The sequence below is a fragment of the Drosophila suzukii genome, chromosome X (assembly GCF_043229965.1).
Source record: "Drosophila suzukii chromosome X, CBGP_Dsuzu_IsoJpt1.0, whole genome shotgun sequence".
Classification (NCBI taxonomy): domain Eukaryota; kingdom Metazoa; phylum Arthropoda; class Insecta; order Diptera; family Drosophilidae; genus Drosophila; species Drosophila suzukii.
The window spans coordinates 2813530-2885618 of record NC_092084.1 but is presented as its reverse complement, the minus strand read 5'-3'; the positions used below and the strand labels follow the sequence as shown (position 1 = coordinate 2885618).

Below are 72089 nucleotides of genomic sequence, written 5' to 3'. Positions count from 1 at the left end.
TATATTAAAGAGTTTAGACTTTGGAGTTGTGGCGTTATTTTTTAAGAAATTTGTTTTAATTTAATACCTTGAAAAGTATTAATGTAATACTAATCTTATCGACGCCAAATCGAAATTAACGTAATGTAATGCTTTTCTGTGACTATTTTTTTAGGTGTAGTTTTAAAAAACATTTTCAAGGAAATATTTTTTAATTGGTGCTTAAAAGTATGCCTTAAGTAATTTGACATACATATTACGGATCTTCTTTACCCAAAATATACCGTTGCATACTTTTTAACGTACTATTTTAAAGATTTCAAACCGGTAGATAATTTTAAACAAAAAGGATAACAACGATAGTTTTAGGACCAAAACAATAGCTATATTTCAAATTTTTTCATTGGTTTGTTCGCTTTATAACGATTTTTTGAAAAGTAACAAACTCCCATTACATATAAGATACTTTTAGGGAATATTTATGGTTTACCTTGTAATTTCTCCGTGTGTAACTTCAAGGTTTTATGTAATTTCAGTTTGTTGCTGTTTTTATTTCTTTCCCCTCCGGTTTTCTTGTGTTACTTTTGCTTCTTGCGTGTTGACCAAGACACAAAAAGAAAACAAAATACGAAAAACATTAACCCATGGAGTGGTAATAACAGTAACAGTAACCAAAGTCCGGCGAATAAAGTTGAATTTTCTTACAATTCGTGATTCGGTTCGAGTTCGAAATGCCCGTTATTATTAGCCAGTATAAAGAGGGGGAAAAACACGTAATGGATTTAACTATTGTTGCAATAATTGCCAATTGGGCAACGTTATTCTTTGCTCATTATACGTAATTATCTATTGACTTTTACCATTTGCAGCAGATGTGCGTGTGTTTCGTTTGTTTATCTGCTTATTTGCCTTTTGTCCCCAAGTTCAGGGCAATGTCAACGGGGCCAAAGGTAAAAACTCGGACGACGGTGTCCAATAATTTCACTGCGAAAATTGGAAAATTGCCGCGTATTTGAGCTGCGAAATTGCAACCTATTGGTTATTGAATGCAAATTACATGAGTTTCCCGGAAGGTTTCCAGTAATTTTTGGGTGGTCTCAAATTGCTTTATTCTCCCTCAAAATTATTGCCTCAATTATAGACAATTATTATAATTTTTTGCCTAATCTGTGTATGTTCAAAATTTAATTATACAATTCGAATTTTTCAGAAGGCTTAGGTTATCCATATAATATTTACCTTGAAGATATAAAAGTAGGGCTTATCAGTTTCTTTTCTTTTCCAGTTTTATCAATGGAAAATATTTAAAAGAATAATCCCTAGTTTCTTGGGTATAAAGAAAACACTATGCTCAAGAAATCTAAAAATGTTGAATGGAAGACCTTTTCTTATATATTTTAGATATATCTCTAATGTAGCTTTTCTACGTTCCTGCGAATTCTCGCAGATTCGGAAGAATTCTCTGGCCAGAGTGAGGAAAGAGACCCAATTAAAGAGAAAAGGGAGCCAGGAAACAGGCAACTTTCACTTTCGCCGCTTACGTACAACGGAAAATGGAGGAAGTGACAGTAGGGAGAACAGGAAGAGAGTGATGATGGAAGGGCACAAAAAGGAGGGAAAGATTTATGCAATTTTTTGTAGGAAATAGGCAAAAAGATACTTACCAAAAAACAGGATGATTATTTTTTTTATCGCTCGTTGATTTCCTCTTTGTCCTCCTTTTTGTACGTTTATGTTATCGTTTTAATTTTGCAAACTAGAGAAAAAAACACAAACAAAATTTTATAGCGCTGATAAGGCGATTTATTGTTTGTTTATTTTGGGACATTCCGCAATCCTTTTCCTATTTTTTCTTCTAGCTTCTCCCACCCCCTTCCCCGTATTTCTTCTTCTTATCAATGAAACGTGAGTCAGTGGCAGGCAAAAAAGATTCACAGTTGCGGTCAAACTAATAGCACTTCAAAAGGCGTGGATGATTTTTTGTATAATTGAAATATGAACTTTTGGTTTGACTTAATATTATTGTATGGGTTAAAAAAAAACTTTCAAATGTGATTTCTACCATTATATGCTATTATGTCGACCTCTACGGTTTTTTAAATGTTTTTTTAAATCTTTTTGGGTTTTTTTGTTTTTTTTGACGCTGACCTTATGTCCTAGTGGTATGTGGAAGTATTCTAGAACACACAATAAAAAATCATTCTTTTCCAAGCATTCTGGAGCGCATTTACATAGAATGCACCTGTAAACGTTGCCCAGGAATGCGCCTTGAGGAGTTTCAGAAGAATCATTCGGAACAGATTTCCAATACTCAAATGATATTACTTTTTTTTTGCTAAATTTAGTTATTAAATACAACAAAAGTATCGTTTTCTTCTCTGGATTATATTGGAACACAGCAAAAAGACAACAAAAAGAACGATTCTCCTTTGGAATGCCTTCCCGAACTTCCGACTGGGGCGCTCACACACACACACAGCTACACCTACACAGCTTCTTTTCTTTTTCATTTCTTTTCTGTTCCTTTCGTAATTGCTCTGCATTTCTGCTTCTTCTTTATGCTTGCAACGTGAACGTCCAAGAAAGAGAGAGCGAAAAAAACAACGCGACAATTTTAAAGTGTAAACTGTGCAAAACAAAAAACCCAATGTTGCACGTTGCATTTTGAATTTCTTTTTGTTGTTGTCGCCGCTTCTGCTTCTTCTTCACTCGACTGTTGCTCTCTGTTGTTGTTGTCGTTGTTGCTTTTGGCGTCATCGGCGGCGGCAAACAAATAAACCCAATTATTTTAACTGGCAAAAAACAAAATGTTTGCGATATTCATATTGTTTCGCTGTTCCTCGCTTCCTGTATTCTATTTTTTTGGTTTTCGGTTCGCCTGTTCCTTTATCTCTTGATTTTCACTTTTTTATTACACTTTTGCCTTTCCTTTTCACAAGAAAAAAATTCACGCCACACGGTTGTTGTCACTTACGTTGCGGTAATTATTCATAATTTAATTTATAACTAAGAGACCGCGCGCGCACCCACCGCTTTGCATTTTCGGGCAAATTACAATTAATTAATTGTGCTTTACTCTGTTTTCTTGTTTCTGCGCTCCGCTTTCCACTCGATTTCCTCGATTTCGAACAACATACACAACCACAACCGTTCAATTTTTTTTTCGACTGCGCTGCTCTCAGCACAACGTAGGCAAACGTAGGCGAACGTAAGCAAACGTAGGCAAACGTAAGTGTCAGTAAGAAAGCGAGATGTAAGATTACCCGAGAGCGGTGTGACCGCGCTGTGCTTAGCACAACGTAAGCAAACGTAAGCAAAAAATACTGAAAAAACGATTGCGTGGGATTTCGTATTCGCTGGAAATGCAATGCTCTCACCCTTCCATCTCACTTTTAGCTGGATTATTAGTTTAAAAACATTACACACAACAAAATGCTTAAATTAATATAATTATGGGCTTTGCGAACTACTGAATGAGAAACGTTAGCGATGAAAATACTATACGGCTGAAAAATAAATACCATTCATCTAAGTAATATACTGTCTTCTTTTGGTATTTTTGTATCTTGCTGAAAATACTAGAGAATACTATATTTAAGAAATAAAAGTTATGTAAAATAAATTCAAACATATTTTAAAAATTTAAAAATTATATCCATACAGGGTATGGTGAAACCCGTTTTTCCCAGCCGATTAAGAAATACCGCGCTAATATACATATCACCCACTGAAAACAAGCCGTTTAGCATCAGCACCTTTGTCTTTTCAAATAGGGTCTAAATGGTCTCTTAATTTGTATTTTATTTAATATGTTGCTCATTTCTTACATATTGTCTTATTCTATTAAAATAACCCATTTCCAAAATATTTCATAAAAATTCTGTTCACCGAAGCTTCCCCCAAAAAACACCATAAAGTAGGTTGGCATAAAAATAAGCAAAAAGCCTAAATTCTAACAGAATTTTAACGAAATCCCCTTGTACTTGATAACTAAATGCTCATAATAAAGAAAATGCTCAAACATGCTCAAAATGCTCGAGTATTAGCAAAGAATAAAATTCGACTGTTGGAATTTTGAACTTTCGCGCCACTCAATCTACAGCTATGTGGCTGCTCATCTCCAATAGTGCTGGCCATGGCCATTTGCACAGCACTAACGTCAAGAAAGAAACGTCAAACACGAAAGGTAAAACGAAAAAAACGAAGAATGTAAAGCGAAGCGTAGGGGCAGCAACAAGCAGAGAAAACGAACACCATATTTATTGTCCGCAAAGTATTTGTTTAGTTATTTAGCTGGTACTCGTTCATATTTGTGCTAAAACGCGTGAGAATTCGCGGGGGAGGAGAGTAAATACCAAGTAACGGTGTTGGTGGACAGCTGGCCGCGAGTGTAAACAGAAAGTGTTGCCTCTCGCTCGCACGCTCCGTCGCAAGAAATATTCTTATCAGGCGGATTCCCCAACCTTGGGTTTATAGAGCACACATATAGGTTAATAGCCCCCGCTCATCGGTCATCCACACACACGATCCATACGTAACACGCCGAGATGGCAGCGACGCCAGCGCCAGCAGCGCCGCCGGCAGCGACTGCGAAAAGTCCTGCGAGCCCGCTGTCCGCCGAGGAGACAACCCTTCTCCGGGGACTCGACAAACTGCGCAACGAGAACAAACTCACCGATGTCACCCTGATCGTCGAGGAGCACCGCTTCAAGGTAAGAGCCCTCGCCTGGCAACACATGTATTTAGGCCAACTTAAGATCTCCTCCATCCCCATACCAAGTTTCATAAGCGTATCTACAAAAGCAAGCCAGTTACAATGGGCCAAAAGTGTCTGGAACCACAAGTATGGACTTCGAAGACCCTATACCAAGTTTCATAAGCATATCTTTGAAAACACCAGAGTTACGGTGGGATACTAGTTATATTAACCTATCTAGGGGAAAAAAAATTTGGAACCACTAAACATGGTCTACAAACATCCCATACCAATATTCATAAGCATATCTTCATAACCAACCAAGTTATGTTAATCAATTCATACAATGTTTCATTAAGTTATTCATCAAAAACCATTTAGTTGGGCTAGGTTAGTTACTTTTAAAGACTGCCTTTGCATAGGACAAATAGAAATCGTCTTAAGCCGGATGGATCGAGTCCTAGACTCGGAAGTTTGGCAATATGACAGGTTCGTGTTAATTATATACGCAAGTTAAAGCGTAAGGTGACTAGTTATAGGGTTAAAATGGAAGGCGAATCGATAATAGTAGATAGCGAAAAGCTCATCTTTACTTTCTCTTGCCAAATAATACGAAAACGAAAACAAATCGAAGACAAAAACTAATGTGTTTCTGGCGATGACGCGTTTTATATGCCGTTGCTATATATAGTTAGGGATTCCCGGAATTGGTTATGTATCGAGTGGGCCAAAATATTGAAATGAAACGTTTCTTTATTGAATTAGTCATGGTTATAAGTTTCAAAAAACCCAGGAAACTTTATCTGGATCTGTAGAGTTTTCCAAAACCCGACTGCATTTCCTATTAATTTATCCAAACTTTGTGATCATCTTCATTATATTTACCAATAACCAATATTTTATTAAAATATTGTTTCGTAAGACCTCAAATTATATACATAGGTTACATTACTTATCCACACTTTATAAAACGATCTAGTAAAAATACCCGCTTTTGCAGGCTCACCGCGTCGTTCTGGCGGCCAGCAGCGATTACTTTTGCGCCATGTTCGCCGACTGTGCCATGATCGAGTCACGCAAGGACGAGATAAACCTGTACGGGATCACTGCCAGGGCAATGGGCGCGATCCTCGACTTCATATACACCTCGACGTTGGAACTGAACTACGATAACATCGAGGAGATCCTGGCGGCAGCCACCCACGTCCAGGTGCGCGAGGTGATCGAGCGCTGCACCATCTTCCTGGGCACCAAAATCGAGATGGAGAACTGCCTGGCCATCGCGGGCATGGCCGACATCTACGGCATCATGGACTTGTCCGAGCGGGCCCACCGCTACATCTGCGCTCACTTCGAGGAGTTTGCGACCACCGCGGACTTCAGGGAAATGAAGGTGGAGCAGCTGAGCTTCATCCTGGGCAGCAACTATCCCATCGATGTGGCCGAACAGGACCTGGTGCGTCTGGTGTGCAGCTATGCGTTGGAGCAGCAGCAGGAGGAGAGCGAACTGCGGGATCTGTTGCGACTGATCAAGTGGCTGCACATCAACATCGCGGCTCTGGAGGAACTGAAGCACATAAACTGCTCGCTGGACGAGGGAAAGCAACTGCAACTGCCCACCACCTACTACAATCGCATTGAGCAGGAGTATTTGGCTGCGCTGCTCAACGGAGGGGTCCCCTCCCTGGAGGATCAATCACCGTCGCAGGGACCGAAAAATATGCGCGGCATGGAGCTGTGCCTGCTCAAGATCGGAGGCTTCGAGTGGAAGGGACTAACCAATGTGATAATGTGCTTCTCGCCGACCAAGATGAGTTGGTACGAGTTGACCGCCATACCGCACATCGATCAGTGTAAGATTTATAGGGCTTTTTCGGTGTATGGGATTATAATTGGCACTAACACTAAGATTAAGGGACCACAAAGTATCAGTATAAGTGTTGGGTTTACGATTATGGTCATCATTATCATGTCATTATTAACAATTTGATTGGCTAAGTACTTCAACAGCATCCTCTTACGCAGCCTCTTTATGGTACTATTCTAGGCAACTTTGGCACTGCCGTCCTCAACAACAAACTCTTCATCGTGGGCGGGGCCTACGATGTCTGCCTGAAGGAGTACATCCATCCCTTTGGCTTCTGCTACTGCCCGCTGCGGAACACCTGGATGACCATAGCGCCCATTCAGCTGGATCGCTGCCGCTTCTCGTTGAATGCGGTGGGCAACCGGCACCTGTATGCGGTGGGCGGCATCCTGGACGACGATAATTCCGAGGAGGCGCTGCGCACCATCTCCAATGTGGAGCGCTACGACACGGAGCAGAATGTGTGGACCTATATGCCCAGTCTGCAGGAGAATCGCAGTCAGCATGCCGGCGTCGTTGTGGGCGACAAGCTGTACATCTCCGGTGGCATCCAATTGGCCAACATCCTGGCGAGCATGTGGGTGTTCGACACGAAGGCGGAGCTCTGGCAGGAGCTGGCACCGATGCCCACGCCCTGCTGTGACCACGTCCTGGTGGCCGTCGATAATCGCATCTATGCCTGCGGTGGCTGGCACGAGAGTCTGACGGAGTCGCGGGTGCTGGTGCAGCACATCTATGCCTACGACATCGAGACGAATGCGTGGAGCGTGGAGACACAGATACCGGCACCGAAGTTCTACTCCGGCGTGACGGCGATGGGCAGAACCATTTTCTTCGTGGGCGGACTGGACTCCACGGAGTCGATTGACCGGGCCAGTGCCGAGACCATGGCCTACGACCTGGATACCAAGGAGTGGTGGCGCGAGAAGGACTCGTGGGACTCGCCCAACGACGTCTGGGAGTCGACGTGCGCGGCCATCTACGTGCCCATGTGCGACTTCTAACTGCCAAGAAGCTACTAAAGTCCATCCATATCTTCTCCCCATCGAATTTAGCGATTCTCATTACATTTTTATAGATATATGTATACGTAGTATGTATAGCTAGTGTAGACCTACATGCGAGATTTGTGATGACTGTACACAGTGACGAGATGTGCCAAGCACGGCAACGAGAACGTTTAGACCTAAATGCCTTAATTTCGCCTTCGAAATACGAAATAGGTAATGTTAAATTATTGAAATAATATGTAATTAGTATGTATAGACCGCAGCTGCCTTCTCTACACTGTTGAATGATAACAAATAGGTAGTGTAAGGACCCATTGTACTTAATCTGTATAGACTACAATAAGGACTGTCCTTCCTCGCTTTTTTTCCTCAACATTTTACTCGATGTATTACACTTCACTTTAATGAGCATCTTCATAGCTTATAATTTCTACAACAAAGGATACTGCCGAAAATATATTTTTTATTTGACAAAAGGACCTTCTAGGCGGCAAACTGTGTAAAAAGAATGAAGGCCATTGACAATAAACGAAAATAAACTATAAATGGTGCGAATTAAAAATGTTTTTTGGGGGAATGTATTCGTTAAATGGAAATGTATTAAACAAATTTCAGGCCCTGGTATCTTAATTTTTTTTTTTAATTTTTATGTTTTCCTTTTCCCATTCATCCAGAACACTAAACAGAAGTCGGTGAGTTTTTCGTTGCTTTCGATGGTTTTTATATTTTTTTGGTCTACTCCTTGTCAGCTTCCTCGGACAGATAAATGTATACGCTATATGCTAAGTATGTGTGTATATAAGCTTTACAGTACATTTAAAACCTAAATTAAGTGTCAGAGAATGCTTATGTGTGAAAAAAGTCGTTTGCTAAATTAAAAGAAACACAGACTAAAAACGCTTAGAGTTAATTAAAAAAAAACGCTTAGAACGAACAAACGCGTCCGAAATAGAAATAAACACAGTGTTATGGCTAACGATACAGATAAAGATTACCGGTTACGGATTACGGATTACAGATTACGGTTTACGGTTTACAGATTAAAGGTTACAGCACTAGCCTAAAAAACATAGAGGCTACACGACGGATGGGGAGACTACGCGTTGGGATGCGGCTGGATGACCACCCAACCTTCCTCCACGGACTCTGAGCCTCCTCCGGTCAGCGATCCCGGCAGCAGTCCTCCGACCTCCTCCTGCTGGCCATGCAGATGCGGATGTGGATGGGGATGGGACGCCGGATGTGGCGGATGTGGATGATGGCCGGCAGAAAGTTGGCGGGAAGCGGGCAGCCTCTCGTACTGCTGCTGCAGATTGTTGTACAGACTCTGCAGGCCCTCCTGAAAATATATAGATAATCGGATTATATTTCATAATAAACAATAATATTGTTAGAAGTACAGTTCCTCTTTGAATTCATCAAGATTAAGCTGTTTTAAATACTTTAATTTTATAAAAGAACTTATTAACCCATCAAATATGACTACAAATCGTATTATAGGACATCCTCCTCACCTTGTCCTTGATCTTACGCAGCAGCTCCTGCTTCTGCTCGCGCTCGGTGCGATCCATCTGGACGATGAGCTTGTCCTTGAAGTCCTGCGCGTAGTAGAGGTTCGTGTCGACGCTGAGGTACTCCTTGGCCATGTGCCTGTGCTCCCGATAGATGAGCTGCGACTCGGCGTCGTTGGGGATGGGGGGCTCGGGCTGGAGTTCCGGGTCGAGGATTTCGGCCAGCGATTGCTCGGTGCCGTCGTTCTCATCCTCGTCGGGATCCACGTCGACGTCCAGCGAGTTGGCGATCTCCTGATCCTGCTCCTGCAGCTCCTCCTCTGTCATTTGCCGCCCATTCACATGGCTCAGCAGGCCGTTCGAGTGGGCGTGGCTGTTGTTGTTGGTCAGATCCGTTGTCATGATCACCGGCTTGGTGTCCGTCACCGTGAGTCGCTCGCGGCCATCGCTCTTGGCTGCAATAATTCAATTCAATTAAATTAATCAACCAATTAATAAATAAATGCATTACTGAATTTTATTTAAAAGAAATAGAAATATGCATTTCGAAAGCCTAATGAGATAAATACATAGAGGAACAGTCAATTACACAAAAATATTTAAATTTATTGTGATCGATATTCAAAGGTCCGCCCAAAAGTATTATTATTATGAACCAGCAGTTCATAATAAAAAACAAATATTTTAAACTTTTTTTAACACAATTATTTCTAGAGGTAAATTAGAATTGCTTATATTTTGAAGTAAGTTTCCTTAAAAAAGTAATATGTTTCCTAGTATTCTCAAAACAATAATATAAATGAGCAAATTGGGAGAGACTTTTAACTTAGATCAACATTTAAACTTATCAAACTTAAGTTTCATTTATAGTACCCACTTTCAGATTTAGAAATGTATGTATTTTGATTTCAACAATTTTTTTAAAGTAATAAAACAGATAAATAGATTTAAGCTGGTATTTATTTCATTGGGTTTGAACAAACAGTTCCATGTTCTTTAAGAAATATGTATCGTTTTTGAACTACCCAACCAAGCGAAATTAAAGGAAATGTCTTTAAAATACTATTAGTAATGAGTTCTGCCGGATAATAGAATCCCAAATGGTATCAAGGACCACCTACTATATATGATCCAACAACTGTGCAGGTCGCTGGTCTGTTTGGTGTTGATCAGAGCGCGCGTGTCGCACATCTTGAGATGCCACTTATAAAGTCCAGGATTGGGATAGGTTCTTTTGGATGCCAGGCTTTGTACTATAACACTGGCTATATCATTTTCGGATCGGAAAATGATGTGTACACTAATAGGCGGATGAAAATCCTTCACATTGTTCGTACCCCCACTCGGACACTTTTCTTTTTTCCGCCTCTGTTTTTCTTGCGATGACGTGTTTTCCGCACATACGATTCAAATTCAGTTCTGCTTGTTGATTTTCCACCGAACACTTTTGTTTTTCTTTCTTTTTTAATGTTTTGGTAAAAACAAACCACAAACAAATGGTTAAAAATTTCACTCGAAAATGGGTGGGTTCGATGATGCTCTTTCAAGGGGTATTTCCTGGCCAACGCCGGGAGGTTCGTTTCGGCAGAGTTCCCGACAATTCCGACAATTCCGGAACATCTCGCGTAGCACTCAAGATCGCACGGCTCTCGGACGCAGACTGAGGCCAAAGCCGAGACGTCCACGTCCACGTCCACCGTAAAGCAAACAAACGCGCCAATTCTCGCGCCGGGGATTGCCTTCTAAACGCTCCGCAGACGTGGCAAGATCGTTCGCTTATATGTAGTTATATGAGGGTATCGGAGATCGGGGATCGGGGATCGCCGATCGGCGGTCGGGGGCCACGATGACGCGGCCAGAGCGAAAATCTGTGGCATCATTCCCAGCACGGTGGTGGGGTGGAAAACGCCCCAAGATGTGTGGGTTAAGTGGTTTCTTTGTCTGGGACACGCAGTGAAACCAGAGGTTAAAGGCTATCAGTGAGTCAGCCAGGGAATTAACTTAAAAAATACTAGGTGCACCATTGTAAACAACAATATTTTTGAAACATTCTCAGTAATTTCTAAATAAAGATTACCACAAAATACAACGAAATGTCGCCAGTTGATATGGTGAAATATTACAACAATGTAAATGCCTGAAAATAATTTGTTTTATTCCAATCTGATTACTAGACAGTAATCTTAGTTTATCCTTCTCAGTCATTAGCGAAAAATCCTATATCGACTATGACCTAGAACTATTATAGGCCACAATATTTCTATTCCATTGTGTAAAATGCCATTATTTAGAGGAGACATTTCGCAGAATCCATTTATGGTCGAAGATTTACTGACAGCGTTTCCAGGAAAAATCTATAAAAAATATTAAACAATTTCCCAAAGCACAGATCGTAAATCAGCTGGCGAGTCACCCTGTAGTGGGTCATAGAAAAAGATAACCCTTTCGATCGAGATCCCCCGATAAATAGACAACCACCCACCAAATTCCATGACGAACCAAAACCCAATGAAGATTCATTCAAATTCGATGCGGTGAATGCGGCGAGCATTGATCGAAATCGATGATTAATGCAGTTGGCATCTGCAATTGGGAAATCTCAGGGGAACAAGGCGTCGTGGGAAAGTGAAATAATTTTCCCACACGCAAAGAAAAAATTGTGTATTTAAGATACGTTTTTTCTTCATTTTTGTTCACAAGTACGGAAAAGCCCAGTGTTGTAAAGTTATAAAAAATGCAGTATTGCTTCAGATTAAAAGTAATAAGAATTTATAGATTGTTAATATTAATAAACATTGGAATAATTTTTTTACGCGCAAAGTAAAAAACAGTTTTACAGTTTTTTTTATTAATACCGAAAAACTTAGTGTTGTAAAGATATACAAAATTCAGTCTTGCTTTAGAATTTCTAGATCTTAAGTCTTTAGACCTTTTTTCGCTGTGCAAAAAAATCTGACGCAGCCAGTGAACTCCGAGAGCTTTGAGAGCCAAAAAGTATCTCGACTTGGCCGTTGATGCATTTACTAGTTACACATTGCTGGCGCACTACATGGTTTCCATATACTATATACCAGACTATACTATATGTTCGGGGGATGGGGATGGGGATGGGGATGGGGATAGGGATAGGGATATATGGCATATGGATATGTAAGTCGGAGATCTCCGCCCGTCTGTGTCAACCGAGAGGCAAGTGAGATTTGCCCACTCGATTCGATGGCGGCTCCCACCGATTATACAAATCGGCAACATCGCACATATATCCGCTATATGCGCCGATCTATATATAAGCTGTGCGGTGTGTGAGTGTGCGCCATATAGACGAAATCGAAATAAAAGTGAGATTATTGCCGGGTGAGTCATGTTTCGCTGGGGCTGATGCTCAAAAGTCCGTGGCGATCGCATCGTCATGTGTGCGTTCCTATACTTCTATATTCCTATATCTGCCCCGATCTCAACCCCCCGCCCCCCTTTCGGAGGGGTGTTGTTGTTTATGCTCGCCGGCCAGCAGCGACGGAGCATGCCTTCGGCTATAAATCTGTCCCAAAATTGCCAGGCTAACAAATTACAAATTATTTAATTGTGCAGCGAGATTTTGTGCAACTATTTGGGACCGATACCCTGGTTGCGTTGGAGAGTATATAGGTTTCTAATAAAGTCGTTCTACATTGATCCATTACATGCATATTTTACGTGAATATTACATTAATTCGATAGTTCGACCAATTCTTTGGAATGTTTATATCTTTAATTTACAAAGCTTAAGCATATTTAAATTTATTAAATTACATATTAAACTTACGAAAAAATTTTAAAAAAAGGCAAACATTATAAAGGTAATAAGATTCAAAACTGTTGTACCTATTCTTACGGGATTGAAATTGCATAAATAACTGGAAAGTTCAATTAGTATTATTTATTTTTTGAAATATTACTTTTTCAAATTTATCCCTAAGCAATATTTATACATTATCAGGAAGTTATTACAACATCAATACCTTCTAAATCCTATAAAATGAACTTAATATTTTCGTTAAATTACTTTAAAATGTTTATAACACTTTAGAGTTAAGATACATTTTTAAAAAAGTTTTTATTATATCAATAAATAAATATAATCATAATAACGGAACTCATTTTCAATATAAATATGTTTGAAATTATTAATAATGATTTTCTTTCATCTAATCTTTCTGTTTCATTTCCTGTTCTATTCCTTTTCTTTCAAATGTATCCCAAGCTAATATTAAAACTGAAATAAATAAAACCAACATATCCAAAAATGTTAATTACTTTTAAAAACTCAAAATAATAATTATACTGGCTTGAATCCTGAATTAAGTCCCGGATCTATCCCAACTTTATACGCCCAAAGGATTACGAGATCGCCAGAGGTTGGCCGATCCGAATGAGCGCACTAAATATTTATAATTTATGCAGCCGCACAGCCAGAGACATTGACAATTGAATAATGTTCAAAAGATTCCTCGTGCATTATACACAAACACCGCGGCGGCCAATTAACCGAACATTGAGTGCAGGACAGAGATGGCGAGTGCATTGTTTACACACGGCCAACATGCGTCACCTGCGGCCAAAAGCCGAAAGCCAAATCCAACAGCCAACAGCCAACAGCCAAATGGCCAAAATCCAACAGCTGTCGTGCCACAAGAGTCGACACAATGCGTCAAGCTGCGACGATCAAGTAAGAGTGACCTGCGGAGATCTGTGTAGGGGATGTAGTCGACTTTCGGATACCCTACTACAAAACTTGGGAGAATATAACATATTGGTATATCCGATATATGAAACAACTTAGAAGGCAGTAACTCTACACATTAGGTTGTTTAGAGCCACTACACTCCTTCCTATAATTATTGATCATTTTCTTTTAAGAAATCTGCCACTCAATAAAATTTTAAATTGTACTTAAAGGTTACTGGGCCCAAATCAGTTCATAGCACAAACCTACAACTTAGTAAGAATGTGTAGTAAAAACATGAATGTTTTAGCCTTACTATTAATGGTTCTGTGCTGATTCCTTAAAATGTAGGAAGTTTTATATTTATAGAATATTTTATTTATTTTCTCAGTCTTATATTTACAAATTACGTCTCTTTCATATTATATAAATTAAATATATTAATAAATAAGACATCACCTTTAAGGATTTAAATAGATAAGCGGGCAATTAGCGGACGGGGGCATTTTGTATCTATTAAACGCTATTATATAAAATCGAAAACACGACATTGTGTCTCTCAATTCGATGGCAATGTGCGTGTGATTCATGGCAGACGACGGAAAATGAACGGAAAACCGGCGGAAAACAAACGGACAGCAGGTGGCTTTACAGAATCAACAGATTTGGTAAGGAAACTCACCGTGCGTGCTGCTGCTGCCGCTCTCGCTGCGACTCAGATCGAAGCCATTCTGGGGGTACAAGAAATCAGAGGACAATTATTAGTCATTGTTAAAAATTAAAGCGAACTATTAGGCAGAAGGTAAGGTAATTAAGAAATTTAATCAGAGGTTTCATAAGGTTAAATTAGAAAAATGTCGAAGATAACATACTTATAATTCTATAGGTTATAGAATATGCATATACATACATTAAAGTCATTAAGTGTTTATATAAAGTAACTTAGGTTGATTTATTTTCTTTTTCTTAATTGTGTTTTGAGAAATTAAAAATTGAAAGTAAAAAATGTTCAAATCTAGTCTTTTTGAATATAAATTTAAAATGTTCAAAATTATTGAATGATCAAAATAGTGCTTTTGATTTTAGCTTTTTGGAAATGTTTTTGATTTAGATTTGAGTTTGCACCATTTTTAGGCATCTTAAAGAACGTTTAGCTCAAATTCTTTTCTCATCTGAATCGTTAATAAAATACTCTTCTCTAAGAAAAACAATTTGAAATCGACTAAATATTAACATTTTCTATGTACAGTTATTTTAAAAATAATGCCTGTTCGAAAAAGTTTATCTCAAAATATAAAATTCATTTTTAAAGACTACTAAAATGTTTTTTAAAATATAGAACCATCGCATGACGTACCGGCTCCACGTCGAGGGTGAGCTGCTCCATGGGCTTGCAGGCCATCAGGATCATCCCGTTGCGGATCGTCTCCAGGCGCTGCGTGGCCTCCGCCGACGAGGTGAGGTTGAAGCTGTCGTTCCGGCTCTCGTTGCTATCCTCCTCGGGAATCGCGTCCCAGCGATTGCTGACCATGTGGAATAGCGGATTATTGTCAAGTTGGCCCGAATTCGTCGGCGTGATGTCCGATGATGTTGATGAGGTATTTTCGGTCATTGAGCTAGTCGTTGTTTCTGTTATTGCTATCGCGTTCACATTGGCGTTGGCCGCCGTTGTCGGTGTTAACTGTGTGGACGAGGGGCTCAGTTCCTCCTCCAGCGAACTGAGGCTATCCGATTGAGCGGCCACCGTGCCGTCGCTCTCTTTGGTGACAATCTGCGGGATTTAAGGATCGGGAGTTAGTTTACATGAGGTAATTACACATTTTGTTGCACAGATTTAAATATTTACTTATTTTCTTAAACGAAAATAAATAAAAGTGCGTGGAATTGAAAAAGTTACTGCTTTTAATTCTATGTTAATAATACTATTTTTATCTGTTTTCTACCTTCTTAAGATTTACAAAATACTAAATAGTACTGATTTCAAACCTCTTTTTCATAGTATGTCAGAGCTAACTTCACCTGTTGATTAACAAACGTGTACTCCAGGGCCTTGTCCGCCCCCGTGTAGTCTTTGACGATCTCGTGCATGACGCCCACTATGTACTGCATCGAGGGGCGATCCTCGGGCACCGTTTTCCAGCAGGCGGTCATCAGGTCCTCGATGCGCTTGGGGCAGGTGGTCAGCAGCGGTGGACGTTCACCTAAAAGTAACATGATTACTCATTTAAAACGAAAGGATTAAGAGTTTAATGAGTCGACGCACCCTTGTAGATCTTCCACTGGATGGTGTAGGCATTGTCGATGCCCTTGAAGGGCTGCTTCCTGGACAGGACCTCCCACAGCACGATAGCCCAGCTGAAAATGTCGCATTTCTCTGTGTACTTGGAGCCCTCGAAGACCTCGGGTGCCATCCAAGCGGCACTGCCGCGATTGTTCGTCATCATGGTGGACTTGTCGGCCACCGTTCCGAAATCGCAGATCTTCAGATTGCGTCCCTTGTTGGTCAGCAGCAGGTTCAGCGGCTTAACATCGCGATGGATCAGGGGTTTCGGCGTCATGGCGTGCAAATAGGCCAGGCCCTGAAAAGGAAAACCACATGTAAGGGTAATTAAAGAGGTATAAATCAACGTTTAATAAAGAACTATTTTGTTTTTGTATCTCACAGATAAAAAGAACGGAATTAAGTTGGAAAAGTTCCCATTGAAAGCCTTTATTCTGGGATAGGCCCTGCGATAAAAACGCCCATTGATGACGACGACCTACCTCTGCACACTGGCGCGCCCAACTCATGGCGTGGGCAAGGGAGTATGCCGGTTTCACCTTGCCGTGGAGGAAGTTGTGCAGCGATCCACCTTCGGCGTACTCCATGATCAGGTAGGTGGCCTGCTGGTAAGAGGATATGCCGTGCAGAGCAATGATGTTCGGGTGCTTCACGCGCGACAGCTGCTTGACCTCCTTCTCGATGTCCTTCTGCTCGGCGCTGGCGAAGAACTCCTTGACGGCCACCAGCTTATCGCGCCAGACCGCCTTGCAGACCACCCCGTAGGACCCATGGCCGACTTTCTGGGGGGAAGAAAGGGTAAGGTATTAAATCTGAGTGCGTGTCTGTGAGTAGAGCTCGTGGAACTACTTTTGATTTAAATTTCTTATCATATCACAGGGAAAACTAATTTCTAAGAATTCTGGTGGTACACTCTCCTATTTTATTTTGATTCTTATTTCTTGTCAGCTATGTAAATATAAAGAGGGAAAAACACAAAAAGTCTTAGATGTGAACAAATGTTAAGCTTTTAAAAAAAATTCAGTTACAATTTCTTATCAACCCAAGCAAGAAACTCTAAATAGAACATAATACAAGTGTTTCAGTAGGACTTTTCATGCATTTATACCTATATTTGTATTTCAAAAAGCTATTAGGAAATCCAACAAATAATTTATATTAAGCATAGTCCATGATTAAGATTCCAAGAGAAATTTAAGACTAAAAATACGTTTTTTTAAGCATACGTCTGATAGCAGACCAATGAAAAATCATGTTCTTAAAACACAAAAACAGAACATTTTATGGGGAAAAACACATTTGTGCTTGTGCTTTGTTGAAATTCGTATTAAGTTGTGATAATATCACGACTAATCAAGCATGTGCCATTTTTCCGCCTAAAACAGTAGTTAATCTTAAACCCAGCATGACTTCTCTGACAAATGGGTTTTTTTTAGGATGAAAGAGTGTACGCATGTTAGTTCTTTGACTACATAGTCCCTTTTAGTTGAAAATGCTATTATGTCTATCATTTTAGGTAGTGTTTCGAATTATAGATATATACAATTAAGATATAATCTATAGTCGCACCTCTCTGAGTGTTAGCTCGCTGAAGTCCACATAGGCTGCCTGCAGTGCGTCCAGCGATGCGGTGGCCATCTCCCTGGGATCCTGATGATCCTGCCCGGTCTCTCAGATGCAGCTTCCTGTATTTCAGCTTTCTGGGTTAACAATTTCCTCGCGGGATACCACAGTTTTGGGTTTGTTGGGTTGATTTCTTAAGTTTAGGTTCTTCGGCAAGACTCCTGGATGTCTTGGTAATTAAGGCTTCAGACTTTCTCCCTATATATTGCTTAGTTTCAGGCTTGTGGCCAAGATCCAGTGCGTTTCCGATACTAGCACGCTGGGTAGCTTGGCTTTTGGTTCCCTATTTGGGATCTTGCGGTGCTTGTTGTTATACCAGGACACCTTAGTGTCTTAGTTCCTGGATCGTGGTTCCTTGGCCAAGATATCTGGGGTGGTTCCTGGCCAAGATGCCTCGGATTCCCCACTTCTGCCCGGTTTCCAGGCGCTTTCCGGATTCTCTGGTGCTGCCACTCGTGCTCCTTGGCGAAACTATCCACTGCTGCGGGATTTCCCGGCAGAGGCGGAGGAGGAGGATCGGGATCGGCTGGGGAGGAGGATGTGGGTGAGGAGGAGCGGGCGGCGGACAGCGGACAGTGGACAGTGAACAGCGGGCGAGCGGAGAACGGAGAAGAGACGGGGGCACGAGTTTATATCGACCAGCGGAGACGGCCCAGTGCGCACATCACATCCTCGCCGGGATTCCTCCGGATTCCGGGCTCAATCCTCGAGCGGATCGCTGCTGCATCGGGCGTTCACTTGGCGGGCGGTTGCGTTCTTCGTCGTGGATATACGCCGTACTTTTCAAGTACAAACTTGTTTTTTTTTTAGCCCGAATAACAGTGTGACCGCGGAATTATCGATAAGTTATAGCTCTGGCAAAAAGAATATACCGATTTTTTCCATGAAATATACCAAAAATACTGCTTAAGCGGCCATACTGAAATGTGTGGAGTGTGTCCTTGCTGACTTAGCGGATACACGATCCTGTCATAGCGGAGATATAAACATATCGATTGATTTTTGGACCATCTGTAATTCAAATTCAAAATGAAAACTTTTTTGATTATAAATCTTAAAATGTTTGAATAAAATAATGGTACACTAATTTAGGTACACTAATTCAACTAGTTATGAGGTCTTTGAGTTATATTTTTGCCAATTTTTTTATTTTATGAAATATTAAGCAAAAACAGCAAGATTTAGGTTTTAAGATGATTTTATCTGATTATAATATCATTGAACCATAAAAGAATTTCGATTTTAGATTCTGACCCATTAAAAAAAGTAAACTCTACAGTGCTTAAGGTCACATTTGAATTTTATATATGAATTTATATTTATCCTTTCAGATTTAACTACAAGTTTACAATTTAAGCTTTGTTTGGTGGAATTTGGATATTAAGGCGACTTAAAGATTTGATGGAAAACACGATGTATAAGGGCATGTCAATCTCCTCAACTGTATTGCATTTATAACTCAACTGTTTAAAATATATAATACAATAATGTATGATATGTAATATATATGCCAGTTTACAATTTAAGCTTTGTTTTGTCTAAGTTATCTTATTTAGTTTTTACATTAATTGAATTTTTAAGTAGTATCTCCTTTTTTCTGAATACTAATTCATTACATTTTATTTTTCTGTATTTTTTTGCATTAATCCTAATATGTTTATGTGTCAATTCTGTTTGTGAGGCCAAGGTGTGTAGGGATCTTAGGATCGCCATATCTGGAGTATCTCAAGCTGTTTTCGGGCAATTAAAGTAAAAGCTTGCCAAAGGACTCCCCTGAATCGAGGTGCGTGGGTGTGTGGGTGCGGCTTTAAGGTCCTTTTTTATTTAATTACACACAGACAGAGGGCAGCGCAGGGAAAAGGACATTTGAAGCGATGTGCATAAATGAAAATGAAATAAATTAAAATAAGTGTCGAAGCAAAAGGCAAAGGCAAAAAGGACCAAAGGACGTTGGCTTTTCGAGTGTGTGGGTGGTAATCTTATGCGTCGCATGTGAATGCTTTCCCTGCTTTCCCTGCTTTCCCACACACACACACACGTAAATCTCTCTAATGTGCATGCATTTGTAAAGTTCGAGTATCCTTTTTATTTTGAATTTTTTGTACTTTTCCCATATATGTAATATGGCTGTACATTTATTTATCTTTTTCTGGCCTCGCCAAGGCAACTCGAAGAACGGGGGAAAAGGTCGAGAAGTCCAGTCGAGCAAAGACAAATTCATGTTGCATTCGTAGCTTAAGGATATTATTGTATCCTTTGCATCCTTTGTGCCCGGAGCTCTTTTTGTTTCACTTTTTGCATACTTTATTTTGATTTTGCCCTTTTCAGCTGTTGTTGCTGCTGTTGTTGTTGTGCCCAGCGCTTTGTTTTAAAGTCCAAAGCGAGTCCTGGCAAAAAAAGTATTAAACAAAGGACAAAGAACGCAACTTAACATGAAATTCAACAAGAAATGCTAAGTTAAGCTCAAATGTGAGTGGTGGCAAATATATGCTTTTGGAAGTGTTGATGCTCTATTGATTTAGCTTTTATGGTATTTTATTCAATTTATTTTAATATTTAAAATTAATTTTTGGTCTATTTTGTTATGGAAAGTCAAGGCAAAAGTATAATTTATTTTATTTATGGGTAGTACGTTAATATATTTAGTTATTTCCTATATTGTATGTGTGCAAATGTATGATTACTTAATTCAAAAATATTATATTCAGTTTATTTTTATAATTTAAATTAATTTATAATACTTTAAATATATATATATATCTTGTAGTTTTCAGTTTTTTGTTGTAGTTTGGAAAGTGTGTGCAAAAGTATTCCTCTCACGCAAGGGGATATATCTTTCCATATGGCTCTCATGTATTCCCCGTATATAAGTACGTATGCATAATGCATGTGGGCTGATGTAAATGCAAAAATAAAACTGCGAATGGCCAACTGCGGCCGACCCGTATCCTTTGTGTCCTTGTGTGTGAGTTTAAGTGTAAGTATCCATCAGAAATGAGCGAGTTTTAGATTTATTTGTAGTTGCACAAAAAAGGAATGGAAAAAAGGGAAGAAAAGGGAGCAGAGTAACCAAAAAGCAGGGGACTGGACGGGATTGAAAGGGATATATATGCCCAGGAAAACTTTATTTTAATTTTAATGTGGGCGCTTGTAATGCAAAGTAGATGCCCGACAAAAGTTTCCCTTGGTTGGGGTTCATCTGGCATATGTACATGTGTATCTATGTACACGGGGTGGATCTGGAGATGGAGCAGGTGTCCTGGCCGCCGTTCGATTGCCAGGACCCGACTGGCAGGACCTCATCTTAATGGGCTTGCCGCACTTTTACAAATTGGCTCAATTGCAAGTTTATGCGTTGTCCACGATTGGATGCCCCCTCCCCAGGATTCCAAGGACTCAGGATCCCAAACTAATGCCGCCATATGTGCCCAGGACTCGTTAACCTTTTCTGATTCGATTCCTCAGTCTGCAGCTGAGTTCCGGGCTGCGAATTCCCAGCATTAATTTCATCTAAAATTAAAAATATTTTTTGAGGTTTTGGAAAACTATTAAGTATTAATTGTTATTTTATTTTATATTGTATTAAAACAAAGTAACATACAAAAATACATTTCCATTTTTATAGCTTCCTTTAAAAGTTCTAAAAATTTGAAATGCCTATTAAAAAAGAGGAAAAGAAAAAAAGAAACGAAATGAAATTAATAATATTTTATAAAAATGTTCAACAGATCTTATTTGTATACATAAATATTTGAAGAGTTCCAAAAATTACCAAAGGGTGAATTCAATTCGACAGAACTCCAAAAAATAAGAAAACAAGAACGGCTCCTTTTGTCTCCATTTCCGTTTCAACCATTGTTATGGGGTATCATGGCAAAAAATTGTATTACACCTCAATAACAACACCAGGACATGATGGAGGGGGACCCTTTTGCTCCCCCCCAGTTTTTTTTCGCCCACGCCCATGTCTGCTAAGTATGTGTGACAAGTGATGCGTGTTTTGTTGCGGCCACTGTCCGAGTTTCTCCTTAAGTGATGTCCTTTTTTATGGACTAGACGGCCACTGCCACGTCCTTCGCCCCCGCCCCGCCCCCATTTTTTTCAACAACTTTTTTTCATGCTTAATTGAATGGGTCAGTCATGGGCCGTTGTCCGGTTGCCCACACGGTTGCCATAAGCGCCGTCCACCCGGAAATGTTCAATTCAATTTTTTATCGAGGCCCATCGCCATGGCCGAATCAGCGCTACCAATTCGGCCATTGTCTAGCCTTTATTTTCGTTTATACTTTTTTTTAAAGGAAATAGAGTATTTTTAAGGTTTTTAAGCGGCTAACTTGTTTATACATATTTAGGAAAAATAAAAATTTTATAAACTCCTGTTGGACAAAGATTGTGAAATTTTTATTGCACATATGATCATAAATTTGATTTTATCTTTTAGACACTTTAAATGACATAAAATAATAATATATTTGTTGTTTATACATATTTAAGAAAAATAAAGATTTTATAAACTCCTTTTGGACAAAGATTGTGATATTTTTATTGCAGATATGATCATAAATTTGATTTTATCTTTTAGACACTTTAAGTGACATAAAATAATAACATATTTGTTTTTTATTTTAAAAAAATAATACATCCTTTTTTAAAACTCTTTTCAGTTTTAGAAACTTTTATTTTATCAACTAGAAAAATGATCTATTCGCATAGAAAATGGTTTTTAAATAAAGTACATTTTCTAAACAAAGGACATATAATAAAAAACGATTTTAAATTTCTAAAATTCAGGTGGAGTACTTTTTTGAGTGTTTTGCAATTTAAAGTATTTCAAATATTTTGGTTTTTAATAGCTTTAAGACATAAAAAAAAAAAATAAAAGTATTCATTTAATTTTTAATTTTATTTAGCATTTTTAAAACTTATAGCAATTCGAAGCTATTTTTTTGCTCAACGTGAATTTCTTTAGCTGGCTGCACTGGTCCCTTGTCTTTTTCACCCATGTGGTTATTGAATATCGAGCACGTATCGTCCTTTACCCAATGTCCCCGTTCCACTTCGGACTGGCTCCTTTGTTATTCCTTGACGCTTCTGGTCATTATTAAGGTTATCTGTCGCTTATTATTATCCCGATGGTTATTGTCATCCGCAGCAGACCTCCTGACCCCCGATTCGGACCCCGATTCCGATTCGGATTCCACACCATATCCATGTCTGTGGCCATTAAAACAAATATGGATCTGGACTTTAACTATGCTTAGCACGCACCAACAGCTTGGCACTTTTTTGCGAGTCACTTTTTTATGGACTGTATGCTAGAAAAGAGAAATAAAAAGTTTGCTGGATGTGTGCTAAAATCGAATGGTATGTGGTGAAAAGTTGCTCAGAAATCGGATAAATACCAAGAAATGCAAAAAGAGTGGTATAGAGGCTTAGGTATAATAATAATAAGGTATGGTATCTAATATAATATGACATATGTATGCCTAATTTCTTAAAAAAAGTATTTTTTCAACAAGTGTGAAAGCATATTCCGATATTAAAATAGAAGTACTTTCTCTTGACATAACAAACAATAAAAAGCATGAGTTATTGTGCAGGCAACTAAGGAACTGCCACCATATCACCCTCAAGCAATCAACCACCAAAGCACTCATATCACATATCTCATCATAAAAAAGGGCAGCAAAAATATATATAAATGGCAAAACTGCAATTTGTACAAATTTGGCATTTCTTTTTTTGCTGATCTATTTTGGCGACGGGTCCATAAAAAGCATTGTCCATAAAAAAAGAGAAGAAATCATAAAACGCGGTTTACAGCTCCCATGTGTGTAATCGGCGACGTTTAACTCGAGGGTGAAACGATTGAGACATTGCGTGACCTTTCACCCCTCGAGATATCCCTGCACATTTATGAGGTTGTCCTGGGAATTTGCGAAAAAAGAAATTTAGAGTGTACAGGAAAATGTAAAACAGTTTAAAATCTTATTTTGATTTTTTTGGTTTTATGCGAAGTAATGGAGGTGGTTAGGAAAAGTGGGGGAAAATAAGATTTGCTTACATAACAAAAATACCGCCTGTTCTGATCAGCTTTCAACCAAGGCTATCGATTTCTATCACTTTTCGGGAAATTAATTTTTTGACGAAAATTCGCATTTTTTGTAAGGGGTTGTATCATCTATTTTTTTCGAAAATTTTTCAAAAATTAAAGTTTGAAGATTTAAATGCCAATCGATTGGGAATTAAATTACGAGCTCAACGAGGTATCACATTCCTTAATCTGATTTCATTTCGCAATTTGTCGACCAAAATACCGACTTTTTATGCTCAAAATAGGAAATATTATTTTTTGACGAAAAATACATTATTTTTAAGCCGTTTTAATGTCGTAATTTAGTCAAATCGGGGCGCACAACAAAAAGACCGACTGTTATGAGCAGCTTACAACCAAGGCTATCGATCAATATCACAAATCGCAAAATTTATTTTTTGACCCATTTTCGCATTTTTCGTAAGGGGTTGTATCATCTATTTTTTCGAAAAATTTTCAAAAATTAAATTTTTTTTAGATTTAAGTGCCAATTGATTGGGAATTTTATTACGAGAAAAGTTCTTATTTCAGGGTTATAATCGTATTTTTATTAAGGATGAGAGCTTTGGTTTTTTAAATTAAAATGAACCAACATATCGTCTTATTTTTTAGGTTATAAAATAATAAATTAATTAATTTAATACAATTATCCCCTTGAAAACATAAGATATTTTTATTAAATATGTGTTTTGCTTCCTTATAAGCTCTTAAGTGACATGTATCAACCATTTCCGCGTCCTCTTCGAAAAATGCCAACTTTTGCACACTCCAAAATACTCCACTACCCATCTTTGCACCTGTCCGGTATTTATCTTTGTCTTTATGATGGCTCACAAAGGTGGGGGAAGGGGTTAAGGGGTGACCTGGGCCTCGTGAGGGATGTGTGGGGTTAAGCGAGCTGTTGTGTTTTTGTTGGGACAAAGTGTTATTGCACTTGAAACGCGCTGACAAGGGTATTTGACACAAATTCGCGTAGTTTTTCAGTTTTGACACATGTCACTCAAAACACACGCGCACACAAGTGCACAGGTGTACGTGTATGTACACTGAAAAAAATCGCGTATTTCCTGTGCGGCTTGCTTTTTTAAATATTAATTATTGTATTGATGGAAAATATATGAATAATCTTGGATTAAAATAAATAAATATTATTTGTATACCCTTGCAGAGGGTATAATGATTTCAGTCAGACCCCATAAAGTATATATATTCTTGATCAGCATCACTGGACGAGTCGATCTAGCTATGTCCGTCTGTCTGTTTCTACGCAAACTAGTCTCTCAGTCCTAAAGCTATTGTGTTGAAACCTTTCCAAAAGTCTTATTTGTAAAATGTAAAAATATTATAACTTTATTGTTTTTTAGCATATTAACTTCTAGTTTTGGAAATATTATTCTTTTGGTATTGCAGAATTTCGAAAAAAAAATTAAAAAATCGGACGACTTTGTCATATAGCTGCTTTTCATGCTAAGATTTTGTGTTCATTTTTAGGGCTACACAATATTTGTTTCAGTGTAGCTGTTGTTGTTGTTCACAGTTGTTGTTGTTGCTGGCTCGTTGACAAATTACTTGACTGGGGGTTTCCCCTCCTTGGTCCACGACTTTTGTCCCCTGGTGTTTATTATTATCCCAGCGGATGTCCTCACATGTCCTGCGACCCCCTCGCAGCCCCTCTGGGGCCACCCCTTTTCGGACTGAGGCTAATAAATAATAAACAATCCTTGTCCCATACCAACTACCTTCCTTAACCCATCCTTTGTTTTTTTTCGTTGAGGTTGACAAATGTGTCAGAATGCAAATCCGCAACAATTAAAAGAAAAATCAACACAAAAGGCTGAAAGGAATGGGGCTTGGAGGGGTTATGAATAAGGGCTTAGAAAGTAGGACTAGAATTGTATTTGAATATTTTCTACTCTTTTAAAAAGAATAATACCCATCTGCTACATGAAAACGAAAGAACTCTAAGTATAAGCAAATATTATATTTAACAAGATTTTAAGTGGGGCAACCATTGCAAATAATATAAGTTATAATAAAATAACAAAGGCTTAAATATAATAAACCATTTTTAAATGTTATCTTAAAAACTTTTATTAAAACCTCAAACAAATTGTTGATGCTTTTACTGAATATTTAATGAATCTAAATATTTTATTCAATTGAAACCGTTGGAAAGAGTTTGAAAAGTACATTATTTTGGCATAGATGTTCTGGCTAAATAAATAATACACTTTCCCGCCTGGGGTAAATGAAAAGTGTCATGCCGCCTTGTCACCTGCACCACCCACTAACCCACCGCCCACCACCCACTCACCCACTTCAGTGGCACTTGCCGCCGCTTTGCAGCCATTGTCGTTCCACTTTAGAATTATTTGCACAAAATCTTTCGGCGGCAGCAAGGATTTCTCGCTCCTGTGCTCCTTGAGCTTCCGCCGACCAACTTGCTTCATAATTGTCCTTCCTCTTTCGAGGGGGCGGTGGGTGGTGGGCGTGGGTGGCTGAGTGGGTGGTTGGTGGGCGGTGGTGCCTGGTGTCGTTGCTTAGCGGTCTTGCAACTTGAACGCCTTTCGTTGCCTCTAACTACGGAGAAAAAAAAATTTTACACTGAAAAATATATATATAATATATTTATTTTACAATTTTTCAGCTGGTTTTATTATAGAACTTATAAAATCAATGTAAAACTTTTCGGTTTTACAAAATTTGGGTTTTATATTTTATTAAAAGTTGACTTAACCTTAAATTTAAACTCGGAAATATTAATTGGTAGTCGTTTTAATAAATGAAAAACAGTTTCAATTGAATTTCTTTCTGGAAATAATATTTTTGAAAAATATTTCATGTTATCTAGAGAGCTTGAAAAGAAGCATACCGTTTTAATTAAAATTAACCAATGGTAAAGTATTTATATTTAGTGGCTGAAATACATTTTAGTTTAAATAATTAATAATAATGCACATTTTTTCCTCTGTGTAGAAAGCAAGAAAGCCAAGGAAAATGGAAGTGGAAAGTAAAAAATCGTTATTTTCCTGCACTTTTTTCCTTTCTTTATTCCCCTCGCAGTTCTCATTATTATTTACCCTCTTTGGTGACGCCGCTGGGCATTTTTGGTTTATCGTTTTAATTGCCTTGGTTTCTTTGGCAGGGGCGGCGGTTGCAGGGGGTGCGAGGGAGCTTCGAGGGGGCGTTGGCTGGGTGAAAGGGCGTCATCGATAAGCTCCACGGGTGTGTCGGAGTGTTCGGCTAATGATAAGCACACAGAACTTATTCAAACTGGCGACAATGCCACACATGCGGAAATCTACTAATTGGGGGCAAATTATTTGCGAAAAGAAATCAAAGGGCTGGGGAATTTACTTTGGCAGTATTCCAGCAGCAGAAAATAGTAAAATCTTTTGATAACATAAACATGCCTCACTAAAATCGCATTTCTGTAGATGGGGTCTTAAAATATACAATATGGATTTATTTTAAATATGAATAACACTTTTAAAATACTTTCTTAAAACCTAAATGGGTTTATACCAACCAAAAAAAGGTGATATTAAGGAAATCTGTTTTGACTGTAAAGTATCTATGATATAGCTGTTAAAAATTTTAAATCATTTTGGAAAAAGTTTATTAAGAAAGTGCTTGTAAACATTAGAACTATTTTTAAATGTTAAAAAAAAAAATACGTATCGAAAATCCAGTTATATTATGCATTTAAATGTTTATTTCGTGATGGGCAGTGAATAATATTTGTATAGTAAATGGGTTCTGTTATCATTAATGTTCATATAAATGTATTCTTTAAAAAATTTCATTAAAATATGATTTTTCCATACATTTTTATTTTATTTTCATGATGGTAGAATTCTTTAAAAATCTAGGTCTGACATAGGAACTTATAGTTCTAGCTGCCAGGAGGACTATGATTATTAAGGTGTTTTTCTTTTTATATTTTTTTTATGTTTCCATACAGAAATGTAAACCTAATTTTAGTGGAACAAAGAGTATTTATTACACAGGAAAAATTTTATTATCACATGAGAATCCTTCTTTATATCACATTTTTTTTAAGGGTGTGCTTTTATTTCATATATAAATCAGTACTCTACTCAAATCAGTAATATAAATAATCACAATTATTTTTATATATTTTGGTAGAGGTTAATTTAAAAAAAGCTTCTATAAAGCCTTAGTAATAGTTGTACTTAATATTTGAATTTAATTTTGAGCTGTGCTTTGATTGATATTTGATAATGGCTGTATGCCAAGTGACTCCAATTAGTAACGTCTTGAAGTGCCCCCCTTATTGGGTTTTCCTATGTTTTTCCCCCATTTTTCGGTTTTCCACCATTTTCCCGTGGCTCCAACGGGATTTTCCCGCCGAATCGAATGGATTCGCATCCGCTGGCTGGCGAATTTGCGAGCGGCTTGGCAATCTGGCAATCGAAATCCGCTCATTGGCTGCATCGACTCAAGCGGAACGCGTAGTTTTGGTTGGCTATCAAAGTATCTGTGTGTACTTACGCCTGTGTGTGTGTGTGTGGTTGCAGTAGTGGTTGTGGTTACGCCTCTGTGTGCGTGTGAGCCGCCCTGTCCAATACAGATGCCTGATTAGAGGAGTTTTGATATAGTAATCGACCGCAGCGTGTAATAATTCCTGCGGTTTCATAATGCCCGACCACACACACACTCGCACACGCACACAAGCACTGTTGGTGGTGCGCAACCGCTGACACCAACACAACAACACACCAACACACACACACCATGCACCACCCCTTAACCCATGAGCACCCCCTTTTTTTTGTTGCCCAAGAAACCGCAAGCCGAAGGAGGGTTGCTCAGGCCTACGAAGGTAATGTGCAAAACCAAAAACGGCTAAAAAATAATATAACCGAAAAACCCAAGGAAGTATTTAGCACCGCCCTGTAGGGAATTTATTTAGATTTCTTTTTTGGCTCACTTTCCAATGGGCGGGCGGCTGTGCCCCATGTGGTTGCCATTTTTCCACTCATTCTTCGGCTTTTCTTGGCCGCAAATGGCAGCCGCAAGTTATAGGACCTCTCTCTCTCGCACCCTGTAGCCGTCTCTTTCGCGCTGGCTTACCAATTCCTGGTTTGCCACAAAGCCGCGTCTCCAACGCTTTGCTTTTCTTTTTTTTTTCTTGAAACGAGATGCGATGAGAGACTTTTTTTGAGTCCTTTCCAAGGCGAAATTCTTTTGGGGGTTGAACCAAAAAAAAGCAAAGCACAGAAGTGCCAAGAAAAGCCTGGGAAAAACTCAAGAAGTTCGCACGTCTCTTTCTGGCCCGCTGTTCGCCTCTCGCTCTAACCTTTGCCGCCTTTTTTTCCAGAGTGCGCCAAAAAATTGAGCGCAATTTTTCTAAGATCCGTGGTGGGTTGCCCCTTCTTCAGGGGTGGCAAGTGGTGAGGTGGGTGGTGGGCCGATGGGGGGGGGAGGCTTATGCTCCACTCTGTCCAACTTGAAGACGTCGTTGCGGCCTTTCTGCTTGTGGTGTAGTTGACGTTTTCTGGTTTCGGTTTTCGGTTTTCGGTTTACTTTGCCCTTTGCCCCTCCCTCTGCCGGCGTCGCTGCCAGCGTCGACGTCGACGTCGACTGCGCTGCCGTGGGACAACCGCTGCTACTGGTTCTCGCGGTAAATGTTAAGCCAAAAAGAAGGAGAGGCGGCCTCCGAGCATCCACGGCAGCAACAACAGCGGGAGTGAGGAAAAAACTGCAAGAAAACACCACAGTGCAACCCCGCAAAGTTGAACATTAAGGCAGAGGTACTTGTTCACACAAAACAAAAATATGAGTAAAATAAAAATACCTAGCACTAATTACTTATGGCCTTATGGCCCTTGCTTGAATGTTGACTAATTGATAGGATTTTTTTTAAGTCTGTTATGACTGTAGAACCTATGTAGAACCTGTAGTACATTTGTACAACAACCTTTTATGAATTTCTATCCAAAAATCCCATAGGTTGTAATGACTTTTTGAAATAATAATACCAACTCACCCAAAACCTAATCAAAATCCGGCACGAGGGACCAAATGAGAATAAAATTCAAAATTATTAGTCCTTCGAGCCGCATTCTCTGATTTGAAATCAAAAAGTTTGTGGTTAAAAATTAAGTGGTTAATATATGAGCAGTATATATTTAATCTACTTCATGTCAAAAGTGTTGGTCCTTCGAGCCGGATTTTAAGAATACTAGTATGTGCTCTAACACTAAGGGTTATATATCTTACAATCTATCCGTAACGTCTGCTCTGAGGAGGCCTGACTGTATATACCCCCATCGGTTGAGTAAGAAGTCGACATAGACGTTCCCCTGGGGGCGGGGTGCCGAGATGTTGCAGTGTTTGATGGGGTGGTGGGTGTTTTGGAGTGCTTGGAGGGTGGGGGTGGTGCGATGGTCCTGCTTCTTTTTCGCCTGTGATTATGATGAGGCGTCGCCTGCGCTCCTTCGTCCTTGGCATCCTTCGCATCCTTTGCATCCTTCGTCCTTCGACTGCGACTTCGTGAGCGCGCTGCGTGAGACTTCGTTACAGTTGGATGCTGGATGCTGTACACTCGTTCTATTCCAAAATCGGGGGCCCTCGGCCGGCGTCGCCGTCGCGGTCGCGGTCGACGTCGCTGCCGGCGTCGGTGGTCGGCGTTGCCAACCGCTCGTAGTGGTCGCGTTCATGGTTACCGCAAAAAAATAGTTTAATATCTCCGTGTCGTTTGATTCGATCGCCAGTCTCAGCCCCCGTCTGTGTGTCTCTCTATATGTGTCTGTGTCTCTGGGTGTGTGTCGGTGTGTGTGCAAGTGTCGGTGGCTAAGCAAAATTACCACAATTAGAAAGCCCAAAATCGAAAGAGTCTGCTCGAAATTCAATCATTTTTTTGAAGTGCTTGTGGTGCAATAATAACGAAATAAAAATCAAAGAAAAATCCTTATAAAACAAAATTATATTTGGTGCTGGCGAAAAAAATAATTATAGCCAAATCTCTGAAAAAAAAGTAAGTTGAGGGTTCACACGATCGTCCCTGCAATATTATAAACTGATCAACAGTTAATGAACTTCAGAAGGATATTACTTTTCCACAAAATTGCCTAGTGATCAGTAACTAAACCATAGAAATATGTTCTTAAGTAAGAAAATAAGAAAACGTGAACTGATCTCTAGTACATTTAATAGCCTCAAAAGGATTTTAAATTTTTTTAGATTTCTTTATACTATTTATTATTTATTTGTAAAAAAACATAAACGTATAATATCGTTTTAGTCTTGTGCCTTTTGTTCAACGTAATGAAATATGATTTGAAAATATAAAATATCTTTATTGATCATCGCATAAAAAATATTCTTTAACATAGTTAGTTTTTATTATAATTTCCAAGCGATAAGCTATTTTTTTAATATTTCATTTAGATTTATTTTTTATTAGAAATACAAATATATTTTTAAAATAAGAAACATGCTTAATTTAAACAAATAAATGAAGTTCTTAAATGCTTGGACATATTCAGAGCATTAGTCATAATTTCGTAGTCAATTGATTTTGATTTCCTAAGCCGCACAATTCAGCATAAATCCATCTTTTTCCCACGGGTTCATTTACATTTGTTGGTCTAATTGTGTGGCTAGCCCCGCAACCGACTTGTTTGTTAACCGATTATATAGACCGACTTCGGTGAACCCCTTCCCCCTTTCCACGCCCCTGTCCCCTCATCTGTGGCCACATATGTCGCCACATAGTCGCTTGGCCAGCTCATTTGGCCGGCCATCTGCATTCGGCAGCGGCAAAAAATGCATATATGGATATACATATATTGTAAATGTATGCATTTCAGTGCGGAAGTTGTAAAAAACGCGTATTCGCAGCGTATACATGTATGTATAGATATATATCTTTAGGTCTGGTTGTGTTTGTGCAACACTTGCTGCTACATTGCAAAACAAGAAGAAAATTCCAGGGGTCCTAATGAACCGAAGCCTTAAATACTCTGGTTTCTTTTTTGTATGCGTATATATTTTTTTAATTTTTTAAAAAAATATAAAAAACCGAATATTACTTCAAGTACTTTATAAAAAATTCTAGAAGCTGCTTTTTAAAATATTTTGTTTATTATTAATTTTCTAAGGATTAACTTTTAATACTTTTTGTTTAAAAAAAAAGTATGCAGATAAGATATTGGGAAAAACCAAAAACATTTTTAAAGTATTAAACAAAAAATGATCTCTTTGATTTTAGAAATGTTAGTTTTTTTGGCTTTATATAATTATATAAACATAGTTCGGTTTCAGAAATGGAATGTTAGATCTTTTTTTTTGCTTTATTAATAATAATTATAATTTTGTTTTATATCACAAGTTGAAAAACGAAAGCTGGGTTACTGGCAAAACCTTTGGAGCCTGGAAAATGGCCAGTTAAAAGTATCCTGAAAATAGTTGATGAAAACAAAACGCGGCTGTGTCCGGCAACTGGTTTTTATTTAAACAAAAGCGACTGGCTGGGCATTGTTGATTTTTTGGTGGCCAAACACAAGCCGGCAACATCTGGCGCTTTCGATAAATTTTTTCCCGTTTTTTCCGCACTTTATTACGCCATTTGATGGACATGAAATGGATTTTTTGTTTTTGCTGCCCGTTAACAAACACATACGCAGTCGTACATCTTAGTTTGGAGCCTGCCCATACGGCTCGAAATTCCTCATTATTGGTTATGATTTTTTAATATTTAATTGAGCTGCAATCGCCGACGTCGGCTTAAATGCAAATTGTGCGCAAAGGTGTGCGGTTCGCAGCGATTCCATTCGATTCGATACGATTCGATTCGTTTGGCTTCTGTTTGGATCCCACATAGCGATACTATAGAGCAACAGTTTCTGTTTCTGATTCCGGTTCGAATCTGGATCCTTTGTGCCCCAGGACCCCCCGAGGTCAAAGTGCAATAATAATTGAGCTGTTGTCGCTGACGGCAATAAACAAAAAGTGCAGCATACTTATGCGGGCTGCGAGCGGAAAAACAAAGAACTCCAACAAAAGCGTGGAAATCCGTACAAAAAATCACCAGTGCCTGTGTTCCAAAAAACATTTTCCCAATTAAAAAATGGAATGCTAAAAAAACCCAAGCAAAACTGTTTTCTTATGAGTCAAACAATTTGAACACCGTTAAATAAATGAAAATATAAAGTGTGTTATAAATGGTTATAATTTTGGAAATGTTAAATCCTTTTAGTAAACGTTTTCTTTTGTCTTAAAAACTATTATTTTTTTATTTTCTAAGGATATAAGCCATAAATAATTTATTAATTTTTAATATAATACAGTAATTAAATTTAAGAAATAAATAAAAATCATGATAAAAATTCTTAAACATTTCTAGAAAACTTATTTTGAGGAACACCATATTTTCGTTTAAAAAAAACCCTTGGCAATCCGAATTTCACTCGCAGTCCACATTAATTTTCCAGATTGACCAAATGAGCTGACAATGATCGGATTGAAAGCGTCGACTCTTTGAGGCAGGCATTGAAATCAAACCGAAAACCCACGAAACCCGCCGGCAACTGAATCCACTGAATACTGGCAGCCAAAGAGAGGCCCTGAAATACCTTGTGCCCAGCCTAGCAGCTGCAATAATGCACATTTCTGCTGAGGTCAGTTCGACCACCTCAAATCAAATACAGCAGCAGCAGCAGCAGCAGCAGCAACACCAGCAGCAACAGCAACATCAGCTGCAGCAGCAACAACAGCAGACAGCAACAACGACCACAACGAAGCGGCGAAATGCAGAGTCCTCCTCTGCCAACAACAATAACAACAATACCAGCACCACCAACAACAACAGCAGCAGCAACAACAACAACAACAACAGCACCACGAACAACAACAACAATAATAATAATGTTAAAACAAAGCCCGTGGACACGAGTCCTTACTTGACCCCCGAGAATCTCATCGAGCGCACCGTCGACGTCCTGCTCGCCGAACATCCTGGCGAACTGGTCAAGACGGGGTCACCACATGTGGTGGGTATAGCTACAGTTTATATATAGGGAGTATTTCCATTAATATTCGAGAAATCATCATTTAAAATATGAAATATTTATTTAATTTTGATCCAGAAACTTAACTCTCAAACAAATAAAAAAAGTCGGGGTCACCACATGTGGTGGGTAGAACTATACAATATAGAGTATTTCCTTCAATGTTCGAAATCATAATTTAAAGTATTTAATAATTGTTTTATTTTGATCAAGAAACTTAACCATAGAAAAACATATATTTTAATCATGACGGGGTCACCACATGTGGTGGGTATAGCTTCAGGGTATATAAAGAGTATTGCCTTCTAAGTTAGAAATCCTGATTTAAGTTATTTAGTATTTATTTAATTTTGATCAAGAAACGGAGTTCTCAGATATATAAAAAAATGAATCTATATCCTATGTTGGTCATGACGGGGTCACCACATGTGGTGAGTTTACATAACCTAAGACAATGTTTGGTAACAAAGTAGTTGTTTATTATATTTTGTTTGTCTTGCAATTGTAAAATGAGCAGTTTTTAAATAACGTTTTTAGGGCCCAGATGAAAATCGTGAATTTAATTTCCTTAAGTTTAATAAATAATAATAAAATATATTGATAAATCCCAACAGGTCTGCACCACTTTGCCCACGCACTGGCGCTCGAACAAAACGCTACCGATCGCCTTCAAGGTTTTGGCTTTGGGAGAGGTCATGGATGGCACTATAGTGACCATCAGGGCCGGAAACGATGAGAACTTCTGCGGGGAACTGAGAAACTGTACGGCCGTGATGAAGAATCAGGTGGCCAAGTTCAATGATCTGCGATTCGTGGGCAGGAGCGGAAGGGGTAAGTCCAGGAAAACTGACTTTGAAATTCAAATAGTTTTAAGAAAAAGAGAATTAATTGAACGTATTTTGGTTTTTAGGAATTTTGGAATGTATACGTTTAATTTTAGTTCATTTTTCCATTTCCATATTTTGTCCTCAGCTATAAATAATATAGGAAACTGATTACAAAAAGTCTTGTTGGATCATTTATCTTTTCTTTCTTTCTTATACCTTTTCACTTTTGGTCATTACCATTTGGCATATCATTCGCGTTGATTGCTGGCTTCCTGTGCCATATTGTCACACCCAAAAGTACACCCCATGCACCCAGAAATATACCCAAAAGTACACCCGAAAATACCCCAAAAATACTCACACTCGTACAAAGAACACATCAAAAGCCGCTGACAAACTTTTGTAGCCTGTTTCCGGGCGCTGGATCCTTGGTCCTTGGTCCTTTTGGCCTGGCATCAACAAATAAGATAAGTAGTCTGTAGTTAATTTTTATATGTCTATTGGGGACGTCCAGGGGCGTCGAATGAGATGAGGCGGGGGGCTGGGGACCCAGACGGCAGACAGTCTTGACAGTTGTCAATTTTGCTTGAGATTTTTTCTCGCCGCCGTTATTGCTGTTCATTTCGTCAATTTATCACGAACGCAATTTAAAAATCAAATCGAGGGTGACAGACAACATACTGTGATAGAATTTTCCCTCGCCGTCATTTTTTCTATTTTCGTTTTTCGGTTTTTTTTGTTGGCAAATTAAATCTGCGTAACTGTTTATTCAAAGCCCCGGCAACTTTTACTTTTGCCCAAGTTATTTTTCTTGGGGATTTTTCAGGGCATGTCTAAGTGCGCGCTTTGCCGCGGCATTTGACAATTTGCTCATTAAGTTTGTCTGACCCCTCGACGAAAAATGGGGGGCGGTGGTGGGTTAAGGTCCTTCGAGCACCCTCATCAGCAACGTCTTCCAGGCATCTATCCATCCATTCAGCCGTTCATTTCGGCCATCCTCTTGTTTGACATTTTTAAACGTTTCAAGTGGCAAATAATTCCTTGGGATTTACTTTGGCAAATCTTTTTTAAACATTTGATTATCCGGAGAGAGGACCTTTTTCCCTACTAATTATCGGTAGGAAAAAGTAGGAAAAGTCGATGGAAAAAACGGATGAAGAAGAGGGAGCGTGACAATTGCCAAAGGGCAGCATCAAATGTTTTACAAATGGATTTAAATTATTTAACCCGAAACGGGAACCCTTTTTTTCCTCTTTTTCCTCCTGGGGTTTTTTTTTGCAAACCCTTCTCGTTTTAATGCGCTACAAAGGGATTACGTGGGTGGAAGTCTCGCTTCGTATTATTTGCTTAATTTCAATTAGCAAACAAATGCAAATCCCTTGTACTAGAGAAAAGTAATGCAAAGCCTGCAATTGTAATTGTTGTCCGTTGTATTTGCTACAACTAATGCCACTTGCAGTTGTCAAGGCTGCAGACGCTCCAGCGCCCTTCGGTATGCAGCGAATTTATGAGGGCCAGCATGGGTTAAGGGTGGCTGCCACTGCCGCTGCCTCTGCCAGCGGGGAGCAGGGGGTTAAGCGGGTGGGGACAGCTCTATTGATAGTCCTGTAAAAGAGCCTTTCATTATCGCAATTGCACGGGCTACGCTCGCAATTGTGGGTGCTGTGGAAGTTTGAGGGGATTTTAAAACGTAGAATCGGATGAATGTTGGCAGTTTAACAGGGAGTCAAATGTTTTATATACAAGACTAGATTTTACATTTTGAGTTATTAAATAATTATGATATTTCTGGTTTTTCCTTAAGGTTTTATATTAAAATTATAGCATCTTTAACTTATATTAATAGAAAACCCTTGGTAAAAAAAAGTTTTGTCTATTTCTAGTTTTTTGGGTCAAAAAGAGGTAGTGAGATTTCAGAAAAAATACTCCTGGTTTTTGTCGGCATTTTTTTTTTGAAAAATGTTCAAAAATTACATTTATTAGATTTAAATGCCAATCGATTGGAAATTTAATTACGAGCTCAACGAGGTATCACATTCCATATTCTAACCTCATTTATTATTTTATTGGGGAAAAATACGTTATTTTTAAGCCGTTTTTAGGTTGTAATTTAGTCAAATTTAGGCGCACAACAAAAAGACCGCCTGTTCTGAGCAGCTAACAACCAAAGCTATCGATCCCTATCACTTTTCGGGAAATTTATTTTTTGACGAAAATTCGCATTTTTTGTAAGGGGTTGTATCATCATTTTTTTTCGAATAATTAAAAAAAAAAAAAATTTTAGATTTAAGTGCCAATCGATTGGGAATTTAATTACGAGCTCAACGAGGTATCACATTCCATATTCTGACCTCATTTCGCAATTTGTACTGATTTTTTTTCCTCAAAAATAGGGAGTATTATTTTTTGGCGAAAAATTCGTTATTTCTAAGCCGTTTTTAGGTTGTAAATTAGTCAAATTTAGGCGCACAACAAAAAGACCGCCTGTGCTGAGCAGCTAACAACCAAAGCTATCGATTCCTATCACTTTTCGGGAAAATTTATTTTTTGACGAAAATTCGAATTTTTTGTAAGGGGTTGTATCATCTTTTTTTTCGAAAAATTTTCGAAAAATAAATTTTTTAGATTTAAATGCCAATCGATTGGGAATTTAATTACGAGCTCAACGAGGTATCATATTCCATATTCTGACCTCATTTCGCAATTTGTCGACCAAAATACTGATTTTTTTTGCTCAAAAATAGGGAGTATTATTTTTTGGCAAAAAATACGTTATTTTTAAGCCGTTTTTATGTCGTAGTTAAGTCAATTCGGGGCGCACAACAAAAAGATCGACTGCTATGAGCAGCTAACAACCAAGGCTATCGATCCCTATCACTTTTACGGAAATTAATTTTTTGACAAATTTTCGCATTTTTTGTAAGGGGTTGTATCATCTATTTTTTTTCGAAAATTTTTCAAAAATTAAAGTTTGAAGATTTAAATGCCAATCGATTGGGAATTTAATTACGATCTCAACGAGTTATCACATTCCATATTCTGACCTCATATCGCAAAATGACGACCAAAATACTGATTTTTTTTGTGCAAAAATAGGGAACTTTATTTTTTGACGAAAAATGCGTTATTTTTAGGGCGTTTTTATGTCGTAATTTAGTCAAATCGGGGCGCACAACAAAAAGACCGACTGTTATGAGCAGCTAACAACCAAGGCTATCGATCCATATCACAAATCGGGAAATTTATTTTTTTACCCATTTTCGCATTTTTTGTAAGGGGTTGATCCTCTTTTTTTTCGAAAAATTTTCAAAAAAAATTGATTTTTAGTTTTAAACGCCAATCGATTGCGAATTTAATAACGAGCTCAACGAGGTATCACATTCCTTAATCTGACTTCATTTCGCAATTCGTCGACCAAAATACCGATTTTTTTTGTGCAAAAATAGAGAACCTTTTTTTTGACGAAAAATTGCGTTATTTTTAGGCCGTTTTTATGTCGTAATTTAGTCAAATCGGGGCGCACAATAAAAAGACCGACTGTTATGAGCAGCTAACAACCAGGGCTATCGATCCCCACCACTTTTTGGGAAATTTATTTTTTAACCCATTTTCTCATTTTTTGTAAGGGGTTGAAACATCTATTCTTTCGAAAATTTTTCAAAAAATAAATTTTTCAGATTTAAGTGCCAATCGATTGGGAATTTAATTACGAGCTCAACGAGGTATCACATTCCATATTCTGACCTCATTTCGCAATTTGTCGACCAAAATACTGATTTTTTTTGCTCAAAAATAGGAAGTATTATTTTTTGGCGAAAAATTCGTTATTTGTAAGACGTTTTTAGGTTGTAATTTAGTCAAATTTAGGCGCACAACAAAAAGACTGGCTGTTATGAGCAGCTTTCAACCAAGGCTATTGATCCCTATCACTTTTCGGGAAATTTATTTTTTGACGAAATTTCGCAATTTTTGTATTATTTTTGACTTATTTTTGCTTTTTTTTTGTTTTGCAGTTGAACTGTGGTTTTAATATTTTTGATGTCAAAATAAAACGCTCACCGCCATTTAAATTTTATGACATTACTCTTAAAAATGTAGTTTTAAATGAATGTCTTCGTATGGTCAAAACATTTTTAATGAAATTACATTGTCTTGTATTTCTATACCACAGTAATATATTGGTAATCTCGTGACCCCCACGCCAGTTCTTAGCTAAAATCGAATTATTTTTTCGCGTGCTGAAGTACTCGCAATTTTAATGATATGGACCACGTGGCGTATGCGTAATGCCACTGGTCGGGGGCAACGCAATTAGATAAAATGGCGGCATCAGCAGCTGCAATCGCAATTGCAGCCGTGGAAATGGGAAATGGAAATGGGAAATGTGTGGAAATGGAACTGCAGTTGCAGCCAAGCGGAAACTGCATAATCCACACCCACACAGATGCAGCCGCTCCCACACATACACACATGCACATGCACAAATGCATCGGGCTTGTTGTTGTCGACTAATGAATTACAATCACTTGGATGCCGTTTCGTCGAAAGAGATTTCTGTGCCGGCCGGGGGGGCAGGGGGCTAAGAGTTAAGGGTCAAGGGGCCCAGGGGTTAAGGGGTTAAGGGGCTCAGGGGGTCCGGCACATGTAATTATTGTTGCCATATGCATGTAAATGAGAGCTGCACACTGATGTGCAAGCACTTTGAAGTGCATTACCAAAGTGCAGCGCAACATCTAAGCTGCAGATAATATGTTAATTAACTGCAAGTGATTATAGCCTGCTTATTGCTCAGTTTAAACCCATGGAATGGGCTCTCCGCACTCGTAACCCTGGAATTTTCGGGAGAGCTGTTAGTTGATTGTCAGCCAAATGAGTCGAATGCATTAGCTGATTGCTACCATGATCTTTTAAAAAGCAAACGCCTTCTTTAAAACATAGTGAAATATGTCATATTACCATTTCTACAGTTCTACAGACCCAAATTTATCTTCTAGCTATGGAAAACTCTAGATAAAGCATTGGTCTTTAAATTTAAAACAATTATTTTTAAGACTATTACAAATTGGTTCTTACCTTTTAACAGATTGAAAGTTATTTTCATGGAATTAGTAATATATATACATTTACATTGATCAATCACAAATGAGCAACTAATAGTATTACTTGTGATTATCCCAAGCTAGATCACTTCATTGATTTTCAAAATTTAAAATAATAATATTTTAAACTTTTATTATTTGATTTTTACAAAATATAAAATAATAAATAGAATTTATTGATCTGAAATGATTAACCAATATTATGTTCTATGATTATCCCACTCTAGTTCAAAGCTTTGCTCTTAAATAATTATAATTGAAACTATTAATACCGACTTAAAGATATCTTCTAGCAAGAATTAAAAACATATCGAAAATACAAACATCGAACTGCGAGAATATTAAAAGAACGAAGGGCAGATATGTGCAGCTTGCTCAGGTTGAAGTGAATATTCCAGTGGTCCATTGTTGCTTTTCGGTTCCCCTTTTGGGTGCCTGGGTTCCTGAGTTCCCGAGTTCCGCTCCTCAGTTTCTTTAAAGCTTCCGGCATCCATTAAACTTCATTAAAAATTAAATATGCGCCCCGGCGTTGTCAGTCAGAAGCTGGAAAACTCAGAGAACTCGGAAAACTCGAGAGCAGACAAACTGCCAAACAGACTGGGCGTTTTGCGGGATTAGGGGCGTGGCACTGCCTTCTCGACGGAGGACTCAAAAACCCTTTTCTAACTGACACGCATCAATTTACAGCACTGTGCTCGAAAAATACTCAAGACTTTTAATGAGATGAAGGTGAAATTTCATTATGAAGTTTGCCGCACTAAGATGAAGACACCCATTCCGCCCCCTTTTTTTAGCGAGGGGGTGTGGTTGCGAACGGTAACCTCGTTAGGCTTAATTAATAGCAGCAATGTGATAAACACCCAGGCCAACAGCCAAAATGGTCGCACTAAGGCCGCCATTTTGAACCAAAGCCTCCTCTACAAAAAACACTCACAAAAACATCGTCAACATTACTTAACTATGTTTTACAATATACTTTACTTATGGCATATTGGTTGGAGTTATTTTCTTTTTCTTAAATATATCTTATCTTATATTTAATTTTATTTAAGGATGTATAAATTTGTGGGCCCTCTAGAACTTGCATTAAAATAACTTCCTTAAAAAATACTTACAATTCAATTTACTATGGTTTACTATCAGAAAAGTAGAAAAAAGGGTTACATAAATTGATTGATTAGATTAATAAATTTAAAATTGGCTATAAATTTAACGGACATACCACATTTTTTAAACAATGAAGACCACTTAAAATAAATATAGGTTTTTAGTTTAATTTAATAGTTTAAGATGGTCAAGTAATATGCTGCATATGACGGTTTTCTTCCGTAAAAACTGAAATGTCTTAGAACCCTCCCCCGATTTCTCTCCGTGCACAAACCAACACACTGAAAACTTTCGCCCAGGTGTCAGCAACAGTCCCAAAAGGCAACAGCACAAACAACAGCGACCCGGACAAGTTCGTTTTTTAATGAGCCAACGTCAACGTTGCCAACTCGCGTCTGCCGTTGACATTTGACAGATTTCCTAGGAGCTGCCGCTTAGATACTTTCCTTTGGGGGCGGGGCAGTGGCAGTTTCTACTTATTTAGGCATTAGTCGGTAGGTGGACCTGCACCCACCCGCCCGAAAAACCACCCACAAAGCCGCCCCAAGAAGTCCCAAAAGCCACTGCCCACCCATCCAATGACCTCGCAAGCCGGGTGTTTGGATTCTTCGACTCCTGGGCAAAGATTCTTTCCGGCGACGGGCGGCATCGTTAGTGGAATTATAGTCGAATGAATTTCAACCTTGGCTACCCCTATTAACCTGGCATCTTAAATTCCAGTTAGCGCCTTTTAAACGAGTCCCAAGGAATTCGAAACGCCCATCTGTTTGAGGCTCTTTAAAACTACCTAATAAAAGAATTTGTAGTCTCGAAGTCAAGTTTGCATTTTCTAAGTAGATTTCCAGGTTCTAAAGTCCACTATTTAAAGATTTTGTATACAGAAATGAACAAAAAAAATCTATATCTTGGATACAAGTTTGTTATCTATTGGTATGTACATTTTTGAGGAGACTACTTTCATTTACCACCAATTTTATTTAGGGAGGAACTCTAAAAGTGTTTGACATTATTATTCTTAATCAAGCAGTTAGTTTAAGCTTAACGATTTAAATTATCTGGTTAAATAGGAGTAAAGGTGATATTTAATTTTAAAATGTCAGAACCGGAGTTTCTCCAAGAAGTTAACCAATGAATTTAAAGGTACATATTACACATATTTTAAGTACAGGTCATGATTCCTAAAAATTGTTGTTTTCCAAAAAAAATCTATTTATATAAGGCTTTCTTCTAGACTAATCCATCTGACTTTCTCTTTTTTTAAAGCTTAACTTAATGCTCCTTCTTCATACAGACGTTTTTTTGTTGGTGGGCGAATAAACAAGTTGAATTTTCTTTGCCGTTTGTTTGTTTGATTGTTTGTTTGCCTGTTGGCTCATAATGTTTGTTTGAACAGTGCGGGTGTGTGTGAGTCTGTGTGGGTGTGTTTGCGTATGTGTGTTGGCCTTAAATTCCTTGTCGCTAAAGCATTTTGGCCAGTTTCGCTGGCGGATGAGACTGGAACTCCGAGTCAAAGGCGGTGGCGAGCGAGCGTTGCAAATATTTGCCGAGGGACAAGTATGCGCAATTAAAATTTGATTTAATACAAATGCACACACACACAAACACTCAGAGCTGCCCGCACACAGATACGCACGCATACAGAGACGGGGACAGACTTGTGTTTGTTTGCATTCGTATTTGCCTGTTTGCTGGTGGCACACAGTATCCAATTTCGGAAATTACTTGCGCATCATCGGTCGGAAATTCCTTGAGTATCGAATGGAATTTAATTGAAGTCACGAATTCTCACAAAATTCAAGCAATCCACACACACACACTCGCCCACTCACATACATTTTACATACATTCTACATAAATAAATCAGATGGCACATTAACACTTCTTCGACCGTGGGGGTTGTTGATGCCTTACATTTTCCTTGCGTTTGATGTTGAATTTTTAATTTTCATTAAGCAGCCGCCAGCCCTTATGACAGGTTTTTTTCCCTACCCCCTTTTCCCTGAATTTTCCATGGGGTTGCTAACTTCCGGTTGGTGTTCCCACACACACTCACGCACACACTCGCATTGCTGTGTGTTTGCCGTGTGCTTAATTGATATTTGTATAATGAAATGTGTCACAGGATTTTCCTGCCCGCATCATCATATCCTGAGAAACAGCAGAAGGAGTTGCCGAAAACCCCAACTGGCCCTCAAGATTTGTTGACACTTTCCTGGGTTCTTAATTGTAAAATTCGGTTAAGCTCAAGGGAGCTGAAAAATATTTCATTGTCCCGATAATGAGATAAAGTATTTTATAAGATAGAAAAAATAAAGCTTATAGCTTTACATGACTTAAATATTATCCAATTGAAGTTATAATAGTGTTACTTTTGTTCTTTTTCAAGATATGCCGATTAATAGGTTAAATGATTGTTAAATATTAAAATAGTAATTACAATAGGGACATTAATTTGTACAATTAAAATGCTACAAAATATTATTTAACTGTTACAATTCCTTATGTTTTCTTAAAGTAATTTAAAATGTTTCCTTTATATCTTTACTGTCTTGAAAATAATATCTATTATTTTGTTTGTCTTTAAAACCACTAAACAAACCGAAATATAAATTACCCCTTATCTTAACCTAAATTATATTGCTTTGAATTTATTTTTGTCAAGTTCTTATCAAAAGACACCCCTGCAAATTGCGGCACCAAAAATCTATATACTTTTAAGCCAGGCTCCTCGAATTTCCCTCGGCCGAATGACCGCAATCAATAAATTCGCTTTATATACATATTATTTTTACCATTTTTGCCGTTCGCTGGCTTTATTGTTTTGCTGGATGTTTAAAATGCGATAAATTAAATTAAATAGCTCAGTCCCTTTATTTGGCTACTTACAGATTATGTGACATTTATTGTTCACGCTTAAATCTTGAAAATTGCAATTTAGCGGCCGTCCTTTTTGGGGGACGATGGGTGGTGGGTGGTGGGTGGCTTAGTGGGGGTGGCTTATCAGCTAGCCCCAAGGATAGAATTATGTCCTTGTCGCCATCGTCTTTGTCGCGTTTATTTTCTTTCCGCCTCCGTCTCAGCATCTTTTTTCCTTGACTTTTTCTACTTTCTTTTTTTCGAGGATTTTTTCAGATTTTTGTGCTGATGTCGACGGTGCCGCCGCACAGTTGTCTCGAGTTTCCGTTTTAATAAACGTCGATTCCGGCTTCCTGTTTGGCAGCCCTGCGTATATCTCAAGACCCCAGTGTTTCGTCAACCAACCAACCAACCCCGCCAAAGTGGAAGGCCGTAATTGCTGGCAGCGTCTGGGGCTCCGTCTCATTTTCATCCTCGTCTCCTCGGCTGTGTCTTCATTTATTGCCAATATAATTTCTGACTTGGCTGGAAATTTAATTTCCTTTTCGGCATGTGAGAAAGTTTTTCCTTGCCTTTCCATCGCCATTTCGCCCGGCGGCCATGTAACATAAATCCAGAAATCCAGAAGTCCTGCAATCCTCTATCGCTTCTTGAAAAACAACGAAAACGGATGTCAACAGAGTCAAGAAGTTGCGCCAAAAAGGGTTACAATTTATGATTATTAAACCGAAACCAAGTGAAACTGAAACGCCTCCCACTCTCATTATTTTGGAAAACTCACCCTGCAAAAGCGGAAAAGCGCCTCGGGGGAAAATGGGTTGAGCCAAAAAGACAAAAGTCAGTTATAAAAATAATGATGATTCCAATATATGCAACAAAAAAGTCAATAAAAAATCTTCACTGAAAATAAAATAACAAATAAATTAAAAAAAAAAAAAAAAATCAGAATTAAATGGTTAAAAAGAACGTATCATCGTTTAATGTTTTATGTACATGACAAGATAGTTAAGCCACAAAATTTTATAAGTGCAATACTGAAGAATCGGTAACCTGATATGAACTCCAAACTAGCAGTTTTAGGTCACCATGCCGCAAATCATTGAAAAATGATAACTCAAAAATCCTGAAAAAAGTTGGATATTATTGAAATGACAAGTTAAGCCACTAGCTTAAAAAATAAATAAAACTAGTCAAGTAATGCCCCCTATAAATGAAGTTTTGGGTCACCTATTGCTACGTTTGTGATTCAAAAGAGAGTACAAAAATGGCTTAAAGTAATAGTGGCCACATAAACAATCAACAAAGTGTCTTCAAGCAGTCTCAACTCGGCCAAGTCAAAAGTGAAGGGAAAACCCTCACATACTTTGTCCTTTTTGCTATAAAATAAACATATGAATATTTATGACTGGCAAGGAGATATCCCAGTGCCTTTGGGGGGTCAAAGTGGAGTTTATGCAAATAGACTGCCAAGGAAAAGAGACTTTCGACTGGACCGGAGCCTTCTGCAGCGAAATGTAATGCCGAGATATATTTTTCTGAGGCTTAGGGCAAAGTTTTGAGTATGTGTAGGGGTTTCTTGGCCCCCGTCATTTGATCCCCTGGCAATCCTCGATGGAGCCCGGCCATTAAGTAAATTCGTTGGCATTAGGCAAAGTGTTGAAATTATGATCTGTTAAGTGTCTAAATACGAGCCGAGTGCCTCTGGGGTTGGGTTTGTCCTGGGGGTTGCTCTCCTTGGTTCCTTGTTTCGCATCCTGCTGTATTTAAAATGTCATTTTGTTGTCAACCTCAGACTTCTTGTCTTATGTCAAATTATAATTATGGCGCCATGCTACTAACGACATTAACACAGGGCAAAAGGCAGTGGCAGTGGCAGTGGCAGTAGCAGCCATTAAATTGCCTAAGCATACGAACCCTTGTCGGTGTCCTTGCTGCGATGTCCTGGCCACCCACCACCCACCACCCACCACACACCATCCCCCTTTCCCGCCCCCTTTTTTGGGGGGCGGTAGTCCTGCCTTCATTATCAGCATCGAAAGTTAAAATGCAGGCAAAGGCTTCGGCTTCTGCTTCCACAGCAAATGAAACATTTTTGTTGTGCAAGGTTAAACGTTTCAAAAACTTTGTTTTAAAATCACTTAGCGCCCGGAACACACACTCGCGTCCACATAAATGAGCCACAGTGGAACTTTTACTCTTAAAGATCTGCTTTTTACAAATATTTGTAAAATTTAAAATAATTAGAAAAAAAATTTTGTAAGTAAAGTAATAACACATTGGTTTTCCAGCACATATAAAAAGTTTTGTTTAAAATTAAATGTTTAGTATATTTATTCTGATAGCAATGTGGTTAAATAATTTTATGTGTACTTATAATGAAATAAAAGATTACTGGAATAATATTTTTCTTTTGGTGAAATGACTAAGTAACTATTATTAACAATAATGAAATAAACACTTTGAATTTTTTAATATTTTGCGAAATTTTTGCGGAAAATTTTTTTTTGAGATTTTTTAAAAATATTTAATTTGTACGAATAAAAAATAAATATTTATCACAATATGTTTTACTATTTCTTGTGGACTAATACAATATTTTTATAAATATTACTGCCTAGTTTTATACATCAAATGTAAACTACGATTTTATTGCCTTTTCAATTATTAGTTTTGGGTCCACTGTGACCCCACCCCACGCATATGTCACAGTTGGGTCCTGTTAAAAGGGTGCAGACTTTGTCCACATTGCCACCGAGTTTCCCCCACCCCTCCCACGACACTGCCACGCCCCCCTCGATTTTCCCAGCCCTTTTTCCGCATTTTCCAACTCCTTTTCCGTCGTCGTTGTCGTCGCCTTTTGCAAAGTGGTGATAATTTCTGCTTTGTTGCGAAAATGACAACATTTTAACCCAGCACACACACACACATACACTTGGCTTTCCCCGTCCCGCCCCCAACAGAGTTTTCCACACCTCCCCGCCCACAGAATTTTCCACTTGCAATGGACGCGACTTGTGTCGACTTTTAATGGTTTTTCATCTTATTAGCAGGCAAAAGTTCTTTGTCGCCGTTGTTGTGGATGCCACGCCCCCTGGAAATGTAGAAGGGCGGGGGGTGGAAAATGGCTAACAGCTACAGATTTATTTGCAATTTTTGCTCATTTGGCAAAACACAAAAGCGAGTAAAGTAGAGCCAAAAAAAAACAGAACAGAAAACAAAAATAGACGACGCCAAAGTCTTTTGTCTTTAGCCACTTTGCGAGCCTTCTCTGGTTACTCCTTCCTGACTTGAAAATCCCCGGCCCCACCCCCCAGAATTTTCCATTTCCCACCCGCTTTTCCAGCTTGTTGCTTTTGCTCTGCTGTTGCTGAGGGCGCATAATTAAAAAAGTTTCATTTCATTTTGTTGGGTTTCTTGGTTCGTTTCGCCTCTGTTTACGTTCATTTGTTTTCTTGCGTGGGTTTCTGGGGTTTTTCCCGCCCACTTTCCGCCCCCGCTTTTCTAGATTTTCCATTGCAGCCGTTACAGCCCAGGGAAATTCAGACGTCGTCAGTTTGTTTGCTGCCCTTTGTCTTAATGATTACCGCCTTCTTGCGTTTTTTGCATGCTTCGTTTAATTTAATATTAATCTAAGAAGTTTGTTTGTTTTTTATGTGTTCTCCTTATTTGGCTGTAGACCAGAAAGCTGCAAATGACTCGGAATTATATGGTGGGGCTGGGTTTGTAAATGGATTATGAGGCACATGACCACGGCAAATTTGCATACAAAAGTTACACATAGTGTTCTGTTAACAGATCATCAAGTCTTGTTACAGAATATTTATTCAAAGGGTGTAATCGCATCTTGATGTTAATATTGAAATAGTGCTTCTTAAAAATATCCCAAAATATATTCCTTACATAGTATACGAAGGGGATAACTGACCTGTAAATAATATTGTATTATTATTAAAATACTTATAAAATCATCTCCTTTAATACTACTTTTTACTAGGTTATTTACTAGAATATCCTAACATATCTTAGAAAGTTAATCGGTATTTTAATCTTTTTGTTTATATATGTTTTTTTTATTTTTCCTATGTTGCGCTGGAAGTATTCTCCAATTGAATTGAAGATCTCTCAGCACAACTCCCTTACAACTTAAGCATCCCCTCAGTGTTTTTTCACCTTTTGTTGATTAACTCAAGTATTTTGGCATTCAAAATGTTTGGCAAATGAATTTTATATTCGCGCGTCTGGGAGTTTCACTTTATGGATATTTCAAATATGCAGCGCACCGTTTAGGGGGTGGGTTTTTTCGTCCGTCAGGCGGTGGAGGGTTAACCGTGGAGGGGTTAAGGGTATGGTATCTGGGATTTGGAATATGAACCAGACGGCGCCACAATAGTTGGCATGTCAAAGTCGCCGCACGCTACTTAATATTGCATTGGCTGCAAAGGAAGTGCATATAGTTGCATTCCCGATTTTCAGACCGATTCGGCCCCGGCTTAACCCCCATAACCCCATAACCCCATAACCCCTGACCCGCAGCATCCTCCGCTCATCCATTCATTCATTCATTCATGCCCCCTGCAAATCTGCATGTCTGCACGTTGGTGAGTGTGTGTTTTTATGAAGCTTTCACAACTCCGTCGGGGGTTAATTTTCGCGGAAAGCGCTCCGTTCCCATCCGAAATTCCGAATCCGCACTTTAATTTCCATGTGCAGTTGCCGTTTTGGCCATGGCAACCCATAGGGTCATAGAAAATCTATAAATTCGCTGGATAATTTGCAGCTGCCGTGGGAGTGCCAGAAAGAGTGGGTGGCTGGTGTGGATCTGTGCCCTCTGATTGCCTGGGAATGGTCGCCGAAAATTAACATTTAATATTTCACCGGGGATGGGAACCTGAAAAGATTGGCGAAATTCCTTTAATAATTTCGAAAATCCCGAATACAAGCATAGAACCTTAAATTATGTCAGGAAAGGGAAGTTCCTTACAAACCGTTGTTGGGTTTATGAAACGCACTTATAAAAAACTAAGCATATCCAAAGTATAATGAATGAATGCTAAAAATGATCTTAATACCAATTTGTAATTATAAATAGTTTATAAGCACAATGAAATAAATAAGAATGAATGTTCCGTTAAGATTTAATTTAGTTAATATTAAACCCCAATAATTTACATTCCATTTAAAATCATATTTTTCAGGCAAGAGCTTCACCCTGACGATTGTCATCTCGACGAACCCCATCCAGATAGCCACCTACACGAAGGCCATCAAGGTGACCGTGGATGGGCCGAGGGAACCCAGATCCAAGGTGCGACACCAGGGATTCCATCCGTTCGCCTTTGGGCCACAACGTTTTGGACCGGATCCACTTATGGCCGGATTGCCCTTCAAGTTGCCAGGTGAGCGGAACAGGTTGAGCATTCCGGGGGAATCGGATTTGGAAGGCTTAGGCGATAACATCACCGCCACACTGGCAAAAAAACTTTGATTTGACTTTAATTTGTGGGCCTTAATTCCTTTATTTCAAAAACCATTTTTCGATTAATATATACAAAGATACAAAATAGAGCTTTAAACTCATCAACTAAATACGAGTTTTTTATGAATTTGGCTTAGACTTAGAGTGGGTTGCCTGGCCACTGGCTTGATTTCGGGAACTTTCTCTCAGTGCAGTGAGTTGAGCGGAGCTAAACTGGGAACTAAGCGGCTTTTGGGAAATGGCCTCAAGGGCTTGTCGCTCGTTAGACACCGAACCACACGTATCAATGTCGACCGGGCAGCCGGGGGTTAATGCTGATGGGCGGGAGTGCTGGTGGTGGGTTAAGGCCAGGTGAGCTTATTGCATGTCTATTTTGGCCGCGGGCCACACGCGAAATTAGCTGTAAATAAATATACCTTTTATCCAGGGGTTAAACGAACCGAAGCCGAAGTCCCGATGCCCGCGGCTTTGGGCCAACAAAGAGCTGAAAAATCCGGCCGGGGATAGGGATTGGCTAATGGGTTAATTAGAAATCTTTGCCTATAACCCGATAGGTCGGCATTATACCCCTCATTATGATAAGAACCCGCTCTGGGGTTTCCATTTCCGTTTCCACCGATGGCCGCGAGCTTCCTTTTCGGGCTCATCGCCAATTGAGTTGGGCTTAGTCCTTAATGAGCTGACTTGCGCTTTTATGGATTGTGGGGTTAAGGGTTATGTCTAAAGAATTACGAAAAGTTGGCATTTTAAAGGGCTACAAGTGGCTATGGAAGCCAGGCTAGGTTAAGAGGTTATTGGTGTCTCGACCTGTGTATAATACGCGACATACTACATTTCCAGTAAACTAAAACAACCACTTTTTATTAAATATTTATTAATTTGATTCATCATAAAATTGAAAAGCCTTATGTAGCAAGAACTTAAACTACTTTTGTTTAGAATATAACTAAAATTGGTTTACTCCTGATCAAATATTATTAATGAGTTGAAAGACTATCATTCTAGGAGATAACATATTTGTAAAAGTCCATAATTATATTCATCTTTGGTTAGGAGTATGCGCTTTTAAAGTTTAAGTAATCATATAGATTACTTTAACAAGTAGTTGACACCTGAACAAATAAATAAAACGAAAAATTTGTAATTAGTTAAAAACTACAATTCTTTGAGAAAACGAGTTCCTTAAAATCCATTATCAAATTGAGCTTTGGCTAGATGCTCCTATGACTTTTGGGCTTTCAAAAAAGTACTTTAATGTTATTATTCAGTTTAGAATAGTTATTTTAACCTTTGGTTAGGAGTGGCTATGACTTTTGGGCCACCTATCCCCCACCGATTTGCGGCAAAAAGTTAACACAAAGAGCCCGACTTGTCCGCTTCATTAACACCTCAAGCCATCAGCATAAAGATGATGACAAATGAGGCGGGCAAAGGACCCAGGACGAAACACGAAGGGTGATGGGTTCCTGTCAATGCCACCCTGTGCTCAGCCGAATGTGTGCCCTATTTATGGAAACAGAGCGAGACACAATGGAGGCGACAATTATACAACAAAACAACAGCTTGAAAAATCCATTAAAATGATTTTAATCCTTTAACGAGTCACGAGAAGCGACTTGGAAATGCGCATCGCGGGGGTTAAATGTAAACCCAGAAGCCCGAAAATCCGAATCCGAGGACGAGGCCGAGGCTGAAGCCAAAAACCCAACCCTTAAGCCTTAAATTATTTTAAAGAGCCCCGCGCGACTGTTGCAACAATAAACACGCGATATAACCAGGCTGCGAACAAGGATAACGATGGCAAGGACGATTGTCCTTGGGGGTGGGAAGTCCGTGCCCCGGAAATAACCAAAAACAAAAAATAAGAAACAGTCGTCGCCTGGTGAACAAATCGCTTTTGATACGCTTTGATTTTATTAAAATTTAACAATTTCGCTATGAAATTTATGAGGCCTTCGGGTGGTTCAGTTCACTTCGATTTCAATTGGATTCGCTTCGGCGAAAAGGCTTACGAACCACTTGTTCTTTTGCGATTGTATCATTTACGATCTCGCAATCAGTCTGCCTTAAGTGAGCAAATATCCCTCGACTTTCTCTGGGATGCTTATAGAAAATGACTTTTGGGTTTATGTACTTAAAAGATATTTTATTGGCTTAAAAAGCAATATTTTTATGTTAATTGGACATTTTACTACCAAAAATATATATATTACAGACTAAATAAATTTAAAATAGCTCAGAAATCGTAATTTGTTTAATTAAAATTACAGATAGTAAGTCATCTCAATGTTCTTCAATTTTATTAATTTAATTGTAACTTTAACAACATTGTTGTTATTAATTTTACAAGAAGTGTTTTTTAACAACTGTTGAAAGGAATTTAAAGAGTTTCTTGAGCTCAGTACCAAGTTCGCATGTCATTGCCTAAAAACCTTTGGCTAAACTGTTACCCATGTCCTGGGGAATCACTTAAAGAAATAACTTGTGACCCCGGGGGAATTTGGAGGGGGATTCCCCGGCCCGCCCCACTTCGTGTGCAAAGTGACACAGCAGCTGAAAAAGTCTCAAAATTACATTAAAAACTAAAAGGACTTTGTGCCAGGACATGCGTGCGTGTGTTGGTGAGTAGTTTTTTGGCATACGGAAAACGTAGTTGACTCCTTTAACGGGATCTCGGGCTGCGTGTCAGGGAAAGTTTGCCAAATGATTAAAAGGACTCGGCAAATATGTGCGAGAGTAGTTGGGTAGCATGGCATAAAATATATAGTGGAGTGTCCTTTCCGCCCGGAGACGATGTAACGAAATAAACATAAAATGGCGTTGTAAGCAGAAGCACATTAGTGACAAGTTTTCAGAGGGTCCCCGGGACACTGAGCGAAAATGTGCCCTAAAACGGAATGTTTTCATGCCTCTTGATCGTTGATCGTTCTTAGAGAGATTTTTTGATGACAAATTGTGTCTTCAACAATTTCTAAGATCCATAATTAGTTATTTAAATCGATTTAATAGTATTTACAGAAATACGATACATTGTTAAGAGAAATGTAAGCACATCCTAATAATAATATAATGTTAAATAATATATAACATAACAATATAATAATTATTTAATATTAATATACGTAATATAGCTATAATAGATTTCCTTTCTGTGCCTTTTCCGAAATTTCCCTACTTTCCTGAATTTCCACACATCCTTTAGAAGGTGCCACCTCGCTCTCTCCCCCTGCGTGTGTGTGTGTGGAAAAGTGGAAAATTTGTAGCTTCCGCAGCGGATATCCTGTTTCACACACGCCTTGCTCCTCTCCTCCATCACCCCGCACCCTCTCCTCAAGGTTCTTTTGATGAGCAAGGCGTGTAACTAAAAAAGTTTCGCGTTGCGTTTTTAGTGAAAATTATATTAAAATTTTGCGCTTGATGTAATTTATGTCATAAAAACCCCCAAAGAAAGGCGAAAAAAAGAGTTCCAAAAAAGAGGCGACGATGCGCTAATGTTGTAAATGAATTTTCTGCTCGAATTAATTCCCACGGAACTTGGCAAGACAATGCCCGACATACGAGCGTATGATTTTTTCGCTATTTAAGATTATTTATTTAAAACCCCTTTTTGGGCCGAGTCGCCGTCAAAGGAGAAAGGCAAAGATCAAAGTGTGCTGACTCCACCCTTAAATGCAAATATATGTACGCATTTAAGTACACACACACATGGTTATCCTGGTTATCCTGGATGAGGGTTTACGGTTTTTATGTTGAGGTTTTGGTCCAGAAAGTGAATACCAATCGAGGGAAGATCGCTTTAATTGGGTGCCTTTAAGATATTTATATTTTGCAGCTTCCTTAAATGATATTTCGTTTTATTTTCAAGTAGTTTAAAAGGTGAAACTCGAATTTATTAAGTTCATTTTTCATTCACTTTTCACCATTGACTTGTCTAATTCCTAACCCTTCTCTAAATCCAACGTGAAATAAGACTTTTGTAACCCCACCTTAGAGATTTAGAGAATGGGAATCTTCAAGATACTTAAATTTGGTAACAAATAAATAAATACCATTATTGAAGCTCACATTTACTTAACTTAATTTTTCATCACCATTGACTTGTCTAATTCTTAACCCTTCACTGGCTCCAACATGAACTTAAACTTCAATAGCTCCACCCCACCCCCCCTGCAACATATTCTTTCATGTTCTTGCCCTTTCAACACTCCCACTTTTTCCACCCCGGGGGTGACTTTCGCCCAAAGCCCTTAAAGGGTTAAACGCCGCTGCTTTTAAACAAGTTAATAAACTCGGCTGGCATCACCCTAGCCAAAAAATAAATAAAATATGCCAAAAAAAGCGGGGTAAAGAATGAGATGATTTAGTACATATAATCAAACATGCAGACAGACGCACAAAATTTGCACAGTCACCGTGGGCAGTGGGGGGTTAAGGCGACGAGGCCTACAGCTCAATTTGCCAGACAAGAGCTAAGCACACACACACACACACACACACAGAGGGAGATATTTTAAAGTCATTGTCCTTGTGGGAGTCCTCCGCCCAACCACCCCCTCCCCTTTTTGGGCTGCTCCCCCAAGGACATATTACAGCATTGATTCAATTTCATGTCAATTTACGTGTCAATGCGACACTAATACGCCAAGGGTCGTGGCCTGTGCAAAAATACTGAAAAAGGGAAGCTGCAAAATGGCAAATTTCAGGAGGGGTCTCAACAAGGTGTGCGTTTAAAATTATTTATAACATTTGCGAAAATATGTTTGCCGAAATGTCGGGGAAAACATTTTTTCCTTCGGCTCGCTGAGAAGTATGCTACCATTTTTTTTGGCAATAACTTGCGGCCTGTTTGCGCCTTGGCCTTCACTCGTATGTGTGGGTGAGCACTGCGAGAAAATATGTGCGTTTTGTTTATAAGTTAAAAAGTTCAGCGAGTGAATATATTATTGTGAGAGAAATACAATTATTACGTAAATATTATTTACCTATTTGAATCATACCTTCATTTATTAAATATAAAATGGTATAACCTGTCTAATAATCATTTTATTATTTATATATTTTATTTTACTTTGATTATATATTATTTTATTAAGATTACTAAAATTAGCAAGCAAATATTATTAACCTATTTAAATCTTATACTTAAATAATTTCATTTCAATTATTAAATTTAATTTTATATTATCATCATTATAATGATTAGTTTGTTGTTAAACATTATTAAATAAATAAAAATTAAATAAACTTGCATAATTTTCTCGCTCTGTGGTTGTGGTGGTGATGGTGTGGCCTTGTGTGTGTGAGGTTGGCATGCCAAGGCAGCACACCCACACCACTTTACCCATGTCTCACTTATTGAACGCATGTGTTGACAACACTTGTGTAACGGTGAATTTGTGCGTATTGTGCGTGTGTGTTGGGGTGGGTGGGTGTTGATTTTCGGAGGGCTGGCAGATTCCGTTACCAGGGATCCCTGTCAGGAGCTTACAAAACAGCAACAAATTTGCCAAAACAATTTGCAAATCTACAACAAATACATGTAAATACTGATATGACAGACACTTTGCATGAGGAGGGGGTGGGAGAAGGGGCTGGGGTGGCGACCTTTCACCTGTGGCGAATGCCGCCGATAAGTGATTGGCAACAGCTGCCTGGCTGGGAGGTCTTTATTAACTTGCTCCCTTTTTTTTTGGTATTTTGCCGGCCGAGGCGAAGAAAATTGTGCGATTTTTACTTGTCTACCAGGGTTGCCAGGTGGCCAACCAAAGCAGCGGTTGTCGGGGGTCAGAAATATGTTTCCAAATCGTAAAATTATTAAGTCACACAGTGCTGTGTTACTTAAGATTTTTAAATTTTAATTTTACATTTCTGAAATTTGTAGCTTCTTAATTTCAAATGGAACCTGAAAAACATATTTTAATATTTTATATAAATGAGACGAAGAAAGGCTCTTAAATATTTAGCAGACTATATGATTATATGAGGGTCATAACTATAAGCAATAACTTAACTTGCATTTGGGAACCCATAAATTAATTTTGAAATTAAACATATTATATTATTAAGCTTCGGCAATTGCATTTATAAATAAAGTTGAGATTTTACGGGTTTTATTATAGTCCTTAAATATAAAATGAAATGAATAAAATATATTTACTACTTGGAATAAATGTTTCTGTTTATTTTAATGTGTAGCTAGCTAAAACCAATTTGATTTTCAAAAGCCAAAGGAGTTCCGTTTAATTTCCTTCATTTTATTTTAAGCTTAAAATAAAAGTATAGTTTTTGACTGGAAAAACCTCCGCATTTGTATTATAATTATACTTTTTAACGAATAATATAAATAGTCTGGGCAACAAAATATTAAAAAATCTCTTTAGATAGCAGTTGTTGGAGTTTTTTAGAATATTGACGCGCTGTCTTTTTTCTGATCAAAATGTTTAATAATTTCTGCTTGGCCATGGAACATTTCTACAAATTTATAACTTGCAATGTAGGAAAGAATTTATTATTTCGCCTTGTTCCTTTATTTTAATATTAATTATTTAATATTTTGTTTTGTTATTATATTACTTAAAAACCAATAAAGGCACTGACAAATAATGAAAGCCAGCGGCAAAATCAAAGCAGCCGCCGCGATGTCCGCGCTGAACGGAAAACAGCAACAGAATTTCCTTGCTTTCTTTATTTTCCGACTGCCGCCGGCGTCGCTTTTCCTTTTCCCTTTGTGTTTGTGTTGGTGTTTATGGCGCTGATGCGCAGCCGTCGAATTTTCTGCTCTCGGCAAATTTTGAGTGAAACTCGAGCGGACTGGAGTGAAAATGCGAGCCATGTACTTGGGCGATTTCCCCTGATTCGTCGGCCGGGCTCAAATGGGAAAATCGGTGGGGTGGCGAGCGGGGGTGGTGCTCAAAACAGTAGCGCCTCCCCCGCTCAGCCCACCCAAAAAAAAAACCACCCGCCACCCCCTTATTTTGTGGTGAGTTAGGAAACCGGCTTGCTTTTCTGTTTTTTCCTTTTTTGCCCCCCTTTCCCGATTTTCCAAGGCAACGTCTTGTGGTGAGAAATTGTTGCGCGCCGCTGAGTTTTTCCTTTTCCATTTTTATTTTTCCAGCAGCAGCAGCGGCGGCAGCAGCGTTTTCTTTGCCGCTCTTCGGGCGAGCTGTCGCCTTTCGTTTTCATTGTGGGCGGCTGGGGGCTTTTCCGGCAGTGGGCGGATTTTCCTGCTTTGCCGGCGGAATCGCAAATGCCGTCGGTGGCATAGAAATTTCAGCGCATTTGCCGACGGCAAGTCGTTGGGATCGCAAAATTTCTTGGCGAAAATAATTAGAAGCCAAGAAATTGACTACCTAGATGTTAAATAAAATAAATAAGCTATGCGAGTAAATATTTATAATTTTGCACAAATTAGTTTATAAATGTAACACTTTTTTCTATAATGTTAATATTTAAATATAATGTTATTTATATTTATTTCATTAAAATTATAATAATTAAATTGAATATATGATTGCAACTATATATTTAAATCATAATAATAAAGAGCGGCATTTTTCATACAGTTAAATTATTTTTATATTTGCTTATTACTCTATTAAAGTGATAGATAGCTATTCTAATCCATTCCTTTAAAGTATAAAAGGACAAGTAACATTTACTTATATGACTAACAAATAAATTTGATTAGATTTTGTTTTATGCAAAAATTGCACATTACTTTGTAAGACCCTGAAATATAATTAGGTGACAAGTTTATAATTTCAAAACACTGATTAACTCAATTTGCGGTATATAATTGGCAAGGTTTTAAGTTGTTATTTTTTAGCTAGATAAATAATTATTTTTTTCTGAACACAGCAAATATTTTTCATTTTATTATTGCTACAAGTATGTCATTAAAACGTTCCTTGAAATTAAAAAACAATTAATGAGGGGGACGTAACAAATCCTTAAATATTTTATTATTATTAAAATATAGATTTCCTCCAGATTTATTTGGTTTCTTGGCCGACAATCGAGCGCACTTTCTGGCCAAAGTTTATATGGCGGCAACAAGCATACGCCCTGTGTGCCCGTCGCATGCTCGTCCTGCCCAATCCCTTCCCTTTCCCTCTCCCTCTCCCTCCCCAACCCCTTCCCTTTCCATTAACCCATGGCAACCAACCAGAATCTCCCCACAATGCGGTACCCAAAAATGGCAAAAACAAAAAAATAAGATAACCGAAACCTAGGAAGAAAGTCTAGAAGAAAAGAAAGCGGAGCGGAGGAAAAAGAAAGCCGAAGCGTAGGACGCCGGACTCATGAAAGCTTTTTGCGGCGCACCAATGGCACCGCGTTATGCTCTTACACACACTACGGAGCAGACACACACACACATGCACAGGGGGAGGGTCCTGGGAGAGTCCTTGGCGGGAGAGGGGCCGGGGAAAGTGGGGGAGTGGGGGAGTGGGAGGCGACTTTGAGAGTGTCCCAAGTGGGAACTCACTCACACAGAGCAGCCATCGACGAATACCGTTACGTGGGGGCAAGACAACCAAAACAAAAAAGCAAAAAAACAGAAAAGGAAAATGAAAATGAAAAACGGGACGAAAGGAAAAGCACTGGGAAAGCGGTGGAAAAGCCGAGGAATGGCAAACCCAAAACTGACACCAAAAGCGGCTAACCCTTTATCGCACATAGGGTTTCCTTACAGGACCGCATATTTAGGTTGCAGTTATGGGGTCTCTCTCCCTCTCGCTCTCGCTGTCTCGCTCGCACACTCTCCCTCTCTCTCTCTATCCTTCCCCCCTTCGCAGTTGTGTGTGTGTGTGTGTGTGCTTTGGACACAGACAGTGGCATACATATGTACATAGTTTTGGGTTACCCAAAATCGACGTGATGTTATATTATATGGAAAACACAATTTGCTCAACGGTCTGCCATCGCCTCTGCCGCAGTCGCAGTCGCAGTCTCAGTCGCTGCCTCTGCCGCAGTCGACGTCGACGCCAACTTTAAGTAGCACTCGAAATCGTGGGCGGTAACGATTTCTATATGTGTGCAAGGGAACCTAGAGGAAAAATGTAGGAGTTAGGAAAAATAAGGAGGGGGGGTACCAAAAAAAGGGTGTAAAAATAGTAGTAGATGGGCAGAAGTAGGGAGCTCTATGGGGCTATAAGTAGGGGGGATATAACGATCCTTGTACTTCTGCGGACCGTTACTACTGCCATTTTGCGTGACAGAACTATAAAATGGTGTCCCAGCTGGTAAAACACCAGAACACGAAATATACAAATGCACAATCCAACAAGGATTTAATATAAATAAGCAGCAAAACAAGATAGTAATCAGAAAAACTATAACCACAATTATTGGTGCATTAATATCCATATTAATTTGATAGATAAGGAAATATTTTTTTCTAACAGTTCTAAAAGCTTATAAGAACCCATAAATCCAACCTATCTTGAGGAATTAAAAAAGAGATCATTAAAAATCAGTGTGCTTAGAAAACGAATTTAATCTCAAGAGCTCAAGTGACAATATAGCACAGGGGGTTAAAAACTAAAATTGTTTTTCATTTTTCCGTGTTGTTATGGATAATCCTCCAGCCAAAGACATTTAATAATGAAACCATCTTGTAAGCCCCTTTCAGTGGAAAAGTTTGAAAGGCTCTTTGGCAGACAATGGGTGCTCAAACGAAAGTTGCCATCTCAGTGACATCCGTTGCTATATAGTGCACGTATATAAATGGCACTATATTGAAGTGCACACCCACCGATTGTTTTTTGCCCGCCTTTGTTTTGACTGAGCAGCAAAAGTTTCCATCGAAAAAGACGCCAGACATGGCGAAATGTCGAGATGATGACAACTTCCACTTGTCGTAGTTTGACCCAGTTTTCCGCATTGTACCGATATCAATGACTATATACACAGATATATAGAGAGCTATAGATACAGATACAGATACAGATATAGGTGTAGGTGTAGATACGGATGTGTGTGCGGGTGGGAAAATGAAAATGTCATGCAGCCATGCCAATCAAGTAATGCAGCTGCCTCAAGACGCAAGACGCTGTTCGAGACGGTGGGTGGGAAAATGTGGGTGGGAAAAGTGGGCGAGAAGTGGGCGTGGGTGGTGCTGCAGTGGTTCGTTTGGTTGGTTCGTTGGTGTCACATTTTCGGTGAAATTTTGGTTTGCAAACTTTGGCAAAACTTGGCCAAGTATTTGGCCTCAAGTGTGTTAAAACGAGACGGAGACAAACCAGCCAGTCCGCCGGCGAGAGAGACGGCTAGATGGGTGCGCGAAAGAGAGAGGGCGAGAGTCGGGCATGTGAGTGTATTGTGGTCGGTCTGCCGCCGGAGAATTCTCCGCTCCGCTCTTCTCTTCGCAGCCATCTCTTTCGCTCGCTCAGCTCCGTCTTGGCGTTTTCTTAAGCCTTGGCTCGGCTCCTTGCAATCACCTATAGTCAAAGAAAATGCGATGTATTGGAGTAAAACCATGTATATTATTTAATGATGTTTTATACAAAAATAATAATACGATTTAAAAATTCAAGAAGAAGTGATATATTCAACTTAAAAAGTCAAAGAATTTCGTAGCCTAAAGAAATGCTACTATTTTCGTTACGTTTTTAGGACCAACATTAGTTTAAAAATAAGTGATTTGTTTTTTTGGCTATAAAACTATATTAGTTATAATATTTTTTTTAAGAAAAGTTATAATTATTAATGGGAGTAAGTTAACTTTATACATTGCATTATAATGTATTTGTTTTCCTTATGTTTTTGGCAATGCAACCCACAGTTTTTGAATTCTTTATTTACCTTAATACCTACAAAGCTTTATAACACTCATATATTTTTGGTGAGCATTATTGGAAATACCCCTGCCCCACATGGCGTATGTGTGATATTTTCTCCGAGTGTTATTTGCGGCTCCTTCTGGTCCTTTTGGCTCTGTCGCCGTCGGCATCGCCTTCAGCCATCTTATGCTGCATCTTCCTTCGGGCTTCTGGCGAGGACGGAGGCATCCTGCAGGATGCCCGCAACTGTGGGCTGCCACTTGATGGCGGCCACATGGACATGGGCGGCCGAGGAGCAGCCGACAGGGATGGAGCGATTGCCATGGCGAGAGCGAGACGCCACTGGCTGGGGGATAATTTTAATGAATTTATTTAGGAGTTTGTCTTTGGGGCAGGTGGCTTCTGCAGACATATACAAAAGCAGCAATGGCCGCCACTGCAAAGGGGCTGTGATTCGGGGGATTGGGGGCCTTAAGCCCCCTTTCGAGGGGTACTCCTTGGCCAATGTTGTTTTGCAGCAACCGAAATGTGCGGCAGCATTTTTGGTCTTGCACAGTGGGCTATATGTGGTCGAGACGAGGCTTTTGGCTCTTGGCTCCTGGCTCTTCTGGCCCCCATCTTGGCCCTCGTTTTTCTGCTCTTGGCTCATTTTTTCGGGCTGCGAGATTTCGGTTATTGGTCTTGGCATTGCACTTGGCGCCCCCAAAGGATTCGGCCGGAATGAACTGGTTTTTGGGGCCCCATGAACTGGCCATCTGGAAGCTCTTATGTATAAATTGTAGTTTAAATAAATAGATACAAATGTGTACTTGTTATAAAGGTCTTGCAATTTTATTAATCTAATGTGATTACAAATATTGTAAGGAAAATATCTACTTTAAGGGTTACCCTTCTTCTAAGATGCCTATTTTACTTTATTACATTCCGACCTAATTGTTTTTATATTATTATAAATAACATGTCAAAATTCTAAATGTTTAATGTGCTTATATTTATAGGCAATATAATTAATATAAAACCGACAGGAACTATACCTTTTTAAGTCATTCTTAATATCAGTTTTTCGTAATTGAGTCAATCTATAACTATTTTAATTTTATAATAATAGAACTAAAGTGATTTAATGGTTAGTTGTTTGTTTTGTTTCTGATATTTTGGAAAATGATTCTATGGATTATTTTGTTTATAAAATACTGGGCTTACTTCTGTTGAAAAAATTGCAAAAATTAAAAGCTCTATCTTTTCTGTTGGTTACTTTGATTAACCTACGATTTGAGCTCGGTGAAAAAATTGCTAACATCTTTTATGAATGCCAATCCTAACTCAACTTTTTGTTCCTTATCCTTGCAGGATTTGCCCACCATCTGGTGGGGATGCACAGCCACCTGCATGCGCCCGATTGGCGTGCCCACATGGCCTTGGGCGGTCGCCCGGCCGCCTTTCCCGCCGCCCCCTTCTTCACCCACCATGCGGCGGCCTTTCCCACCGCCACTGGCCTGCGTGGACTGAGTGGTTAGTGCGAGAGATATTTCTTTTAAGATATCCATTAAATAAAATTTAACATAATGCATATTGTTTTCCAGGGGACAGCCAGCATCAGCAGCAACTGTCCACCGTGGGGGCGGCACACAGCACCACCAGTCCGGAGGGTTCCCCCACCACCACCACCACGAGCGGTACGCAGTTGAGCGCCTTTGTCCAGCCGCCGATGACGTCATCGCCGCCGCCGATCACCAGTTTGCAGAATGATAATAATAACAATAGCAGTCATAATATTGATGCGGGCTTTGAAAGCGATAGCATTTCGGTGACGGGATCGCCGCGGAAAAGCTTGGGCTCACCTTTGACCCACGACGAGGAGGAGGCGGAAGCGGAGGCGGAGGGCGAGGGGGAGGCGGAGGCGGAGGAGGCGGAAGTGGGCGGCCTAAATCTGAATCTAAATAATGGCGGTATCCCAAGCTCCCTGAGTGAAAGTTCCCCCGGTTCTGGTGGCGCCTTCACCGCCCTCATCCAGCGCAGCGGCAAAAATCCCACGGATTTATTTGGAGGATTTGCTGCCGGAGGAGGAGGAGGAGGAACAGGAGCAGGAGGAGGAGCAGGTGGCAACCACTTCGCACCCAGTGGACACAGCTTCAATCCCGCCCTGGCTGCCCAACTCTTTTTGCAGAGCCCACTCTTGCCGCAATCGAGCCAATGGCTGTACACCCAGCTGTATGGCAGCTACAGTGATCTCCCGTGGTTGAGGAACGCGGCAGCGGCGGCGGCGGCGTCCAATATCAATCCCAACCAGGAGATACCGCCACTCGGCAGCAGCAGCAGCAGCACCACCGGCAATCCCGACCACGACGGCGTCAATCTGATCAAGCGCTGCGTGACCCTGATAACCCACAATCCGCCGGATGCGGAGAATGCCAATCCGAATGCCTCGCCGCCGGTCAGTTCGACGCGGCGATCCCCGTCGCCGGTGGAGACCATCGATCTGGATGACGTCAGCACCACCTCGCGGTCGGCCAGTGGGTCGAGCGGTCACGGGGGCGGAGGTGGAGGGGGCGGACCCATCAGGACGCGAACCCCAAAACCATCGGCGGATGTCTGGCGTCCCTACTAGCGGCTGGCGGCCGCCTTGCTCGGCACTTGTCTGGCGGCCCAGGGTCACGGGGGCGGTGGGGTGGAAGGTCACAGGGAGGAGGATCTGCAGGATCGGGACACTTAGCTGTTCCACAGTACTGGAAGAAAAATCATGAAAGGAAAAGTCATGGGGCAGCAGCGAGCTTGTGGTGTTGTGAATAGTCGCCATATCGCAGCTGGCGGGGATTGCTTCTTGAATTTGTCAAATCATTCCAAAAATGTATTTTCTTCTATATCTTATGATAATACATATTTAAAGCAAAGACCTTTCATTATTTTACCCTAGGTAATACATTTACTTATTATATATTACAAAAAATTCTTATTTTTTATAATACTTAGGTTTTTTTAGTTTAGATCCAAGATCTCAAAGATATAGCAGAGAATGGAAATTTCTCATATGACTTTTATTTGTTTAGTTAATTGTTTTCTAAACATTGACTTATACTAAAGCTTTACTAAAATCGTAAATTACAATTTACCTTTTTGTTAACCGGATATTTTAACATTTAACATAATATTTTAAGAGCAAGGTGAACATAAATAAATACATTAAAAAAATGTATATTTCACAATAACTAACTAAAAGTGGCAAAAAGATCTATATTCCAATGTTAAAGATCCTTGCCAATGCACTTTCATATTGCATTAATTGTCATACATTTCAGACTATTATTATTTATTTAATATTCTTTTTAAGCCATACATTTAATAGCAGTATATGAAATGTCAAATTCAAGGAGCAAAATTCGCATTAAGTAATTTTTTGTGTTTTTTTTAATGGTCAACCCTAATGTAAGTGGCTCACATATCGAATTTAAATCAATTAGCATGGCCCTAAGAATCAAATATATATATAAACAGTTGAAGGCGGGGGCTCTCATACATAATATATACGAATATATGCGAGATTTGTGTACATTGAACATATATATGGCTCTGTATTTCCCCCTCCTAAATCAATATTGCAAGAAATTAAACATACATAGATGTTAAGGAAATACCATTTTTTTTGCAAGACACCGAAAACGTAAGGATATGAAAAGCGGAAGGAAATAATAAAAACACATATTTTAAAATTTATTAAAAATAAATTTAAGTAATGACATAGAACAAAAAGACACTGAAACACAGACACACAAACATACACCGATTTGTATATAAGGTACTTGAGTAGTGTGCCAAAGATTCGTTAATAAAAATTTCAACTAAAAGAATTATTTTGATAAATGTTTTAAAACGTAGGAGGGAATTTCAATCCTAAGGAAATTTAATTTAAACATTTAACAATTTTAAGATTGAAGTTTTCTAAAATATATGAAGTGGTAAGCCAAGAAATATATTTTTAAATTTATTTCCGGTTTATTTAGTAAACGGCGACATGTTTTATTCAATTTAAAACACTTTTTCCAAAGGCATATTTATATCTTACAAAATTAGAACGAGATACACTTTACAAGTAATGGGGATCAGGTTTAATGCACCCCATTTATAGCCCACATTTTTTCTGAAGCCCCATTTAAGGGTATGGCAAAATCGAGAAGCCGCAGAGAAAGACAAAAAGCGTGTGAGTGAGAGGTAAAGCGGGGATTTGGATAATCAGCGCCGCCAAGAAAAGCTTTTAAGAAAATTAATTCACCCCTGCCCAAGTCCCTTGAAGGGGTTAACACAAATATAAAGCGGAAAAGGAGAATTGAATTTATTGCCGGAGAGTCTTTGGCGGAGTTTTTGGCGCAAATAGAAATCTGGCCAAATAAAAAGTTTAAATAAATGGTCAAACTTGAAAGCGAAAAAATCCAAACAGAAAAATCCTAGAAAAGGGTCTCTCGTCTGAAGGATAAATTGCAAGGAACGGGGCAAAAAAAGGAAAAACGACTTCCAACTTGTGACGTGTACTGGGTACAATTTTTGGCCCAAGCAGCTTATTTAAGTCGTGCGAATAATGAATGAGTTTTCCAGTTTTCCAGCTTTTCAGCTCATATTAAATGAGCTTGGCGGCGATCCAAGAACGTAGCTCTGCGCTTTTCTTTCACTTTTTCTCGCTTTTCCTTGCCTAATGAAGCATAGAAACAATTAGCGAATGGCTTCTAAGACAACAAAAAAAATTGGAAAACAAGGGGATTATCCCCAGGCGAACCCTTTTGGTTAATGTAATCACTTGTGTTAATCCGAGATTATTTATCTTATTCTTGTTTGGTTGGAAACTTTCGTTAACTCTTTTATTCCACTAAGTAGGTGTTGGGGAAATCATTTTTTATAACGCCACTTGAGTATGTTTTAGATTATTATTTGGGATTGTAAAAATTATAAGTCGGGAAAATGATATATACAAAATCTCCTAGAGTGCGCACCTTTCTTATCCTTAGAGTTTAATCTTTTTTGCAGGGCTACAAAACTAATTTGTCAAGTGCCCCACTAATTCCGCCCATATGTGAACCCCATTATTGAGACATCATGTGTAAGTAAAGAAAAGGTTTATCTAGCGTGCTCGAATCAGAAACAAATGGCTGAAAATTAACGCTGCCTTATGAGTTGGAACTGACAAATCGCCAGGCGCATCCTGACCCGATCCCTGTCGTTAAAATCCCAAAATTAACATACTCAAATGTGAACACTTTTCGTCCCAAAAAAGCAGGCGGCCGATGAAATTAAAAATGAATAACATGAAACGAAGGCAATGATGTCCTGTCCTTGGGGGTTGCTTTCCACTTTCCACATTCAACTTTCAACTTTCGGCTTTCCACTTCATCGTTATCAACGCAACCTTGTCTCGTGTCACCTTTTCTGACACATCCTCAACCTCGTTTTCATCCCCATCCACATACCTATTTTTATCCTGCTCATGGTCAATGGTCCTGACAGTCTCAGCTGCATTTTCGGTTTCTTTTGTGTCGGTTAGTCCGAGGTAACAGGGATACATTTCCATATAAAGTGTATCCATTGAAGCGATCACATTCGTCGTTTTGAAAATATGTAACAAATTTGGATATTTCTTGAAAGTGAAATTATATTTAATACATTTTACTAAAAATAACGTTTTATTTATTGTAAATGAATTTATGATAGATAATGTCTTAATGTTAAAATTACGGTATGATGTGATAAGGATATCCTAATCTTTAAAAAGGTTTAGTATTACCATTAATGTATATAACATACTTTTTGAAGAAAAATACTCAATACGATCTAACAATTCTATATGACATTTTATTAATTTAAATGGATTACCATATTTTGGATGTATGATATCTGTTTCTAGGATATTAACGTCTTTAATTCTTCATATGAAGTGAAGGGAATATGTAAATTCGATGAGGGTGTTTATAATAGAGTATATCCTTACGCGTTTTAAATAAAACAGAGCATGTTTATAAGAACAGTTTATATATAAATAATTACTTCATAAAATGGAATAATTAATAAATTACTTTAAAGTTAGTTTGTTAATATTTAGTTATTCTTTAAGGTATCTCCCATTCGATAGGGTGGCCTATAACAGCCGCTTTGGCAGATTTTTGCCCTAACGCTGTGTGTGTGGCAAAGAAATAGAGCATCGGAGTCGGAAATTCCGAACTGCCTTCCAATTTGGCCTGTCAGATGGGAGGAGCAGCCTGTCTGAAGACGTTGTCCTGGCTACCCGTTTCTGCCTCAAATGATGACTGGCATTTGATGGCGACAAATGCTGGTGGGTGGCTGGACCGGGCTGGAAGGGCGGGATGGGCTGGCAATCTTAAGAAACAGCAACGACACAACCTAATAAACTGTTGCCCTGGACGACCAGCATTTGACATTGGCCGGCTTTTAACCTCCGTCGCTCGGTGCGCATTTCCACCAGCTTGTTGGCAACAAAGGACCAAACTTTCATATCGTGTCTGAGGTTGAACAGGTTCGAAATTAAAGCATCTGCTTTCCACTGCCTGAATTTCCCATTTCCACCCATTTTCGACTGTCGCTCAAGCGTTAAATAGAAAATTTTATGGCCACTCGTTGGGAGTGTTAGTGTCCTGGTAACACACGCACACAATTGTCCATCCGGAATTAGAAAGCTATGGTAATATATACATAAATGTATATATAGAGATAATTTTAGCGGGAAGACTTACAGAGGAAATCCACACTTAGAAAGAAAATACTATATCATAGATATAGCTTCAATGAAATGTGGTTGGGATCGATAGCCTTGGTTGTACCTTGCTCATAACAGTCGGTATTTTTGTTGTTAGCCTCGATTTGACTAAATTACGACATAAAAACGGCTTAAAAATAACGTATTTTTCGTTAAAAAATAAGGTTCCCTATTTTTGCACAAAAAAAATCTGTATTTTGGTCGACAAATTGCGAAATGAAGTCAGATTAAGGAATGTGATACCTCGTTGAGCTCGTAATTAAATTCCCAATCGATTGGCATTTAAATCTTCAAACTTTAATTTTTGAAAAATTTTCGAAAAAAATAGATGATACAACCCCTTACAAAAAATGCGAAAATTTGTCAAAAAATTAATTTCCGTAAAAGTGATAGAAATCGATAGCCTTGGTTGTTAGCTGCTCATAACAGTCGCTCATTTTGTTGTGCGCCCCGATTTGACTAAATTACGACATAAAAACGGCCTAAAAACAACGCATTTTTCGTCAAAAAATAAGGTTCCCTATTTTTGCAGAAAAAAAATCAGTATTTTGGTCGACAAATTGCGAAATGAAGTCAGATTAAGGAATATGATACCTCGTTGAGCTCGTAATTAAATTCCCAATCGATCGGCATTAAAATCTTCAAACTTTAATTTTTGAAAAATTTTCGAAAAAAATAGACGATACAACCCCTTACAAAAAATGCGAAAATTGATCAAAAAATAAATTTTCCAAAAAGTGGTGGGGATCGATAGCCCTGTCTGTAAGCTGCTCATAACAGTCGCTCATTTTGTTGTGCGCCCCGATTTGACTAAATTACGACATAAAAACGGCCTAAAAACAACGCATTTTTCGTCAAAAAATAAGGTTCCCTATTTTTGCAGAAAAAAAATCAGTATTTTGGTCGACAAATTGCGAAAAGAAGTCAGATTAAGGAATGTTATACCTCGTTGAGCTCGTAATTAAATTCCCAATCGATTGGCATTTAAATCTTCAAACTTTAATTTTTGAAAAATTTTCGAAAAAAATAGACGATACAACCCCTTACAAAAAATGCGAAAATTGATCAAAAAATAAATTTTCCAAAAAGTGGTGGGGATCGATAGCCCTGTCTGTAAGCTGCTCATAACAGTCGGTCTTTTTGTTGTGCGCCCCGATTTGACTAAATTACGACATAAAAACGGACTAAAAATATCGCATTTTTCGTACAAAAAAAATAGTCCTTATTTTTGAGAATAAAAAGTCGGTATTTTGGTCGTCAGTTTGCGAAATGAGGTCAGAATGTGGAATGTGATACCTCGTTGAGCTCTAAAAAATTTAATTTTTGAAAATTTTTCGAAAAATAAAATGATAAAAAACATCGCATTTTTCGTTACTCGGTAAAGCCAAGCTTTCTCATCTCATGCGATTTCCCCTAGTGTAAGGACAAACACTTGAATCGCATTTTCATTTCAGTAAGTGGGCTTTCAATTAACATGTTCCAGCCCCCTGAAAAGCTGCAGCCCCCATTTAAATGGCAAGTAATTTGACTTTATGCCATTACCAAGCGCCAAAAACTTGTGTGTACAAATCGGAGGGATGGCAAACGACTTGAGACCTGACAGAATTTGCCGTTTGCTGCTAATTATGCCATCATTAGAGACACCCCCACCCCCACATGCCCCACACACTCGCACACACTTGCAATAAATTTGACACCACCCCATTTCGCATGGCATCATGTGACGTCAGTTTATTGCAAATCGTTGCCGGGGGTATTTTCCGGTTATTATGACACATTCAAGCACTTGAATGCACCTGGAGAAAATGCAGCTCGTACTTTTTTTGGTCGATAAAATATTTGCGAAAATAATGAGCTCCTAAAAAACATTGAGTAAAATATTAAAAACTAAATTACATTTGTTTTATTTACTTATGTTCCCAAAATACATTTAATATTATATTGCCCTGATGAGAACTTATTTTAAGTGCATTTCTCCCAGTGAAGACGCACATTTGTAGACACATTTGGCAGCATTTACCTTCGGCAATTGCTATCAAATCACTTGCAGTGCTAATTGCTATGCTTATTATTAATAAATTGCTTGATTGTTGCAGTTGTCGCATTCCACAGATTGAGAAAACAAGGGTTAAATTATAGCAAAATGTATGGGTAATGTGAGCATTTTCGAAATGGAATGCCACGTATGCGAATAAGCTGTCCTTAACGAATGGGAATCTGAAAACTATTTCAATGGTTGTTAATTGTTGAGCCAGAGTAATTTCATGTTAATTATTTAAAAATCAATTTGTTAATTATATATTATTTTTTTTGCGGGCTTAAAAGCAAGTGAAAGTCAATTACCCCAGTGAACCAGTTTTCTTGCCGCTTAAAGAGGAGTTTTGAGAAGATTCTGGGCAATTTTCTCGATTTCAGTTAAACGCCCAATACGCGGGCACACACAGGGAATGAGTTTTCTGGAAGCCAAAATAAACAACAACCAGCAGCCGGCGGCGTCACAAACTTGGTAACGGTTAGGAGAGCCGGAAAATCACATGGTGGGGAGGGGGGCTCTTCAATCGGGTTGGTGGAAAGCGGGGAAAATCGCGGAGCGGGAACCACAAAACATTTTGTTGGACAGCGAACGGCCGGCAAAGGACATCGAAGCGACAGCGTCGCCTGTAACATGACAGGTGGCCTGGCCACCCATCTCCCACGGCCACCCACAGCCACCCTCAGCCACCCACGGCCACCCACATTTTCCCCCGCTTTTCCAGCTTTGTCACAGGAACTGTTAATAATGTGCAGCGTGAGCAGGAACGGAACAGAAAATCAGCGTCATTGGCGCACCTACAACATGCGATGTTGCGGTCAGCGACACAACTTCGTGCCCGGAAAATGGAAAAGCTGCACCCCTCCCCCACCCTCCGTTTTTGGGGAAAAATAAAAAGGGAAACGGAGGGGGGGGGGGGGGGGGGGGGGGGGCGAAAGGCAGGTCATGAGTGACGGCGCCGCTGCGTCAGCGGCATGTAATTTTCACGGTTTTTCGCAAATACGAAAAACGAAATACGCTAGACGAAAATTCCCTCGCTCCAAAAACTGCAGATCCCTCTCTCCCATTTTTCCCTCTAAAACTAAACAGAAATGAGGAGGAAATTCCTGGACTGGAAAGTCGCCCTTTAGAATACCCTATTGAGGAAATATTGGTATTATATAGAAGGTATTAAGTATGGTGTTTACTAAAAAACTATTTATTTACATCTTATTTTGATTACATATTTATAGTATGGTTCGTTTTACATTTATATAATGAAGAAATATTTGTAATATATCGAAGCGGTGTCAAAAAGTCTGCTAGAATTAATTTAAAAACTCTTTATTTATTCTCATTTAGGTTACACTTTACATTTTTAAAGAATGGGTAGTTTTGGAATTTAATAAATATTTTTCCTATTGTGCATTATTTATACACATCGTTAAGATACACATCTTTAAAAAAAAACAAAGTATGTTAAGTATATTATTTATTATTTCTTTGTTCCTTGTTTTCATATTTTATTTATATTTTGAACCATTTATTAGATATTTTAATGCAATTTCCCATCTTATTCGGCATACGCTTTTCTCGATGGATGCCGCGAAAAACAACGCTAACTTATGAACAGAGTGGGCGTGGCTGTTTTGGGGGCTGCGTAGAACAAAGGCTCTTTCCACTTTTCCATGGCTTTTCCTTTTTTCCAAAGCTGTGTGTATGTGTGTGTTTATGTGTGTGTGACAACGGAAAAGCAGAGGGAAATTCTGTTCGGCGGATGAGTGGGAGTGGGGAAAATGCGGGGCTCGCTGGCTTTTTAGCGCCTCCACGGCAAAACTAAAATTATGCAATGCCACGCCCCCTTTCCCCGTGTGTGTGTGTGCATTATAGCATGCAATTTCTGTGCTTCCTTTCCTGTGAGTGTCATTTAATGAGCGCTGCGGGTCAGGGGTCAAAAGTGGGTGGCCATGCAGCTGCAGTCGGACAATGCAACAACGCTTTACAATTTTCATAGGCATTCCATGCATTTTGGTCAGTTTGATGTGGGTTTTCCTTTCCTCTGTGACCCCCCCCCCAACGCCTACACTGCGCGAAATCATTCGACAACAGCAACAGCAACAAGAACGAAACAAAAAAGAAGTAAATTCCCCTCCCATTTCGCCGCTATCAAAGTCAACAAATACTCGGATTCCCTTTTCGCGAGCACCAGGAACGTCCAGCTCATTCAAGTATTTTTCGGCAAATGCAAACACCGAAATAGAACCAGAGAGGGGGCGTGGCAAAAGGGGGTCAGCTCGGGGGGTCGGTGGAGCCCCCTTCACCCATCCAGAAAAAATCCCCTAGCACCCCATTGTCGTCGCTAACAATAATGAGTTCGTAATTTGATGTCGCTGCAGAATACCAGCGGCAAAAGGCACTGAGAATTTTGTCGGAAATCAAATATTGAAATCTTAAAAATAATATTCGAAGTAACCATTAATTAAATTACCATAACAAAAGGAAAGAGAGAGATTTAAAAAAAATTTCGACTATTACATATACTTTTTAACCCGGGATCTATCGCCTATATCCCCCTGTGGATCTGCGCAAACCTTAGATATTTATTTAGATATAATAAAGAAGGAATAATATTAAAATGTAAATTACCATTGGTAATATAAAATATTTTGCCTCATTTCAGATAACCATATAAACAGCTTTAATTTCGTTTCATTGACTTGATCGGCAAATGTTTTTTGTTCAGTGTCCCCGACACAATCCCTTTCCCAGTACCATCAAACATTACAGAAAAAAGAGAGAGCTGAAAAGAAATATCAGCAGTGGAACGCATAGGAAACCGACTCGAACCCGAAACTCCCGTCCATATGTGATTTATCAATGTCCGCTCGTCAGCAGCCATCTATCCAACTAGCCTCAGAGCCACGGCTCCTTTCACTCCTCATTTCCTCATTTCCTCATTTTCACAATTTCCACATTTTCCACATTTCCATCCCCATTGTGTCAGCCGCACATGTTTCCACTTTGAAAATGAGACAAGTCCAGGGCGGGTATAAACTATTACAAGTGTCAATTGAATCGTTCAAATAATTAAAGATCAGCTAAACTTGATAGATGACTGGGCAGGAATTTTGGGGGAATTTCCTTTCAGAGTCAGGATCCCTTAAGGATCAAGATTAGTTGGCTATCAAAGATTGTCTTCTTGAAACGGTGACTGTGATTTTTAGAATCAAAAATCAATTTAATTTTAGAACGGGTATAAGATTTATTGCATCACGATAAATGTTTCAAAAAGTATTGCATTAAGTTTTGAATACTTCTAACACAGTATCATAAATAAAATAACAAAATATATACCGAATTTATTTTGGTAAGTGCATA

General features: G+C 38.9%; 4 protein-coding genes across 16 annotated transcripts in view; 2 read left to right on the top strand and 2 right to left on the bottom strand.

The window, feature by feature from the left end:
- The window catches only part of RhoGAP19D (Rho GTPase activating protein at 19D), a 44330-nt gene extending 41128 nt beyond the window's left edge, over positions 1–3202 (bottom strand). For 4 of the 12 annotated variants that reach the window (XM_070997716.1, XM_036820748.3, XM_036820749.3 and 1 more), the window contains exons 1-2: positions 2954–3158; positions 1644–1735 (exon numbers count right to left, since the gene is read on the bottom strand). The gene's annotated coding sequence lies outside the window, so the exon portion shown is untranslated. Of the gene's footprint in view, positions 1–469; positions 570–1643; positions 1736–2953 lie in introns of all 12 variants that reach the window. The other 8 variants (XM_036820750.3, XM_036820747.3, XM_036820751.3 and 5 more) reach the window with 5 other exon arrangements.
- Positions 3203–4128: 926 nt separating this feature from the next.
- LOC108015407 (kelch-like protein 26) lies at positions 4129–8098 on the top strand. Its single transcript, XM_017081831.4, has 3 exons — positions 4129–4691; positions 5676–6528; positions 6723–8098. Exons 1-3 carry the CDS (start codon positions 4527–4529, stop codon positions 7544–7546), a joined length of 1842 nt encoding a protein of 613 aa, XP_016937320.3. The 5' UTR covers positions 4129–4526; the 3' UTR covers positions 7547–8098.
- A 151-nt stretch (positions 8099–8249) lies between these two features.
- On the bottom strand, positions 8250–18492 carry Tak1 (TGF-beta activated kinase 1). Of its 2 annotated transcripts, XM_017081733.4 has the most exons (8): positions 17616–18492; positions 16529–16828; positions 16029–16344; positions 15785–15966; positions 15123–15536; positions 14448–14496; positions 9067–9518; positions 8250–8891 (listed from the first exon to the last, which is right to left on the bottom strand). In XM_017081733.4, exons 1-8 carry the CDS (start codon positions 17682–17684, stop codon positions 8649–8651), a joined length of 2025 nt encoding a protein of 674 aa, XP_016937222.2. In that variant the 5' UTR covers positions 17685–18492; the 3' UTR covers positions 8250–8648. The 2 variants fall into 2 exon arrangements, with proteins under 2 accessions (XP_016937222.2, XP_016937223.2); XM_017081734.4 differs by lacking the exons at positions 14448–14496; positions 15123–15536; positions 15785–15966; ... (1 more) ...; positions 16529–16828; positions 17616–18492 and adding an exon at positions 10185–10755.
- An 11880-nt stretch (positions 18493–30372) lies between these two features.
- Positions 30373–62760, top strand: RunxB (Runt related B). Its single transcript, XM_065868064.2, has 6 exons — positions 30373–30766; positions 33225–33782; positions 34415–34631; positions 48885–49085; positions 61297–61458; positions 61530–62760. Exons 2-6 carry the CDS (start codon positions 33393–33395, stop codon positions 62552–62554), a joined length of 1995 nt encoding a protein of 664 aa, XP_065724136.2. The 5' UTR covers positions 30373–30766; positions 33225–33392; the 3' UTR covers positions 62555–62760.
- Positions 62761–72089: the final 9329 nt, after the last annotated feature.

Coding starts and splice junctions, on each gene's coding strand:
- LOC108015407 (XM_017081831.4), top strand. CDS start 4,527: ATGGCAGCGACGCCAGCGCCAGCAGCGCCGCCGGCAGCGACTGCGAAA. Junction 4,692..5,675: donor TCGAGGAGCACCGCTTCAAG/GTAAGAGCCCTC, acceptor CCGCTTTTGCAG/GCTCACCGCGTCGTTCTGGC. Junction 6,529..6,722: donor CATACCGCACATCGATCAGT/GTAAGATTTATA, acceptor GTACTATTCTAG/GCAACTTTGGCACTGCCGTC.
- Tak1 (XM_017081733.4), bottom strand. CDS start 17,684: ATGGCCACCGCATCGCTGGACGCACTGCAGGCAGCCTATGTGGACTTC. Junction 9,519..14,447: donor CGGCAGCAGCAGCACGCACG/GTGAGTTTCCTT, acceptor GAATTATTGCAG/CCAAGAGCGATGGCCGCGAG. Junction 8,892..9,066: donor TGCGTAAGATCAAGGACAAG/GTGAGGAGGATG, acceptor ATATATTTTCAG/GAGGGCCTGCAGAGTCTGTA.
- RunxB (XM_065868064.2), top strand. CDS start 33,393: ATGCACATTTCTGCTGAGGTCAGTTCGACCACCTCAAATCAAATACAG. Junction 33,783..34,414: donor AGACGGGGTCACCACATGTG/GTGGGTATAGCT, acceptor AAATCCCAACAG/GTCTGCACCACTTTGCCCAC. Junction 61,459..61,529: donor TGGCCTGCGTGGACTGAGTG/GTTAGTGCGAGA, acceptor ATTGTTTTCCAG/GGGACAGCCAGCATCAGCAG.